Raw genomic sequence first — 66,409 nt, 5'->3', positions numbered from 1 at the left:
CCCTAAACCTCAGTTATTATATTACCCCATGAATGTGTTCATTTTATCAGTTGTTTGTGAGTACAGAGACTATCCCCAGTGAAGGACAGGAAAGAGGTTTTAAATCTTTGCTGCACACCTGTGAGAGGAATTCCTGGTATGTATGTCAGCATCTGCGAGATTGCAGTCTTTGGTCTCTCAATCAGATCCTTTTGCTCTGGATCTGTGTGTACATGTTTGTGTGTATGTGTGTGCCCAAGTATGCATATATGGGTGATTGCATAGGTGTGTATATGTAAGTGTGTGTACATATATGTATGTTTTCATATGCATATGTAACAGGTTACTACAGTACAAACTGTATGGATTATGACCAAATCACTTTTTTATTTCCTATTTTTGTTATATAAATCTCCACGTTTCTTTTGATTGGGGGGGGGGGGCTTTATGTGCATGCACATGAGTGTCTTCACAGTGGGTACAGTAGCACTTGAGTGTACAGCTCTGTTCAGGGTCTATTCCATCCGTCCAAGGGGCGAGCCCATCGTATTGATGCTACACTACACCACACCACTGTATTTTATATTTCAACCGGGTAAAGACCAAAGACCCTCAGCAGTCTTCTCATTCTTTTAAAACCACAGCACCAGATCACAGTGCTACACAAACACAACAGGCACAGCACACCGACTACACATATACATGTACACAAACATGTATACATATGTAAGTGAATGCTTGTGTGTGGCTACATATGTACGAGAGTCATACGTGTGTTTTTGTGTGCTTACACGCACGCACGTGTGCATATGTACATGTGTGTGCGTCTGAGTGTATGTGTATGAGAAACAGGCAGAGTTCTGAGGACGACGTTGATGGATGGCAGGGAGTTGGTTGATTGCAGGTTATTGCATACTCCTGTCATAAGCTCTCATCTGTCATGGCAGTGGGCTGACCTGCGGGAAGGTGGATCACCTCTGCCCATACAGTGTGTCAGCCAAATTCTTACTGCTGAGGTCTCTTTGATTTTTTTCTCAAACTATTGAGTAAAAGCTGAAAAGTGCAATTACTGGAAAATAATCACTTTGAAGATTTTCCTCACTGATAAAGTGAGAAGTGAACTGCATATAGGTGGCATGGCCTAATGTTACGAAACCTCAAATTAAATGGTGGCAGCCAAGGTTTAAAGGGATAGTTTACTCTCTTGAGATTTTAAAGATTTATTCTATTGTTTTGGTTCATGTTTTTAATTGGGCCAGGCATTTTTGTATGTGATGAAGGAGATTTACAAGGTCTCAGAGGATGAACATTTATATATTAGCTGATTAACTGTAAAATACACACCCACACACATCTACTTGTGACCTGAGACAGCTGCTGGGCTTGAAGAGGGAAGTACTGCCAAAATTGATAATTATGTTTGTAACCATGAATAAATTCCATGCACTTAATATATCCATATTTGCACCTTCTGGAAACATAACATTGCTCTACAAGTAACTCTGAAATCATTAAAAGTATATTATTATTATTATTATTATTACTTTAAACCCACAGATACCATTATTCCCAGTAAATATCTAAAAATATCCATTATCATACACTGTGTTCGGACCAATCTAAAACAGAGACTAATACTGAAATAACATGGAAAGTCTCCAGAAAGTGAACTATACCTTTAAAGTGGTTCTGACAGCAGGTAGCTGGCAATTAGTGCAAAAGATGGCTCGATGTTGCCCCCTGGTGTTCAAAACGCACATATCTTTCATAAATTCCTTTTGCACCCCCAGACTCTCAGTTTTGTCTGTGAATTCCTAGGCTCATTCCTATTTGCTGTTCTCAACCAAGTTGGACAGCATAATAGCAATTCCAAAGCAAACTCTTGTCACTTGCTGCTTCGAATTTCACATGGTGCTTTGCATTTTTATCACACTCTGCCCTTCCATTGTTCAGCATTCCTCGTTAATATTTTCAAAAAGGAATGACACATTTGAACAGCTGCACCAAACCCACTGCACCGCAAGCATAGCTGTAAGCCCATCCTGTGGCCCCGGGCTTTTCGTTTCTGCTTCCCCCACGCCCCCCAGCCCCAGCTCTTTTTTTCCAGAAGCTTGCAGGCAATTGTCTGTGGCCAGCGCCGCTATCCGATTGATCTTAGGAACAAAAGCGCCTGTAATCAATGGCAGTAAACGAGGCACTCTATGGCTGGGCTCAAAGGAGGACACAGAGACGTCTGGACGTCCCGTAAAGGAGAAGGAGGCTCCAGCACTCCCGACACTCAGACGCTGGGAGTCTGGGACACGCCCAGGCCCCGGCCGCAGCCTGGGACAGGTGGCGTTAGTGCCTCCTCCCCACCCCCACCCCCCCCCCCCTCCCCCTCCTGTTTGTTTTGCCTGGAGCAATTTGCAAGCAGTTTGTGAGGAGCTGGAATCTGCTGGCGGTGTGCAAAGAGTTTTACTTCCTCTACCGCACTGAGGGTTTGCTGAGCCTGGTGAGCCGTGGCCCCAGGAAGGCCCCCTGAGAAAGGCAGATTTACATCTCTCCCCTGAGAGGGGTTTATGGCTTGAGACTAAAAGGAGTTTGGGGGGGTGGGGGAGGGGGTGTGTGGGCTGGGCAGGGGTTTGGCAAAGCGATGAAAGAGGAAATTGAGGATGAGATTGAAAGGGAAGGAGAATGAGTAAGCCGGAGACTAGCGGAAATGTGAGGGAGAAATGGCGCTTGCCCGCACACATAAACCTGCACATATCAAAAAGCACGCGTGCACATACCTGCGTGTGCACACACATGCACGAGCAGGTGCACATAGAAATACACATGTAAACACACGCACATATGCGCACACGTGCAGACATACATAAATACACACCAGACACACGTGTATGGATTTCAAACAAGTGTGTAATCTTGTGACACGGTGTTCTGAAATGTGAAGATTAGATTATTATGGAGTTATTTATGTCTAAAGACTGAGATACTACCAATCCGCTTGTGATTTTTGAAATTGACCATGTTGAGAGAATGCACAGGAGCCTGACTTTTAGGCTGTTTGAAGGACAGACACTCCTGAAGTCCAACTCACACTGAGCCAAGCCACAGCATCCAGCCAGATGCACACAGCACCCCCTGCAGGTACTAAATGGGAGAACAAAACAGATTTTTCATCCAAATGTCTCTCTACTATAGACCTCTGCTCAATCACCTTTCTAATTGCATGCAGAGTGTTCAATAAGCCACAATATGAAGATTGAAAAACTTTTAAAAATTTCTAAAATATAAAAAATTTATTTTTGATGTGAAATTCCTAAACATGAGAGCTGGAGGTCTGACATGGCATGTTTTGTATGAATATTCAATTCAAGGTCACTTTTGATTGGCAGGCCACTCAATGGTCACACCGCTGACTGGTTAGAATTTAAGTGGCATGTTATTTACACAAGAAGAGTGGTAGAATTCTGTTGCTTTGAGGGCAAAATAATTTATTAAAAATGTTAATGTAATAAAATAGACATAATGTGATATCATTGTTTTTTTTGTAGAAAATAGCATTATTATTAAAATACCAGTAAAGTAAGCATCATTACTGTTCATAAGTTCAGGCTGTCTCAGTCGGTATTTAAGGCACCCCATCTCTAATTTGGTCTTTTAAATCTAATCTTAAAGAATTACACCATATTTTCAAATGTCCAATGCTGAACTACAGTGGCCCACAAGAACAACTGCGCTTCAAAAAACTAAAGCACACACATTAAGGGAAATGCGTTCCCTTTATGTTTGTGCTTTTGTTTTTGAAGTGTGATGATCGTTGTGGACCTTTCACACATACACAGACACACACGCGCGCACACGTGCACACATATACATACATAATCCCTGCCTTCACCCCATCATGCACGTGTGGTTGTGCACATACAGGCACACATACAAGCAGAGCTGAATACAGTTAACAAAACATGCACAAACATACATACGCACTCATACGCACAGATACAGATGTAGGAAGACATGCATGGACACCCATAAATATGTAAACACACATATACACAAGAACAAGCACATATTGTATACACGCATACACGTTCACACACATGCATGCATGCGCATGCACATCCTCTCTAAGTCCTCACACATGGTGCATGAACGAGCTGATTTATTGGGGAGTAAGTGGTTTAAACCGCACTTCTCGCTCCAACATCTAAACACCTGACAGACGACACATAAATAAGGTTATCCAGAGACTCCCGCATAATTTATACCGTTGCTATCTCCTAAACTAACATGTAACAGGTCTGAGGGCCATATTTCTTCACCGGAGCGAGAGAGCAAACAGGAGAGGGGAAGATGAGTGGCCCAGAGCATGGTGGAGTTTTGGCACAGCTCTGAACTGGATGTGATCTTTAACTTTATCCAAAAGAGCAACACCCCCCCCTCCCCCCACAAGCACTGTAATCCAAGCAGTGCACAGTACCAGGCCTGAGATCAAAGCAAGACACATCCAGACCACTCTGCTCCGGTTTCTCTCCCTTGAATTTTCATCTAAAGACTTTGAAATTAATGGATTTCTCTTTTCAAAGTTGGGGGGTCAATTACATTTCAATTTAGTAAATCTGGGATACTAGTTGATATGCAATGAATGGAAAATGCCCACAATATTCTACGAGGATTTTTCCATGAATTAATCAGATTTCATTAATTTGCTTCAATTACTGAGTTCAAGAGGAATTAAACCTAAATCTGTTTACTGCACATAGAATTTAGTTTCAAATGAATGTTCTCTAAAATAGGCCAAAATCACTACTTGATGTTGATCTGTTTCTTAAAATGGTGTTGTCACAGTATGTCAGAGTTGCTTCGGCTCAGAGGCAGAGTCGCAGTGAGCTTATTTTAACCTATGTTAACTGTGTATGTGTACAATAGTATTATGCAACCCAGTCTGGCAGAATACCTGCTGAATCAAACTACCCAATGGTGTGGGGTTAGCTAAATAACATCTCGGGCTTTCAACAACCACCCCAAACAGCCGTTCGTCTCCCAGCGTGACTCTGAGCGCAGAATAACTTTAGCTGCGTTGTTGTCACCTGTGCAAGAGTTTCCCCGATTCCTTGTCAGCCAATCCGGTGGAACACATACCACTTTCACTCATCGAGGTACATGCTTTAAATGGCTGTCTAATTTCACCGCAAAGCCTTGCATAGAATGACGTCTTGTGATACTGCATGTTTTTTTATTATTGTTTTGTCTGCTTTTTCTCTGTGGTCCTCAGCTTTGATCTGATCTTGTTGGCCTGCCCTGCCTTGCCTGGGTGTCGCCCGCGGGAGAGGTTTACTATTTTGGCGCGACAACCTGGTGAAATCAAGGCAATAACAAAATGACAATGCAGAAACAGTTTCAATGACCTGAACAGATCTCTGAAGCAATGGTTTCAGCAGTGCCATTGGTCTTTAGAGTTCCCATTCCATTGCAAAATACACAAAGCATACGTTATATTCAACCACCTGGGGTATGAGACAGCAAGCACATACACTTGCAGAATGTTTACCATTCACAGGGAAGACCTAATTATATACAGTACACCTAATACAGCATTGGACCTAGGATAACAATCCCTTTTCATTTTTTTTTTCCATAAACACTACCACGGTGTTGATGATGGCATTATAATGACCAGGCAGATCTGTGCTTCTTGAACATTTCAGACATGGCTTTTAATGGCGGCTTTGGCAAATTATGTCTTGCCTCTGACCAGTACAGTGCTATCTGCCTTTTTGAGATGCTATCTGAGATTTTAAACCGTGCTGTGCCGGTACTTAGCCAACAGCATTCCCTCTGAGCCCCTCAAAGACCTCTTACTCACAGGAATATGATCTCATTCCTAATCCTTTCCAGTCAAAATATTTCTGGCAGCAATACACAGACTGCAATGAATTTATGGGTTTTCCACTGTGAGTTCACAGGGACATACCTCTTCCCCATGGAGTCTCCTGATCACACAGTGCTCGTGCTCACAATTTTGATATGGGATTCCCCAAAACAGGTTGTTTTGGCATGGCTTTGTCCATTTTTTCCTCTCTTGAAGCAAGGGGAGATATTCTCTAAAGAAGTGGCTTGGATTTTAACAACAAGACGTGGCTGGGAGTGAGTCCCTCCAAGATGCTGGGGTTATCAGAGAGTTTTGTGCTGTCGTTGAGAATGGACTCGACCTCACAGAAACCGTATGAAAACTTTCATCATCCAGCGACTGTTTTCTGGGAATGGAATATAGGATCTTCCTGATGAGGTGAATGATCTGCTCCCAGGTTCCACCATGATCAGCAGGGGAAATAAAGCTCCACTTTACTCCCTTCTGCAGTAAAGTACTCTGTATCTTGACACGATCCAAATTTCCTAGAGCTTCTTTCAGCTCCCTTCCTGCTCCAACAACATTTGTGCCATTGTTGGTTCTCGTGTTAGATGCTTTACCTCAGCAACACATAAAATGATGAATTGCATTTATGTTTGAATGTGTGTCCAATGAGTGCGCCACCTGGAGGTGCATTGCCTTGCTAAACATGCAAGTAAAAACAACACCATACCTCTTCACCAGACTGCAACCACTCTTGACCTCAAATCGCCCAAAGTAGTCAACACCGTTAAAGGGTGAAGGGTGGCAAACCTGGCAGGATTCTTTCGACTGGCAAACTAGTCATTTTTTGTTCTTCAAACTTTTCTTGGAGACAAGAACAGGCAACACAATCAGCAATGATTTTCCGGCAAGAAAATCATTGGGCTGATCTTTAGACAGGATAACAGGATGTTTCTCCTCCTCAGGCATGGCTGCTCTCCTTAATCATCCTCCTACCCTCAACAGTCCATCCTCCAGCAATGGTTCCACTTTCCAAAGCAGAAATTTCTTCATCAAAACTTTCTTGCTGGCAACATCAAATAATGGTAGCTTCTGCTCTGGAAAGATCATCTGGGGCCAATGTTTGAGCCTTGACCTTTGATCTGCTCTTCTGTATTTCCTCTTCAACTCTGTCTGTTCCTTTTAAACTCAGGATCATCAAAAGATTGCACGTTGATCCATATTGGACTTCGGCAAGTCTTCTACCTCTTTTAGAAGGAATTTGGGGCCCTTAATCTCCTGCATTGCAATCCCCTGGAGGCCTCAATAGCAGGATTCAGCTTTGTGCCTATATGTCTCCACTCAGAAACATCTGCGCTTCACATATAAAGGTCAGTCTGTTTGCTGCAAATGTATGAAACCTCTTGGTCTCATTAGCCACATATTTCAACAGTCATGCTGTCTGTCCAGAAGACCAACTCCAGCTGCAACTCTTCCTGAGCATCTTATCGACTCAAGCAGCCAAAACAGCAGCTGTGAGTTCCAGCCTGGAAACTGTTGTTCGCTTTAGAGGGGCAACCCTAGCTTTGCCAAGCACAAAGGCAAGGTTTAACTCTTTGCAGTCTTTGTCCAACCTCAAGTAAGACACAGTCCCATACCCACACTTACTGGCATTAGAAAAGTGATGAAACTGTGCATACTTTGATTGTCTAACATCCTTTGGCTTGATGCACTGGTCCACATTCATTTCTGACAACATATACAGATTTTCCAGCCACTGCAGTGAAAACGCTTAGGGATTTTTGTCATCCCACCCAAAGTTTCTTTAAACACATTTCCTGCAACATCAATTTGGGAGGCAGAGTAAGTGGTGACAGGAATCCTAGGGGATCATAAATGGAACTAACGACTGACACTGTGCTTACTTCAGTCTCGCCACCTCTTAGCAGATTATCCACAACCCACCCCAAAAGGGTTCTTACACCATAGGGACTGTAGCCATTGCTGTTAATGACTTCCCAAGATTCCATGAGCTTTGGGGCTTTGGTGCCAATCAGCAACTCCACCTCAGCACCCAGAGTGGGAATCTTTCAAGGAAAGTCCATCTTCTATGGTCTTCTTGGGTCACTATGTTGTCTTTTGTAACATGTTGTCTTTTGCATGACAACATAAAAAAGCGTATGTTTTCAAAATCGTGTTTCCACTTTTGGCCTTTACTTGCACAGGAATGACTGACAGAATGCAATCCTGCTTCCCCAGTTTGAGCACAGGTCTGCATGAAGATGAAGGCATTACTTACTGGCTGATCTAGTGATGTGCTGGGCTTTGATGTAGTGTGAGATATAGTTGGATGCTTAAGGCAGCACACCCTGCAGGTGAGATGACTGCTACATTCCTTGCTCATGTGTCCAGAATTCGAACAGCTAAAGCAAACCACATTCTTCTGGAGCTTCTTTTCTGAGCTGTGGACATTTCTCTCTAGAGAAATGTCCAGTCGGAGATTCCAATTGATGGAGTGTCATGGGGCTGCTGAGCTGTAGACTTTAAATCTTCAGCAGTGATAATAGCGGCAGAGCTTCAGTCTTTGTCAAAGAATTTTGTGTTAACCTTGCGTTTGACAGGCTTTTTTTCACCTGCCACACAATGAAACTGACCAAGTCTTGGGAAAAGGCCCAGCTTCCCCAGCACTCCTGTAGCTCGGATGCTACGGTCCTCCATTTTGTCCGAAGCTTGTATGCCAATTTCATCATGAATTATCACACCTCATGCCTTTGGTGTGATATGTTCATCTACTCCATGTAGTGCAGATCTCCCATCATCTTACAACACCCTCTTAAAAACAATGAGAATTCCTGCTGGGCATTAACATTCTCTGTCTTTAAGGTAGGCCAACCCTGAAGTCTTTTCCATATATGTGACTCCAAACTTAATTTTGTTTCAAGAGTGCATTTTAACCAGTTTTTTGGCTTGCACATAGCCTTGATCCCCTGGCATGTGATGGCAACTCATGACCAACTCTCTCAGCTGACCTTCAGTGTATGGTTTGAAATAATTTAGTGCTTTTTTTCAATCCCCTGTTCAAAAGCACTGATGAATCATCTGTATTGGAGAAGGTCACCATTGAACACTTTTTGCATTTCTACCAAAGTGCTGCTACTGAACCAGTTGGGCTGTAATAGTGTCACTGAATAATGTTGCTGATTTGCGGTCCCATGTGAAGTACGAGTTATAGAAGCACTGTGGGTCACATGGTCCTGCTGAATGCTACTAAATGCTGCTGTTTCTTTCTGACCAATGAAAGTTCTGCCTTCTGCTGCATCAAAAGGTGAGTTGATGCCATTGTGCAAGTTGTTCTTGATACTGTTGTGGAGGAAGTTCACAATGCTGAGCATGTAGTCTTCAGGGTGTGCGACCATGGAGGCTGAAACTGACTATTGCGGAAGTGGGTCTGATTGAGATGTACAAACTTTGCGATTTCATTTGTCTACTGCAATATGAATTCATGTCATCAGAGGACACCTTTTTGGAACTTCCCACTTCGCTAGTTTCCAGTATGGCGAGCTTTGCACTGGTGGCTGCCAATTCAATTTCCACTGACAGCTGTGCCTTCCTTCTCTTAAGTTTCTCCTTTGCCAAGAACAGGTGTTCCTCCTCGGCTTTTATCGCATGGCTGTCCTCTAAAGCAGCAATGCATTTCTGGAGTGCTGCCTTTTCAGCCTTCACCCTCAGGCGCCACAGAGCTGGTAGTGCTGTCCTTTGAGGTGGTACAATAGTGGCCTTGGTGTTTAAGAGATCATGGATATTCTGTCGTCAGGTCCTACGTCAGCCCTTGTAACTGAAGCATGATCTCCATTCTCCTCCATTTGTAAACAATTTCCAGCCTCCTTGTGCATCACAAAGGAATTTTTCATTTTCAATCATTTTATGTTTAAACCAAGCTTGTTGTTTCTCATCCTATGGTAGTGGCATTTCTATTAATGAGTTATGGCTTTTCAGTTGGGTTTTTCGTTAATATTTGGATATATAAGGGGAAAAGTGGCCTCAACACGATCTCCCGTGGGCAATTCACATACAGCCATTCCACTACACTCACAGTTTGCACCATTGTATATTGCCATTATTGAACATACTGTGCAATAAATTGCATTTGCCTTGATCTGGCATTCCTCTTTGACTCTTATCACTGTACTCCTAGTGGTTTTAAGGTCCTAACATACACCTAGTGCTCAGGATATCTGCACCCCATAGTCAATCACCTATACACCAGTGCAGTTGCAAGATACACATTATTTCCTTGCCGGCTACACAAACCAGAAGCACGTCCATGTTTTCCAAGATATATAGCGATACGTATAGAGCCACAGTACTGCGGAAAGAGGCTATAGTCCCTCATTTGCAATCTCCTTCTATGTATAACTGTTAGCAAAGAGGAAAAGTTAAAACATTGTTTTGCAGTCAGATAAACAAGATAACATTAAATTAATCCCATGCCAGTAGCATCAGGTAAGACTACAGACATTCCTTCGCATTCAGCCACAGCATTAGCCGGAAAAGACACACACCCTGCGAGGCATAATTGTTATTTTCCTTCAATTTTTGGAAAATATTATTAATCTTGAAAACTTCTCTGCATAGCCGAGGCACATCCTCACTGTTTGAAATATTACAATTATGTACAGTATTTTTTCTACTCCACCTTTGTCTTTGCCATATTTTTGATATTGTTATATTCACAGTGGTCATAATCGGCAACAGCTAGCCTTTGCTAATAATGCTGAGCATATTTGCATTGGGGGCTAGCTAATGGCTGTTAGCTATCACAGTGGCATAGACAGTACAGGCATTTAGCAGACACACTCATTCAGTGCGACCTACACAACTTTTTACATAGCATAGTTATCGTAGTGGCTTGTTGTAGCCAGCCTTGTCAGAATTTATACCATTCACAATTAAATTGAGTGTCATTTAAGAGGCTGTTCTCAAATGAGGACAGTTAACATACTGTAGCATAAGAACTCATAGGTGGCTCAGTCATATGTTATGTATAATGCACCGATTCACTGTGAAGCTGGAACATTGCCAGAATTTTCCTGATGGTGGAATATTATCTTTTTATTCTACAAAAGGTAGATTATGGGGTATTAGTTTTTCCATGGGCATGGAAAGTAAGTTATTCAAATTTACTGTGTACTGATACATGCCGTGAAACACACTACAAAGAAATGTCATTCCTGGGCATGCAAAGGAAGATTACAGACTGTGGAGTACAGAAAATGTGGTGTTTTATTGAAGGACAGGAGGGTATGATTACATATTTTTATGATTATGTACCAACGCTTTTGCATTATGTCATTTGTTCCTATTCTAATATTTCTAACTGGCTCTAGTAAAAAAAAAAAGACAAATTTAAATGCTTTATAATAGACAAAAAGCATTTTATTCTTTTTTTTGAGAGGTTATGGACTCATAGATATCTATCCCCTTATACTGATGAAAAGATAGTAATTCCCACTTGAAAGGGATGTAAATGTGAGTTTCATGAGTCAAAACTGTTGAATTGTAGAGAAATATGATTATTTTATTATTTACAGCAATGTACAATTTAGCCATTTCTGTGAAATATGAAGACACTAAGGGACACCAGGGTGCACTGCTTACATTCTGCTTCATAGATCTTTAGCAGTTCTGCGTATCACCCTTGGAGTTTATGGTCCAGAATATGTATAGTTTTACCTGTTTTACATGTTTTACATTTGTGACCCTCAGTATTTCATTGCAAACTAAAGGAGAACAACATAACTTTTGCATTTTCACTTAGATTCTTTTTGTATTTGTGGCACTTTATAACTATTTTATGAAAATAAACTAAACAAATTAGTATAGCAAATAGTAGAAGTGTCTAGCTTCATTTAAGCCATTTCTAAGTCTCCGTGATGCTCACACCCAGAGTTATAAATAAAACACTACATAAATAGGTGAGGATTGGCATCTGCGTAAAGGGGTTAAGTACCTTTGCTCAAGGGTAAAGCGACTGAGCCCTTCCTAAGAATCAGAACTGAAAGCTCTGTTCCCAGTATATGTACTGTATGTGTCTTTGTGCTTGTGTATTTTTATGAATCCATCCAATCAAAAGGCTGCCATGGCAGTGCGAGAGACTGCCATTGGCAGGATACAGTCGGCCGTGGTGGGGGCTTCCCATGCTTAAGTGTCCAGGGGCCCTTCCTCAGCACCACCCCAAAATTTACACCAGTCAACCCAGGCACTCCAGCAATGCAGTAGGATCCACTGCATTCCTGGTGACCTGCGTGGTAAATGGCGCTGGTCTGCAGGTATATTTCCATTTATATTTACTTGTATAATTGCGCTTAAATTAATTTAGCGTGTGCTCTTACCCTGACCGACTTACAATGCATTGCATATATTAACATCTGATGAACACCCGAACTGATACACAGCTATAATGACTATAACACAAACATCATGAAGCAAAGCACCCTTTTCAAAAGCAATGCAGTAACCAAAATATCACCACATATAAGTGCCGTGCTGGAGGAGAAACATTAATCCAATTTCTAAGTAAACATAACCTTAATAGCATTATTTACACAGAACATTGGCAGTACTGGAAGGGAGGGGTGAGTCTGGGTTGATGACTCAAGCCGCAGCTTAAAGAGGTGGGTTTTCAAAGCTGAATCAATAGATGCCCAGAGATTCTGAAGTTCTGAGTACAACTGGAAACTCATTCTACCACTGGGTGGTAAGAGGTCAGAAGGTTGGGTTGTGCTGGGGAGTTGCTCTTGTTGATGCTCAATAGCCTGGAATCAATCTTGAAGTTAAAGTAGAACGAGTCGTTCAAGTAGCAAATATCGCTTAAGTGCTTTTGTATTGTAGTGATTTTTGTTGTTGTTATGGTAGTCTTTATGTGCTACATTAAAATGTGTATGCAACACAACCTTTCAGTCACTGTACATAACGTTCCTTATAGAGAGAAGTTTAACTATGACAAGTCACAGTGAAAACAATGACAATTGCATGGCAGTCTTAAGTGACACATCATTCCTTTTACCCTCTAAGCAGCAAGTTAAATGTTTTTCTCATTGTCAGCCCCTTTTCATCTTGTCAGATCTTTCAAGTGAAGGTGATGGGAGGCAAGGCAGGCCTCTGATGGAACTCCGGAATGACAGCGAGGACTTTGAAGGATTGTATTCTCTTCCATCACTCTGCCTCTCCGCGCCCTGAGGCACTATGCTGGTTTGATAGGGCGAGGACACTGCATGGTTTCCTATGACGATGCATAAGACACATTCATGCACGTCGTATAGGACTACCGACAGCGCACACTGAAAAGAATGCTTATGTATCCTTATGTATTTCATGCTAACTCGTTCGTTTCACAAGACTGTATAACTTTCAACAAAAAACTGGGGGAAATTGATTTAGTATTGCTGTACTTTTGATAGGTTGGTTGGTCTCATACAAATGAAAAATCTGACTACCAAGATCAAGGCTGCTCCATGCTTGCATGTTGCAACAGCTTCCGGAGTTGTGTGTGAGCCAGCCGATGAGGTGTACACCTAAGATCACTGATTATAGTGCACATGCAGACAGAGAAAGATGACTTTGGCTTGCCTCTCCTCCCTGGCTATGCCTTCAAATTGTCAATTTTCTCTGAAATAATTTGTCAAAAAAATCTATATATATTTGCGCTGTAAGGGACACAAACTGAAAAGGAGAAATGTTAAGCTGAACAGGCTACTGGTATTATAGCCTACTTGTAACTGGGACAGACTGCTCCACTGTGACCTACTTAAATATTAACAGAAATAAAACGCAAGACACAATATCGGGTTTTAAATTAAATCATAGAAGCACTGCAAATAAATGCAGCAGTGTGAGCACATATCGCAGCCAATATGCAATGTCGCCCTCCAGTGGTAATATCTATAAACTGACGGTGCTCAACGATGATACTCAAAGAATGTGAGGTCATACGACTTGGATTCCGTCAGATGTAACGAGAACGTTCTGTACCGCCATATGCATGAACAAGCTTGCAGAACGTAACACGAAACGATGCTCAGCACCTCATTATTTGAAGCTGAGGGGGGAAGGCTCCACAGTAAAACAATTATCTTCTGTGTCTCGTTACTACAGTGGAAGTAGTCAACATTATCTTTTTTACACAAAAATTACTTTTTTGAAATGCTGGCACATTGACTGATCTTAGCAAGTGAATGGTCATAGGCTAACTGTGGGCTCACTAAATGGGATGAACCATCCCTATTTAGTGCAGAAAGCTTTCGTCAACAAGTACAGTGTTACGGTATTATGCAATGTTCGCTTTTTGAGTACACACTGCAATGAAATGTTAATAAGTTTAAGGAGTTGTGTTGCAGAACTGAAGAAATTGACTTTTAGCAACTCTAAATCCCCTTTGCTAGAATCCACCTAATACAGTCATTACAAATGAAAATTCTACATACACATTATAGCCTTCATTTTACACTCATATGTATGTTTGTATGTATGTATGTATGCATGCACAAAGGCACGTCAGCAAAACACCACTAAATTGTCTGTTTAAATAGGCTAATGCATGCAAATGTAATATGGTTGGCTAATGTTGGCATACTGGACAAGTCATATATTATATAGTTATCTGACCAAATTTTCATCAAGCGTCTCAGGCTTCTCTACAACACTACTACAATTCACAGTATTGACTGCATTTTTCTCATTACTATACTTGCTTGTTTGTTTTGATTCGTATGATTTTGCAGCATTTATAGAAAAGGTTCCAAATTTCAGGTAATATAAATACATTAGTTGTTATCAGTATTGTAGTTACTGGCCGTTTTGGCATTGCGATATTGCCTATAGATGTGCATAGACAGCTCAATCAGGTAGAAGGAAGAAAAATCTGACACTTCCCATATCTATCACCAGAGGGAGCCGTGCAGTTACGCGTATCAAAGATGGAAATCTCGAATGAAAAATAGTGGGGGCTCGGGAGCCTGCAACAGTAGCGGCAGAACAATGACCTTTAAAATGCTAATTAACAAGGAAATGTTATTTATAGCAGAAAGATCACCATAAGGCCAAGACCGAAATACATTGTCTCTCATATAATTAAAAGTATCTAATGTAGCCCAATCTCTTCGTTATAATTAAGATTACTTAATGTGAAGCACAAAAATGCAATACTCCTAAATTATATGTAATTATGTAACTATTCAATCTGTCCCACATGGGTAGTCCTTATTTCAATTGACATTTTTGTTAATTACACGAGACGGGTTAAAGGTCACGGTAAATTAAATGATAATTTTACCCTTCTCTGTTTCAAAAGCCTATTTGCCCTATCATAAGCACGCTTCCCCTTAACCGGCGGGAATATTAGACAACAATGAAAGTCCATATTTCCAAAATACGGGCTTGCGTTAGAGTAGATTTTTCTCCAAGAGCAGAGAATGGGCTGTTTTTAATTATCAGCCTACAGTTTGGGGCTCCTGACTGGCTAATGCTGCTAAGACACTGCGGTTCCTTTCTGTGGATGTGCTCTACAACTGGTATCAAATCCAGATCATGCCAGTAGCCTGTAAAGGGGCATATAATTCCCCACAGTATCAGTTTGGAGGAGGGCTGAAGCGTTGTTCGGCTCTATTTAGAACCGTCGCCTACCTGGAAGGCACTTCCAGCCATTTGCAGGAAGTGGTCTTGATGGAACAATAAGTGGCCGTTTTCCCTCCGGACCAATAAGAAAACTATTGCTTTTACTGTAGCCTACTCTTCAGCCCTGGACAATGGCGTTCATTGGTTATTTTCTCTGGCTGATTTAATAAAAATGTAAAAGGTATTTGAAAATATTATGCTAACGCTGGAAAATGACGCACTTGGTTAATGGAAGATATGCCTACTCGATATTGCTGTGTATTTTCCGCGAGAAAAAGAGGTTGAGTAGGCCTAGGCTACATATTGCACCGGAAAACACAGCACTGGGTAAATAACTACAGATAGCATGGCATGTTCCTACCAGAAATGTCTGTGCTTAGGCTACTATAAAGAGTAGGCTACACTTAAGCCGATGTGAATTAATGTCGGTAACGGGGATTTTTACCAAGTGCTGCTCACCAGGAGGGACTGTCCCTCAAACTTGCCTCCCCTCTCTCGCAGTGACGCTACGATGCGGCCCGAATCATAAGAAACTGGATTTATGTGGAGGGGGGAAAGCAGGTGTCGGAAATCTAGCACTAAGAAATCCAAGACGCTGCGAACTGGCAGTCCTCCAGGTTTATCGGGTAGTATAGCCTACGTGGGCCCGCCGATAACACTTGCCATTTCCTGTTACTCTCCCCTCAGCCTCTCGGCCAGGAGCCTCACAAACACGATGGGAAACAGATGGGCTCACCATTCCCGTCGTCGTGGAAACACATCTGACACGCATTTTCACGTAGTTGTGAGGGAAAAGACAAGTCATTAGGAACTCCAGATCTCACAAGTTACGATTTTATGTTAGCAGGCACCCTATCCTACAAAATAGGTCTATGCGATGATAACTCTACGGGTCACTTTTCTGTAAGAGTCACGGCGCCTAAATATTTGTTTGTGCGATTTTTAGAATAGGCTAAATCTTTTGTTTTTTTACGTGTTATGCTACTTTATGAAAAAATTTAGTGTAACTATAGCCTAGGCTACGAAACTACTTTTTATTAGTTTTTGATGTGTGAACAAGCGGAAGAATCAAAGCACTTATTGACAGAGCCATGGTAACTGTTTATCAATAACTGCTGACGTCCATTGTCCATATAAATTAATATTTACCGACAACTTGGCAGCGTAGACCGGCAATGCGGCTGGTCATTCATGTTCGGTTACCTTCAGTCTTCACGTTCATTGTGTTTTCTTAAATGTTTCACGTTTACAACCGGTTCTTGCTGCAGACGCCATCCGCAGAGCTAGCAGGTGAGAAACAGGTGGTGACACTCTTCTGTGGATCAAAAGTGCGCACGCGTGATTGCTTACGTTGGCTTCTGCACGTATTAGGTTAAACTTAATTTTCAAGGAAACTGGCACGGATCCATTTACCTGCCATTATATAGGCTACAAGAATTGTTTTAAACAACTAAATTTACATGTTTAAACCAGTAAGTTTCCATGTGTGAACTGTTAACATATAACATGTAAAAAATCAAAAGCAAATTAAATCGTTCATTCAGTCATTCATCCACATGGAGTGCATTGTGACAATGAGCAAATAAATTCAGCAACATTCGTAGGACATATTCAGCAGGCCTATAGGTTTTGTCATATCAGGGTATGTAGTTGAAATCCTGAGATCAAATGAGGGAGTAGGGCTGGAGTAGGGTGAGATGTGGAATTGTTGTTCACACTAGATTCAGAAGTTGGATATCTGCAGTGTGGGATGTCAACAAGTCTAAATTTATATATAGAACTGAGTGGAAGTGGATTTTTTATTTTTTATTTTTTATTTTTGCAAAAGAGTGAGTGTATGCCAGCATCTGGTTTTGGAAAGAGTTTGTGAAAATTAAAAAATATATATGGGAGAAGGTAAACCAGCCATTCTAGCTTCCAAATATTGTAGTCTGTCACATCCTGAATTATAACTCCTGAGTCATCTTTTTCATATTTTAAATCCAAACTATATTTACTTTTTAGGAAATAGTGTGCAGTGAACCAGTCCAAACCTGTCCAATCTGTAGTTTTACTATTTGTTGATATGTTTGTGTTCAGTTCATTGATTAAGGGGCGGGGTGTTTTAATGAGGGTCAGTAAAAATATGTGTGTTGTCATTATGGGTTTTTGAAATGCTTTGGCTAGAGAGTCCTGTTTATTGTTATAGCAGTAAGGCTCATTTGAATTTGACTGAATATGTAGAAACTGGGGTGGAATGATGATCGGAAGACCATCTGTCTGTTGCACAAATTGCTTAGCATTTTCCCAGTTCATGGTAATGCAGAACTGATGTGCTTTTGCTCCCACCAATTTGGGACAAGGACGTCCCAATGGGAAAATAGAACATGTGCATTCCTCCTTTCTCCCAAATTCAGCAATGGTGCTGTTGTGCAGGGGTAGATATCCTTGGTGCTATAGTCCCAGACTCGTTTCTAGTTATTGTTCCATCTGGTTGCGCAGTTCGATTGACGATAAAGAATTTGAATTGATAAATGCCGAGCACTTCCAGCAAATGGTCACTCGCATCCGTTAAACCTAACGATTGGAACTCTGCTCTCCTTTTTTTCGGTTTTCTGCCAGTTTTGGGTGTTTGCATTCCTGCAGTCCACCAGCTGAGCTGCGCAGCCAGCGTGCTGGAAAACTGCACGTCTGTCCCAGGCTGAGTGCCCGGATGACTGGGGTTATTCTTATTTCTCACTGAGGCGGGCAATGTCCTGCCCCCCTACAGGAAGTCTGTGGCCCAATCATGCGTCGCCCTGCCGTATCCCCGCCAGAGCGCAGTCGGGGTTTAACTCCCCATATTCTCGTTCCAACAGGCCTTTTCCAGTTTAACCGCTCGCTGTTTCGTACGGCTCGCACCACCACTGAGCCTCTCGTTCCAGGGAAATGTCATTTTCCATTGGCTGACAGACAAATGGATGGACATATGGTGTAGAAAAAGTGAAGCAAGGTTCCCCCTCCCAGGGAAGCCAGGCGTTACCCCTGTGAACTGTTTGTGTCATTTGTTGTTACCCTCTGCTACCATCCTGTGTTTAGCTGTGTTGCCAGATGTGAACATGAAGGTCAGTATGTGAACATAAACAATAAAATGTTCAAACTCTAGAGTATGTTCGATCCTTCTTACATTAGCTTATGGTTTGAAAGGATACTCACAGCGAACAAGTCGACAGTTATTTGGCTGTTATAATTTATTAGAATAAATTTAAAGCTTATTTCTACTTTTAAAAACAATCCACAAATTTGGTAAATGTGATAATCACTCTCCTTCTTGTTGATACATCCATCTTAATGAAATCAGCATGACCAGCAAACAAAATAGAATGGTAAATTTAATTCAGTGGTAACTGTTACAAGGGAATGGAGTTAGCTGTGAAGGTTCACCTCATGTGGTGGACTCAGACACAGGCCCAGATGCTGGAGGAGTATTGTATGGTCAGTATGGTCAAATGCCTCAGACCTACCTGCTAGAAGGACATGTACTATAGTTGATTTGTTTCTGTTTGCCAGGTGTGTGTGGCTCTGACAAGAGCATTACCTGTGTTGACCTTTGGTACATCTCCTTACAGATTTTTGCATTCTTGATGGACTATTGGCTTGAGTTTGTCCATTAAAAAAACTCTCCTGGATTTTGCCAAGGCACGGTGTCAGGGAGGTTGGCCTCCAGTCACCTCTCTCACAGGGTTCCTCACATATGTGAGCACGTTTGAGTTTGAATAATGTCTCAGATGATTTGTCATGCTTTTCTTTATTTTGGCTGCCAAAAACATCACTCCGAATGCACAGTTTCACTGATGAATTCAGTATGCTGAAACAGTTGAATCTTTCAGCAAAAGATTTAAACTAATGTTGCTGTACAAGTTGCTTTGAAGTTACTTGAAGTGCATTTTCTTGAATTACAACTCAGGTGCTCAAATGCCCCTAGACCTGCCACCATACACCTGGTTGGTTATCAGAAACTTCTGTAAGCATAAAGCAAAACCATCTGAGCCAGGTGAAAACATACAACAACAAAAAAGGTTTTTAACTCAAAGGTGAACTATCCCTTTTACTGACGACATTGAGTGCAGATCTTTCAGAATGTATGCATTGCCACGGTGTTGTACCTGTTCACAACCCATCATGAATATTGATAAGATGCATCAAACTGGAATGTTCTGGCTTCACGTGTAGGGAAATGCCCTCTCTCTCTCTCTCTCTCTCTCTTTCACTCTCCCTCCCCCTCTTTTTTTTCTCTCTCTCTCTTTCACTCCCCCCCCTCACACTTTATTCAATCAGAGTAACTTGGGCTTTACTAATACCCATCTCCACTGCCCAGAGAGAGGGCTATCCGAACTGGGAGAGCGGTAATTGCTGTTGGGACGCTTAAGGAATTCGGAGCGGCAGCCAAGCGGTGCACACGTAATTTAAAGTAGGAACCACCTCCCGGGTCTAATTGCGTGCTGAACTTTAATGGGCTTGCGCTGGCGCGTTCGGAAAAAAAAAAAATTAATCGTAATTAATTCAGAAGCTTGGTTTTTAGAGCACTTTACTCGGGCACCGCGCTGTAAATAAAGATCAGCGCGCAGTAATTGCATAGTGTCTGAAAGTGGGAGGAAATTGAAGACTAATTGTGAGCTTTAATGGCGTTTGTTCCGCTCTGGTGGACCTCGTCTCCAGTGATAAGCCGAACAGGTCCTTTACCTACGGCGTGAGACGTGCCTGATCTCTCAGCATCACTGGCCTTAGCTCCTATGATCTCTCCCATGCCTACAAGGAAAAAAGCACTCGTGTACTACTTAAGGCAAGAGAACAAAAGAGGAAAGAGAAAGCACACTATTCTTACCATGCTGCACTTTCATACGTAGCATAATTTCTGCACGATACATATGAATTTGTTTTTGGCCAGTTTTCCCTTTTATGTTCCCCTTGTAGTTAATGTGCGTTTTTGGCAACGATGTGAGTGGGACCTATTTCTTTATGACCCAGTTGTTCCCTTCATCCTATATTCTTTCAATAAATGTTAAACATATGCCGTGGGGAAAGAGATGTGGTGCAGGCTGGTTCTCAGGCTATGTATGAGACCCCTCCATAGGCTCTATTTCTCTCTGCTTCTTTGCTGCCCAAGTAAAGCAACAAAATAAGGAGAGCAGATTATCTGCTTTAAAAATGTTACAGTGGGCATATTAAGGAAGATACAGTTATGCTTGGAGTCGGCAAACTTAACCATAAACCTAGCAATACTTAAGTATCATGGGATGTTAGCCTTTGTAACATTGCTGCAAGAGACAGCAGTCAGGAACACTCATGCAAACTAGGAAACTTTTAAGATTTTGAGGAAACATAAGATTCTTGTTAATACTCTTCAGAGGGTTTCAATAAATTGTAATAAAAGACACATCACGTTTACTTTTCTCATTGTCTACCAGGCCCATTTAAAGAGCAACTTAATGTAGCGCTTTCATGAAAGTGCCGCCCGAAAGCCTTCAAGGCTCTCACCCAAAGAAAGCATTTTCAGTCAAAGAGATTTCCAAACGGCAGTATTAAAGGAGACTCACTGGTAGAAATGAGCAGATAAATGTGTGGCTAGCAGGACGACTGAGGGAAGCAGGTCCCTGAATCTTCTGGAGGGGGCTGTAATGCCCCCCTTCTCGGAAATCAGACAGGTGCTGCTTGCTTCAAAATAAATCTTGTTGTATCATATGCCAGTGCAGTGACGAATTGTAAATTTGGTCCAGATACAAAGAAATACACATCCTTCTTCTGATGTACCTAGAGATTACTGAGGACAGTAAATGTGGGTGCACTTTACTGTACTACATGAATTTATATTTGCCACAAAGGGAAGCGCACCCCCTACTGGCCCACCCACACCACTTCCAACAAAATTCCCAAGTCTTTCCAAAGGTTTTCCGAGCTGAGCTTCAGTTGTTTGGAGGAGAAAAGGCTGCTGTATAGTGTGGCTGCAAACATTGTGGCACAGCTTTTAACCATAGGATTTGAGGTTTATAACAGCTCACATGACAATTAAACATTGTACAAATGAGAAATATGCACAACAATTCTTTGCCTGAATTTAGTTCGTTTAAGTGCACCCACCAACAAGTTTGGATGGTCTTGTGAGACAATAATTGTTCTGGCAAAAATCTAACAATCTGCAAGTGACTATTGATTGGTTTCAAGAATTTATACTGATTCCTGTGAGGTTTTGACCCTACATGGGTTTCATGAGCAGTTAGGGACTGCCAATGGCCAATGAATGTGCCAGTTTAATGTGCCAACAGCAGATTGCTTCTTTGCATTTTATAACCTACCATATCCTGCGGGGCTGCAGTTGTTGAAAATCCATATAAAATATCCATAAGCTTATGTTAAACAGAAAATATAAAATGGATGCAGTACAGGCTATTTTTAGATTATTATGAGGTGTGCATAAATAATGAACATGCGTGTGCATCACCAGGTTACGAGGACCAAATCGTGAACCTTAAATTGAAGCCCTGCAGCTTCCTTTATTTTTGGATTATCTGAATGACAAGGCTGCTTCTGTGCTGACACCTAGTGGTGAAAATGTGACAGGACGGCACTGTTCCAGAAGAACTCCTTGTGGGGAGCAGTGCAGTGGTTCTCAAACTTTGTCCTGGGGACCCTTGTGTATGCTGGTTTTCATTTCAACCACAATTGCAATTCTATTATTTTAACAAGCTGTTCGTTTTTCTTCATTGAACACTTTTCATGTTTTGAGGAATCACTTGCCCTCTTAAGGCACAATATGTCAGAAACGACTGTGCACGCCATGGAGAATTAAAGTCCCAAACTGACATTGTGCTTATAGTGCCGTATTGCAAACAATTACAACACCATGTGTAAGCCACATCTCCAAATACAAGTGTCATTCTGTAGTGCTGTAGTTCAGCAGAAAATAGCCCACAGTTCCAGAGTTAACCAGCAGAGGACAGCACTGGTGAAGCACAGAAGGACCAATAAGATTGAGCCTCCCCAATGACGGATATAAACATTTAATGTTGTAATACTTTCAGAGAATTTGGAGAACAAAAATCCATCATCCTTTTCTTTTACATTTATAGCCACAATGCATCACCAAGACCCTCGGCTCGTTATAAAATTACTTTTTACATTTTGTGAAAATAGACGTGGAAGTATTTTGTTTTCCATTGAGACATCGTTTCCAGGAATACATTTTTTTCCTGCTTCTGTGGGCCATTTTCTTGTAGCACCCATAATTTTATAAATAGATTGGTATGTCTTGGTGTTTCATAGGATTAAAAGTTGGGTAGGCAACATTTAAACAAGGAAGCAAGGGTTTTTTTTGTTTGTTTTGTTTTTTTTTTTTTTGTTTTGTTTTGTTTTGTTTTTTGCTACATTGAGCGCGGTTTTATGTTTAAAAAAGACTGGTTTCGTTGCGGATGATAAAAGAATAGCAAAAACTCACGTAATTGTCCCGAGAAGCTACATGACTGTGCGTATGGGGTACAGCTCATTCAGGTTTCAGTTGGACTAGCCACATGTGTCAAGCTCATTAGCGTATGCTATAACGAGCCTGACGAGGCTGACCCTGTGATATCAGATAATTCCACGGTAGGACTGTTTAAATGCATAATTTGTGCCAGTAATTGTTTACATCATTTAATAAAACAAACACCCAGCAAAACCAAGTTGCACAGACTTTTTCTTTGCAAAGCTCCCCCAGGGCATCCGTTTTATCAGTTCTTATCTCGGTCCCGTGACTTCATCTCGAGTTCATCTTGTAATTCTGTTACAGCTATAAACCTATTCTTTTGTACAACAATTACCATTAGATAACATGTAACATAATAACGACTGGAACTGCATTTGCCTGGTAATTGGTCTTACATTCAGAGGGCCCTGTCCTGAAATCATAGCATACTCACACAATTAATGTGCCATTTTAATGCGTAATGACGAGGACAGGCCATTCAGACCATCTCAGCTTGTCATTTGCCTCGCGGCTTGTCGTTTCTAATCAAAAGCCGTCGACCTCAGTCACAGCTGCAAGCATTTTTTATTCCTGAAGCTGGCCAGGTGCCGATTCCGGACTCAGGTAAGCACTCCAATCTTTCATATAATAGATACAGGCAAGGTGCTAACTTGATTTTTGGAATCCTGATTCTTTTCTCCTAACTGCACCTGGCAGTTTCCCATAAAACACTTCTGGGCAAGAGGGATGTGCCTCCGTGAATGATTAAGCTGCTCTAATTTGATCAGTCTTTTATCTCCTCTTTTTTAGCAAATTAATTTATGGTCCAATTACAGCACTCAGACGAGCCCAGAATTATGACAGGACACAAATTCTCAGTCGTTTGGAGACGTTGAAGAATGGCATTGCGTAATTGAAAGCTACTGCTGGATCAATATTTAGAAGCCCCAGCGGGGTACGTCAAATGTGACACCAATCCGAGTTGACAAAAGTAGTCTGCAGTTAATCTCTGGCCCATTTTGTCTTCAGTGAGTTCGTTATCTTCCTCTTTCTCGTTCTGTCCTTCTTCCTTTCAGGCCTCCTGAGTTAAAGTAGGAGCACTTGGCACTGACTGCGTCAATTTGAATGTAAAAGGGTACTGCATTGTTATAGGAAAGAATGTCTGGTTACTGTAATGCACGGTACTGTAATGAAAGAACAAAATATATATATTTTGTTCTTTCACCTTGCACCAAAATTTTTTTTTTTTTTTTTTTAATTCTCACTCATTGTGATTGCATATGCGCAGCATGATTATATGTGCCAAGTGTTGCCTGCTATTCTAATTGGTTTCCACAGACATTAGGAGAAACAGGAAGATTCTGGCTTTTAGCAGCTGAACCGCTTACTAATTAAGAGGTACCGGATATCTTTCTCATGTCTTAATAATAATACAACACTCAGAGCAGGTACAATGTTGGTTGAGCACAATTTGAACGGTAAGGAATCCACCTTTCAAAATCCGAATGAACTTGTTCCTCATCAAAACACAGAGCACTCATTAACAATTAATTGCACATGATTTAAAGACCCCTATTTCCCTTGCATGTAAATTTTTTTTTTTTTAAATACAAAAAACAGAAAATCTTGTAATATGGAAAAAAGATAACAAAAGTTGTGAGAGCCACTGTTAGAAGGCAGCATGTGTGAGTTTTTTTCTGGATTTAATGAATTTAGCATACTAGTTATGAACAGTCAAGAGTTTCTTTGGTTATTAAACTGTAAATGTTTGGATATATATTGACAAACCCTTCTTCCCCCCCACCCCCCCACCCCCACCACACAAACACATACACTTAAAAAATGTAAGGCTCCTTCAACTACAAAATTGTATGTAACAATACAATACACTCAAATTTGGCTATTTATATTAAAATTCTGAATGAAAAATGAATAAAGTGAATGAATAAAATTCTGGTGACAAGCCTTTTTTGCTCACACAGCAGCCAAAAATAAGTTATATTAACTCATATTTATGCAATTCAGCTAGCAAGACCAATAGGTCCAGTAAAATATTAGTAGTTTTGTGACCTACATTTTATTACTCCGTTCAAAAACAAAATCAAAATCCATCTAGTTCATGTAACTAGGAATTTTACACAAGGCCAGTGTAAAAAAATAGTGGTGTTTTTGGAGCAAAAAAATAAACAAGGCATGGAAAAATTCCATCCATCCATCCACCCCACAAACACTGGTACTGTATTATCTTAGAACTGCAGTCTTAATTTGTATAATTAACTTCAGTGAAGACCTCTTTCCAGTGGTACAAGAGAAGAGATTTGAACCTGCCCTGCAACATTGTGAACACGAGACCATTCCTAAATCCACAAGGCCGCGTGCACCTACATCTGTCTATCCTGCACTGAACCCTCCTCAATCCTTTAGCCTGCACCCGTAAAAAATTATCCAGAGCTCATGGAGGGCAAGCATTAGCATTTGCATTTTATTACAGTCATAGAGATTTAGAGCAAAGGATATATCAGCACTGAGCAGACAGAATTAGTTAACAATGCATTATCTACCTTTTATGGCAGCTATAACTCTTCCCTCTGGCTCAGAGAGGAGGGGGGGGGGGGCTGGATATGGGCGGGAGGGAGGTGGGGGGGTTGGGGCGGGGGGGTGGGGTGGGGGGGGGGGGGTCGAGGAAAGCGATCAAACTTCCCTCATTCTTTTCCTCGTTATGGCCACGCGCTCGCTGGTCTCGCCGCGTTCGGGCCGGGCGGGAAAGGACCAATGAGAAGACGGATGTCTTGTCTCCGGCGCTTAACCGCACATTAAAGTTTATGGGGGGCCCAAATTGGTGGTGGTATAAGCCTGCACCCGTATGCTGTATGGATCACGGGCCTGCTTTATGTACTGGAGAACCTGTCACTGTCTGGCGCCAGCCACGCGCCCGATGCAACAGTCACATTCGCCTGCACGGGGACAGCTTGGCATAACAGGGTCCTGTCAGCAGGTACCACAGTCCGGAGATATCGACTTCTGGTTCCATATCACAGCGTTGTTTCGCACTGCATCCGTGTTACTTCAAACCTGCTTTCAGAAAAGGAATTTCCAGTATTTAATCTGTCGTGTAGCTAAAGGTCACAACAAAGATCCCACGTTAACAGCGTTCCCTCTATATTAGTTTTAATAACTAATTTTTAAAATAAAAATGTCAGATAAAAGGCTATACTTCTCAGCTCTGTATCTCAATGGTTAAGTCCATAACCCAGTTAGCTTGGGTACAATAGTGCAGCAGGCTGACCGCTTCTAAGCAGTTTTGACCTTGGGGATACCGCCAGTTCTGGCATTTTGTTTAGTTTTGTTTTGTTTTATTTTGTTCATTTAAAACTCCCAGTGGAAAACATTGACCCTCTCCCCATCCATAATTACATTCATATTTAATGTGATCTGTTGCACTTGTAAGAAATATCTTTGTTGCAAAAACAGGGCCATTTCATAAATTATGCACTTACAATCGTGGGACACAAGGATTTAATTATTTATTAATTGTGTATATTTCAATAGTAGCCTTGCAATGAATTGCAATTCTGGATGTTCAAGAGGAAGCCATTTGGTATAACAAATGATCTCTGTCTGTCGGTCCCTATCTGCAGAGCACAAATGCGCAAATTTTTAAAGGCATACAAACCTGCCATGCTAATATATACGGCATTCCGTTCGCATGCTTGCACATGCCCATGCAAAAATGACCCATAAAACAGAGCGGGTCCTACAGTAAATTAGCCACCGAACAGTAAATCGGTCTGCCACACAGCGTACGTTGGGCCTCCAGATCATTTTTTTTTTAACTGCATTTCAAAGCTATTCCCAGCAGTCGTAGAGTGTCACGGTCTCTACGGTGGTTCAGGATTACCACGGTTACTAACGGCAGGTGTAACAGAAGAGGCCAATGCGGATACCAGACAGAACAATGATTCCAGTTTTACATTCATCTCATGCTCGGGAGGCTGGTTGAAAAAGTTACGCAACATCATTGTTGGATTAACAAACGGACGAGTGGGAAAATGAACGAATGAATGCTTTAGTGAAACAGATAGGAAATCTTTCTCAGCACAGTAGGGCCTGCAGACAAGCACAGAATTTGGTAGCCTGCTTAATACAGAACATAAAATACGGCCCCTGGCAGCAAATTAATTAAACCTGCAGTAGTCAACACTTTCTCTCAGCGTCTGTGTGCTAGTGGAGCAGTCCACTAGACCAACCGCAACTGCTGTGTCTTTGTATATGTAAAAATTATCATGACAGATTCACAATGTACTACTTCTAATAATAATAATAATAATAATAATAATAAAAGGTAGGACAACGGTAACAACTGCAATGATCATTAATTATAATTCAAATAATTTCTATGCTCAGTTGCATCATGTAGTAGGCAAATAATAATACAGAGAAGATGATTTGTCGCACGTCACCAAACATTTCAGGTAGCCTAATCTATTTAAAAACAATTTTATTGCATGAGATTCATTTAAGTCATTTAAATCCAGATTTCCCCCGAGTCGGCTACTTAAAAACCTAGGCTCGTGTCTGAATTGAACTGGACGTCTCGACAGTCGAGTCACAACTTATGAACAGAAATCGGACTCTGTTCAGGCAGGCCTGCATAATGCATGTACACAACTGACTGTGTATGATAACTAGACAGAATTTTACTCTGGGGAAAAGACGGGCTGGAGTCTATATTAATTCCTGCAAGTGCATCGGGTCGTTGATCAGTTTTAGGACCTAACTGGGAATCACAGTCTCCATGAATTCTCTAATCACATCCTTTACCAGTGAGGCAAGCAAAGTTAGGGCCATTTAACTAAATGTTTCATACACTGTTGCTTTGCTTCGTCAGCTCGAGTCTGTGCCCGTCTGTCTGCAAGAGCGTCGCGGAGCAGACATACTAATCTAGTCGCAAATGCAGTTTTGCTGCAGTGGTGTTGATGCTTTCATCTCATTTAAAATCAAGCATGTAGGCTACATTATTTTTATTGGTAGAATCCTAAATATGCTTTCTATTATCACGTTTTAAAACATCTAGCATTTTCTGGCACTGTGTCATGACATAACGCTGCCTCATAATTGTATCACAAAGCAGAAATAATGCTCGTATTTCAGCGTGTATTAGAATGCAGCGTGTATTAGAATGTAGTGTGTATTAGAATGCAGCGTGTATTAGAATGCAGCGTGCATTAGAATCTTCTGGTGTTCTGCAGCATGGTTGTGTGATTAGCGGTAGCGTGGTGTGTTGTGTCACAGCGCACACCTTTTCTGCATCGATATGCCTGTATCCGCAGTCTCCATCTCTGTTCCCAATGCAGTAGGGCTTTCTGTGCGTGTGTGCGTGTGTGTGTGTGTGTGTGTGTGGAAGGGGCGTCAGGAAATACGCAGTTTCTAGCCCCGCATGGCAACCACGAGGACCCAGGCGCCGGGCGCAGGAAGACGCTGCGGCCTGCAGCAGGTCGGTGACACTGCCCGGAGAGCCGTGCCGTCAGTCCCGACCCTGCGGGGGGTCTTCCTGCGCCTCTCCCTCGCCCCTCCCTCGCGTACCTGCAGGCGAAGCTCTGTCCCTTCGGCGCCGCGACTCCCCGCGAAGGCGCGCTCCCGCGACGCGGCGCCCGGGCGGCTCTGCTGGAGGATGGCGGAGTTAAGAGGGAGCAGCTGGCGGCGCACGCTTCGGAGAGCACGCGCGCTAGCCCGCGGACTCCCAAACCGTCTGAGGAGGTCACAGCAATGACACGGGGCTATAAAAATATAATTGCTCTTTCCGCACCGGAGAAAAAAAGGAGAAGCAGGAGATAAAAGAAAAAGAGGTGGGCGAGTCACAAGGGAGAGAGGCTCATTCTGGGACCTGCTAGCACACAATGGCTAAATGAACCTGAGTAAATTCAGTTTCAATGGTTTAAAAGTTAAAACTAATTAAAAACATTTCTCAGGACCAATACATGTGGGCTTGTGAGCATTAGGAATACAAAGACTTTTATACAGCTATGAATTTCATGTCAATCATTCCAAATACATTAGAGAGAGGAGTGTGAGACCCTATGAAAAACAAGGTTTAATGATTCAGCCCATATAGGCAGCATCAGGAAGGAAGTGCACTCCACCAAGCCTGGTTTTCAGCAATCTAAGGGTCTCTTCTTTTACCAGGTATTCTGCTGACTGAACTCAGTTTGAAATGGCTTCTTCATCCAGTCAATTCCTAATGATAAAAATTTGAGGCACACAGTACAGGTTATGTCCATATATGCGTAGCAACACTGTAGGTTTCTTTTGATCGAATTAAAGCGAAAAGGGACTCACTGTTGCACGTGTGTGTCTGCACGTGCAACAGTGAGTCAAGATCTTAATACTGCCCCTTTCTTTGGTTAGTCAATAAGTATTAGTTCAACACCCTCCTGTCCATACACACACACACACACACACACAGAGTTCTCCCCATACACAGAGCACAAGCATGCCAGGGGCCTGGCTCAAAGCTCCCTGACTAATACTGAACCACAACTCCTGAGAACCCAAACCCCCCTGCCACCCCCCGCCCAGACACAATACACCCCCTCACACCCCATAAAATACCCTCCCTCTCCCCCAGTGCAGGGACAACATGCTCTTCAGGGGCTGAAATTTACTGGTGACCTTTGCATTCCATTTGGCGAGCAGTGGCCTCTTTTTCTGGAAAATTCCATTACCACTGAGAGGAGGTGCAGCCATGCAGTAACAGCCTGAGAGCTGAAACGGCTGGGGGAAGAGGAGGAAGAGAAAGGTAGAGGGGGAGAGAGAGAGAGAGAGAAGCAGAGGGAGGGAGCGAGAGAGCACACAATAGACCGCTGCACGGTTATGGAGGGAAGCAAAGGCATTGCCCTCTCGTTTAGGCTGGCCCTCTCACACCCTGCTGACGTTAAAGTGCCGACGCTGTCACTTCAAACGCTCGCTGGCTGGAAACACACACACACGCGTGCACACACACACGCACACATGCGCGCACACACACGCACGCACACACACACACAGCTTCTGTGCCGCAGTAATGAAGCTGCACAGTGCTGGGATCAGACAAAAGCTGGAGGGTTTTGATGTGTGTCTGCTGTGACCAGTTCAGGGCACAGAGGTCAGACAATCATTGGACCTCAACCTGCTATGAAAGGGAAGGGAAAATATGCATAGCAAAGATAGTTTTCCACGCAACAGCTGCTGTCTATAATTCAATTGGCTTCATTATAACTACAACAACATAATATTCTAAAAATCATTATTATTATTATTATTATTATTATTATTATTATTATTATTATTATTATTATTAATAGTAGTAATAATAACTATTAGGTTATGACTAGTAGGTACCTGTACCTATTTAGCCCACCTCCAGTTTTTTATTTGAATTAAGAAGAAAAATATAAATATGTTTTGTGCGGTGTCTACTTTTTATTTTATGCTCTGAAACAATTGTTTCTTAATAGGATTTCATTTAAATTTTAAAAATCAGTACTTTCAAAAGCCTGGGAAATGTAGTCTAAACATCACCTCCATAGCAAAATGTAGTAGTGTAGACAAGTTAGATTGGATCGTTACAATGTTCATTTCAAATGAAAATAGATTTCTAAAAAAGTAATGTGCTGAAATACATTTTTAAAGGGTTTTCTATCAATAATTCATAAGGTGGGGTCATTCAGAAAACCGATTTTGAATTTTTCACAGTTGCACAAAACACCTTAATGAGAGATTTTAGAGGAGAACAGGCAGAGCTAACAGAAAGGCCACAGTAGCTTTTCAACAGCAGTGGTGTGCAGCAATCCATCTCTGAATGTACAGCACCTCAAACCGGACGGGCTACAGCAGCAGACCAGCATGCTGGGGATTCTGCTTCTGCCAGCTAAGAACCTGAAGATGAGGCTGCAGTGGGCATGTGATCACCAAAACTGGACAATCGAAGATCCAAAAAACGTTGCCTGGTCTGACATTGCCTGGTTTTGATTTATGCTGCAACATGTAGATGGTAGGGTCAGAATTTGGCATAAACAGCCTGAATCCATGGATCCATCCTTCCTTGTGTCAACAGTACAGGCTTCTGGTGGTGGTGTAATGATGTGAGGACTATTTTCTTGGCACAGTCTACCCTTCTTCAAATGGATGCGTCCAGCAGGATACTGCATCATGTCACAAAGCAAGCATCATCTCAAGCTGGTTCCACAAACATGACTGTCCTCAAGCGAATAGAGCACCTTTGGGATCAGGTGGAGTGGGAGGTCCGTGGCATGAATGCGTGGTCCAAAAATCTGCTGAAGCTGTGTGATGCTATTGAGTCAGCATGGACCAAAATGCCTATGGAATGCTCCCAGCACCTTGCTGAATCCATTCCCTGGGGGCAAGAGGTCCTACCCGGTATGGGTAGACGTACCTAATAAAGCGGCTGGTGAGTGTAAATACCATGAAATAAAAGCTGATAGTCCATACTTCTGTCTCATATTCATATTTTGAGCTCAAATTCAAATGCCTTAAGTATATAGCAAAAATAGCTAATTTCTCTGCCTTCATGATGCTTAAACCATTCATGTCTAATCAATACTGAAGAAAAATAGTGCTGTCTAGTCCTAGGACTGGCAAAGCTGTAATACCTCATGGCTAGTGCTCTACAACATGCCCAAAGGAGTCAGCTCTTCCGGATTTTGATCGAAAGTCCAACGTTCACAAGTTCCTTTCCCAAAAGTTCAGTGAAAGAGGTGAACGAACGCACAGCGCGTCCCCCCCCCCCGGGGACAGGCGGCCTCGCCGCAGGAAGCGTGTAAGCGGGCGCGCCGGGGCCCGGCCCGCCACGCGCGGTGCCAGCCAGGCACGTCTGACCCTCCTCCGTGGCTGCGTGGTAATTGGTGCCATTGATCACCGAGCGCTTTAATGGAAATGGATGCGGCCTCTCTCTCCGCACACAAGGGGACGCGGAGAGATGATTTATCCACCTGCCGCACGCCGCTAATTGCTCACATTATCAGCTCGCTATGAAGCACCGGAGAACTTTCGCTATTAATGCCTATTAGAATGCGAGTGGGAAGCAGCGCCGGGGTGGGCGGCGCCTCAGTCGGCCTCTCCTGCAGGAGAGCCTACAGCCGAAACGCCGCAGACGACGCAGGCGGGAGCCCTGATCAAAACGTGACGCTCCATTCTGTTTGAAGCCCGAGAATTGAGATACAATAAGGGAAGAACAGTCCCTCTGTCTAGCATTAGATTTTTCCCTATGGGTTTGTATGCCACGACATTTCTGGAATCATCTCCCTGTTAGGTCTGAATGCAGCAAACTGAAAATAGTCCCGCAACCAGTGCAGAATCAATAAAGAGAGAAGGGGAGAGATAACGAGCGCCTATCTCCTCCAGCGCCGTGCTAGGATTGCTCAAACGATGGGACGGCTCGCGCTGAGCGATGAGAGGAGGGCAGGCAGGCAGGCAGGGGATCAATGGAGAGCTTTCCGTCTGCGGCTAGCCTTCCCTGCAGGCCCACTTCGGTGGGGCTAGCTCTCGCCCCAGTCATTAGGAGAGGGCCTGTGCGGGGACACCCCCGCGGCGCCGCCCGGCTAGGCGGTGCCCGGGAGTCGCGCCCGCCGCTGGCTCGTCCCGGGCCCCCACGCGCAGCCATTCGCAAGCGCGGGCTAGCGCCGGCCCGTCTGACTCCGACTGACGCCGGGGGGGAGGTCAGCCCGCTGCCCGTCCCGAGCCACACGGCTAATGGCAGCACAGCTCCGCCTCGGCTCTCCACACAGGGCAGCCGCCTGGCACCGGCGCTCTGGAACCAGCACACACTCCACGGGCACTTTCTGCACTTACCGTCTAACTACACTTGCAATACGCTCGCCATTCATATAGCCATTACCCACAGAAAGCATACTGATATAGCATCAGAACAGACTTACCCTCACAAAGACATAACATAACATTTCTGAGTGTTTTTTAAGTGTTAGTTAAACTAGTTTATTGTTAAACATTTTTGAATTTTCTACAATTTCATTTCAAAAACTGAATGTAATTGACAGTGTTTTCACTGAGATAATGTAATTATATTGATATACGCTCAACTTTCTTCATTTAAGATGAGCGGTTCAAGATTTAAATGTTCTTCTATGCGGCCTTCATTAGTGAAATGCTTTCATAAGCTGATTGCAATCTTTCATACATTAAACCACCAAGGGTATATAGGTTAATTCGACAAATTACCACTCAGAATCATAGTCTGTGTTCATGTTGGCTATAAACAGTACTTAACTTGTGGCAGCAAGTCAAAAAGGTAATGGACATTGAACTGGTCCTTAGGAGAACTGACAGTCACCTTAATGAATTTTTTTCACTTAGTTCTAACAGGGAATAATCAGAGGGTTACAGATAGAGATGGTATCGCAGTACAGAAAGCACCATAGTAGGAAATAAAACCTTTGGCCACACAAATAGATTTGCATATGCGCCATGTGGTCACCTGAGTAATATTTTTTATTACTCTATTACTAATCTAGAAATAGATGCACTCTGGGGGGGTGGGGGGGGCGCTGGCATCCGATGGCTTTGTCACTAAAGATGGATGGAGGACAAACGATGCTCTCTCAGGAGGCGTCAGTCCCAGTGTCCTCTCACTCAAGTGGTCAGAAAGAAGCAAACCGACTCAAATTTTAATCCATGTGCTCGTTTCTGATTAAATGCATCAAAACTGCCTCCAATGAGTGAGGTCAAAACGCAATATTTTTTTTAAAAAACAACCTGTCAGTAGACACATTGGACACAACAATCCATAAAACATGGTTGTGATGTCATAAATCAAGGAATGATGGGAAACCGAGCACTGAAGCCAACAGTATCTTAAATGAGGCAGAATTCACACCAGTTCCAAGCGGCCTACAGGATTAAATAGTTCAGGTTTCACGTGCCGGTGGTTGGAAGTGCACAACAAACGGCTGATTTATCTCACACTTTGTGCTCCTGAAAGATCAGTAGCCGTTCAGCTCCACCTTCTGGCGAGCTCCTGTTCCTATTGTTTGTACTCACTATAACAATTCAGTCATGTCTATTAACTTACACACTGGAAAACTGCACTGCTCATATTCATTTCAAGTAAAAAGATGAAGATATTTCATACTCCGGCACAGATCTAATGATGGAGGTCCTAAGGTCTGTTTTACAGTTTAGTCATTCTTCAATATCCATTTTGTTTATGTTTGTTAACAAATTCAACAGTGGAAAGGGACCCAAAAACAAACAGATGCTGTAATCCTCCATGATGTGATATCTGCCATCTTTGTATGCAAACTGCAATACAATACTGTGAAGGCAACACAATCCCATCACGCTAGATCAAACACTAGGAGTTGGCCCAAGCAGCATTTAAAACAGGGGCCAGTAAACCGTGTACAAGAGTACTCACTCGAAGGTCATTTAAGGCAGAGTTGGTATCTGGACACCTGGAACCTGTAGAACTGAGCCAAGGAAGACTGGCAGGACCCAGCAGTTCTGTAGGTGGGCATTTATGCAACTTAATCATGCCCTTAGTTTCCACTAAGGGTGGCACTATCGACAATAATTTTACCTACGATGGCATGAGATGGGCACATAAGTCAAAAGGGGAAATGGGCTTCAGAGCCCTGGCCAGATGCTAAATGTGTGCAGGGTAATAGCAGCTGAGCACCAGAGGACCCACTCATCACGCGTGCATTGCAATGCATTCTGTGAATCGCTCTGCATGAACAAATCTGGGAAGCGAGTAGACCACCGTTTAGAGTTGACTGTGTTCCGCACCCCCAAACAGGCGACGGGCTGTTGAGGACTGTTGTCCAAATCATAGCAAAAAAATAAACATTTGCGGCAGGTCCCCAGGCTATATAAGATGTGTGCACGTAAAATGCGTAATTCGGGTAAAGTTTGGGATATTGGCACCCTCTGCTGGGTATATTCCAAGAAACAAAAGATTTTCTAAGACTTGCAAAAACTGCCTTTGAGCAAGGCCCCACATTTCGAAAAGCAACTGGGCTACGTGTCAGTTATTGAATTAATTTTCACGGTCTATATTCAGTCCTGCAAAATCTGAAAGTCCAAATGTCCAAGGGAACGTTGAACACAAGAATGCAAACACTTTCTACAGGACAGACGCCACCTCTGACTTAATGACAGACAATTTATTTCGCTGTTAAAAATGAGGTTTACTACAATTTGATAAGAACATACAAAATCAAAAGTGCCAGGCAGTCTACGTGTGGACACTTCCAAAGACATAACATGAATATTTTAAAATGTCTGAAAGATATGTCAAAGGGTCCAGAGGATAGTAGGAGGGCATACACATCATAAAAAAGGGAAAAAAGATGGCAACACTCAAACTACATATTGGTACAGGTATGCCTTTTACTAATCAGCACCATTAATCAACATCGTATATTTCTAAAAACCCTGTTGAATCTGTCACAGAAAAGGGATGCTAGGACAACCTGAAGTGGCACGCCGCATAGATATTCAAAATGTGTAGAGGTCGCTCAGTAAACTCACACACCATAGATTATATGTTCAGTTTATGTACACAACTTTATCGGCTCCTTTTCAGAAAAAAGCCACTAGTGGGCGTGGCAAATGCATGGTTCGACGTGGCCATTTTCACGCTGAAATTGCAGTTTAAAAGCCGTAGTTTAAGAATCCCACAAATTTGTGAAATTCCAACGGACACAGAAATTATTATTGCTTTTCTAGAGGGCCAAAGACACACGGCACTTAGTATCTTTCAGACGACAGCAAAGCTGACGATTCAGAACTGGGCCAGGATTTACCCTTTCTTCCTGAAGCTGCACACATCAAAGTAAGATTTCCTGCTCATCAACAGCTTTTCTTTCTAATTTGAAATATGATTTGATATTGTCCTGTGTCACACTTAGTTTCAGTGCTCTCAAAGTATGCAATGTAGGGAAAACCCTGAAAGAAGAAGAAAATACTCTCAGTATAGTACATAAGTACATAAACAGTATAGTACATAAGACAGAGGAAGAAGTAATAAAATCTAAAGCAATTCTATCCCCCAGGGTGTTGATGGGCAGTACTCTCCCAGAATCACTGACAAACCAGTCGACACCAAGAAAATATGCCACAAGCACCCCATATTTCCCTTTCTACACCCATGCGTCCAGTTAAAAGATGCATAAAAGTATACCTCGTCCCCAAAACAAGATCGCTTGCTTCTCAAAGGTCACACACAGTCAAACTCAGACACGGTCACAATCTATTCCTTGTGTATCAAAAGAAAGAACGAGATTACAAGACAAGATAACAGAAAACTCAGAAAACTTCAGTCATCAAATGTCCATCCCAACTCTCAGAACAAAACTGTAAAGCCACATGCTTTTTGTCCTCTAATACAGGCCGTACAACAAAATGGAAAGCTGGCCCTTCAAATTGATTGCAACACATCTCAACATGGGACGGAAATATACGGACACTGTAAAAGAGCAGCATCCTCTGTTGTTGGTTTGTTTTGAGTCTTTTAAAAAACCTGTCTTTTCCGTTCCAGCGGGCGGAGCTGAGCGTGTTACACGTCCGTCTCCGGGCAGGTTACGCGCTTGGGGCAACTCAATAGGCTCCTGCGGGCAGCTCCACCCTCACGCAGTCACGGCATCCTTCTCCTTCTTGTCTCCATCCTCGTGCCAGGTGAGCCTCTCCTCGTAGAACGCAATGACGATCTGTGGACACTTGTGATTGGCCTCTTTCGCCAGCACCAGGTCTGCCTCGTCGGAGTCTTTCCTGTGTTGGGGGAAGGAGGATGAAGTTGGTGGATGGCAAACAGGCAAAAGGTCAAATACCACATTATCCACAGACGTCTGGTTGGATGAAACCTCCACACTTTTTAGCTTTTGTTTTGCCTTGTTCCCTTGCCAATTGAAAAACTGATTCTGCAATTCTTTAAACCGAACAAATAAATATAGTCCTTCAGAAAGTATTCACCCCCATGAACTTTTCACATTCACTATTCTATTTTATTTTTCAATTTTAGGCTACCTTTTAAACATCTGGCCAGGGACAGCAGATGAAAACTAGCCATTCAGGCTAACTCTGGCTCATTTACAGTTTGACTGTTGATTGGTGTGCATTGTCCCTGAAAAATAAACCAATAAAATAAAAATAAGAAAATAAACATTTTGTCCTATTAAACCTTAAAATTTGAATGCATTAACCCCCCCAGTGTCAATACTTTATAAACAGACCTCTGGCAGCAAGTAACTGTTCATGTATGAACTTTGCACATTTAGGCATTTGAATTTTTTTTCCTATTCCTGGATGCAAATTTGCTCCAACTATGCCAAATTAGAGAGAGAGTTTTGGCGGGCAACCATTTTGAGGTTCTCACAGATTTTCAATGGGTTGTTCATCTGGGTTGTGGGTGAGCCATTCCATAATACTGATATTCTCGTTTTTCTCATATCAAAATGCTGCCACCACAATCCTTGACGGTAGGAATGGTGTTGCCTGGGTGATGGGATGTGTTTTGTCCATTCTGATACAATGGACTTCATGGTGCTCCTGGGCTGTCCAAAGCTTTGCCAATTTTTCCAATTTTTGGCAACCTTCTCTGGCTTTTTGCCTCCTAACAGCAGCTCATATTTCCAGCAGCAGTTCCTTGGTTTTGACAGCATAACTGATCTGCCGTTTCAGTTGCAAGACCTCACAAAGTCTTTGATATTTATTCTGCAGTCATGTAATTGAATACAGGTGGATTCAAAAATCAACACAGGTCAAAATGAGACCTCTTGAGAAAACTATACTAAATACTTAATTTCAGTTGTACCTTAATTACTTGTGTAGCACAGCTAAACAAGAAATAATCAATGAGGGCAAAGCTTTTGTGAAGGCGCTCTATAATGGTCATAAAGAATTATGGAATTATTATTCTGTGAATAAATCATGAAAACTATTTCACCAAAGTTACTGCTGAAAGGGAAAAGGTGCTCATTCCCCATGCCTTCCCCACACAAATGAGTCCAATATATTAAATATAATAGATATACCATAATAAGCTATCATTATAAAAAATCATTTCTGTATCGCATTCACCATTTCATGAGGAACATGAGATCCCCGCAGGAGTCTGTGGCACCGATGATCTTCTCCGGTTCCAGACCCCTCTCGAACCCGCGTGCAATCAAACAGTCCTACGCAGAGAAAGAAAACAGCCGAAAAGCCCTGTTAGCGCATACTACTATCCCTGCAGTACCTACAGTCACAGTGCGCCAAGCAAAGCGTGCCTTTTAATTCTGGGAGAGGGGGGAAAAAATATGGTATTTCACAGACAATTTTCCAAGGACCCTTTTTAAATGAATGATCTTGTATACTTTCGTTTAAAAGGTCCAGGATGCCTTAGCATCGCGCCATCTCTGGATGCAGAAAAATCAATACACTTTTTTCTTTTCCAAAAAGAAAGCCTTTCTTTATTTGGGTGCAACGTGCGGAGTTTGAGACTGCTGTTGAGTCTAATGTTAGTGTACAGCAGCACAGTGTTACAACGTTATTACACATTGAACGATCTGCAGGTTTAACTATACGATGGTAAAGCCTAGCTTATGTTGCTTTCTTTTGTGTTGTCTGGTGGTCTAATGTTACCACACGAGACAACCTGCTCTAACCTAGTGACAAGGCATGGTTTATACATGACGCCTCAAACAGATATGAATATTAATTAGGGCAGGATACGCGCCCACCCTGTCCTTATCTGCTGAACAGGTCACAATAATCTAATAGTGTTTATTAAAATGTAATGCTTATAATCAGGTTTAAAACTTTTTAAAAATATTAAGAAAATAATCAATTGTCACTTCTGGGAAATATAACCACCGCTCTAATCAAGTTCCAAGGACCTTTAAAAAAATAGTTTTTTAAAGTTAAAGCTAAGGGGCTTGGTTTTTCATTGTACAGGATATGTACGGTACGAAAAATCCGCCTCCTTCCTAAACCGACACAAAGCATCTTCTGCACTCAACATTGTCCAAGTTCTCAATGTGTTCAATGGCCGGCAGGAAGCCTGAGCAAACAAGCAACATTCGCAGGTAAACACAGTCAACGTCTATGGTCTTCCTATCCCTTTTGGACACACCTCTTTTTTCTTCTTAAGCTTGGCGCCCTCCTCTTCTTCAGTGGAGTTCTTCCTCTTGGTGGCAGAGGACCGCCCCACTGACGATGCCGCGCTATTGGCCTGGGCGCCATCTCCATCTCCATCTCCATCTCCATCCCCGCCCTTCTTGTAAGTCTTCAGGAAATTGCCAATGAGCTCAGGACAATCCAGGTTCTTTTCTGGCTCCCAGGTGTTGTGTTTTCTGCAAAGATGTGTAATGTTAGCCACTCAGGTCATGCATTTGTATAATACTTTCGCAGTTTTTCGTTTACTTACCCCAGGGGTGCACAACTCCGGTCCTGGAGGGCTGGTCTGCATGCTGGTTTTTGCACCAACAAATTACCTTAGTTTTAGTTTTCCGAAAAGCTCTATAAAGTACGCTGGTTCACTCCTTTACTGGAGCACAATAAAATCTTTAGGATATACTTGCAGTCCATGGCTGTAGCTGGTGCTTATGCAAATGTAAGATCAAGATATGATCAAGCCAATTAAATAATTAAGAGCAGAAGATGGCATTAAAACCTAGAATGGGCTAGCCCTTGTTGGGCACCCCTAAGTTACACTATAGGCTGCATTGCAGTTAATGCTACGTAGTGAGTCCGTTGGTGGCACAAACGGCTATAGCAGAAACAAACACATTGATGCTGCAGCACATTCTCACCACGTTTCTTGGTTATTTCCTCTTGCATATATGATACAGGCTAATTGCTCCCGTTCTGTGCACACAGAAATCCCACTGCATATCATTCCAGTGATAGAGAACTATTTGGCAGCAGTGCATCTGTAACACTGCCCCTCTGTGTCAATTAAACTGAATGTGCGTCCTAATTGCTGATCCTCTCAACTAGATAAAACCCCAAGGATATTATCTATTTGTTTAGCAGATGCTCTTGGCAACAGCAACTTCATGTTTTTTTTTTTTTTTTTTTAATTGACCCATTTCTATAGTCGAATAACTTACAGAAGAAATTTAGGTTTAGTACTTTGCTCAAGGGTACCACAGTGAGGCCACGCCTGGGATTCTCTCTCCAATTTTCAAGCCCAAGGTACAAGCCTAGTTCTTCAAACACTGCACCATACTGCTACGCTAACATTTTTTTCCAAGGAGCACATGTTCTCCTATGTTGCAAAATTTTGGAACACTCTAATGCATCCCAATTAGTAAACCTGCTCCTAAATTATTCATTCAGCTAGCAAAAACAAAAAAGTGTTCAGGAGCAAATGCTCCTTAAATGGAAGCATTGTAGAACCATGGAAGGCTTACTCTGAAAAACCTTTCCACTTGAGGAAGTACTCCACTCTCCCCTTCACCACCCTCCGGTCCAGGACTTTCTCCACCACGTATTCTTCCTCCTCCTCCGAAGACCCTGCCTCGTCTTCAGGCCGCCTCGGTGTCTTCTTTCCCATGGCGGGCCGCTCTGATTCGAAGCCGGGGCAACACGGGAAGCCGCTTTGATGGAGGAAAGCCTGCGCTCACGCAAGACACTAAGAACAAAAACAAAACAAACAACAACAAAAATACACTTTGGTTAAGGCCAGTTTGTGTGTCACTTCAAATCTTACGAACGGTCCATCCCCAAACATTTTGCCCTGCCTTAAACTTGTGGAATCAGACTTAAACTTTACCTAAGGAGTCAGAAAACTCCCATGGCAATAACACAAGAAGGGTCTAAAACCCAATCAATTGAGATATAATCACATTTTGCCGTCAGGAAACTGATATAGACTCTCAAAGAGTAGACTTAAAAACAATCAATGTCATTTAAATTGCTTAACCGTAAATGATAACGGTCCTTTAGTATGCACCCTGTCCTTGCCAGAGAAGAATTATTTATCTGTTTATGCATTCTTATTTTTCTCCAGGAATGCATTCTGGCTTTGCCAGTAGACTGTTATCTCTGGGTACACAGTATATTCTAGCTATGGGAGTAGATAACCATTATTAGTGTTATATTAGTGTTATTTTTGTGATTCACACATTTATATAGTTTATGTAAAACAAAATATTCTTGCATTTGTATAATGCACATCTTCTTGGGAAAAGGACCGTGGAGTTGTTGATGCTCACGCAGGTGAAACAGCAGTCCCTAATTCACCTGCGTGAGCATCAAGTACTTACAGCTGCAGATGTGGATGGTCAACATAAGAGTCTAGATAACACTTGGAAAAATTGCCTGATGTCACAAATGTGCCCTTCCGATGTAAACTTTTTAATATTGTGCCCTGAAACGAATTATGTTTTAGATTGGTATTTCTCGTACGTCAGGACCCCCGGTGTTGTTAGATCTTATACTAATTACCGCTTTAACCTTAAGCTGGTCAACCGTCCTATTATTCGCTAGAATGACTGCTCCTCCCCCTCTGCCACTAAACCGTACATTCCAACCTGGTTCCAACCCCCTCACCTCCTCCACCCCCACCACACCACCACCAGTGAAAAGACAAGAACTATTTCCCATGCCACATGGACGCATGCCTTTCGACAGGTTGTGCTTCAATTGCCATGTTTCTAAAGGTTGTTCATTTGCCCAGCCCATGAATAGCTATCAAGCGACGAACTGTTGAAAATGTAAAAGCTCATGCATTTTCCGCGAATCTCATGAGAATTGTTGCACAATAGCACATACGTGTATACTTGTGCATGCAACTATGTACACCATTGTCACAGTTGAAACACCTCAACACACTTGACTAAACAAGGCCACTTATCTCGCTGTGTATGCTATTAAGTTCGCATGGGTCCCCCATCATTCGGTAGTTACTATGATGATGCTATAACTTACGTTCGGTACATGGGCAGCTATATTTAGCCAGCCAGTCAGCATTAGGTATAGGTTTGTGTACAGCTAATGTTACTTTGCTACCAACAAAATGGAAACGGTCAGCATTAAGTTTCTGCTTAATAGTTACAACAAATATATTTTTACAGACCGCATTACTATTGACGATTTTTGCTATCTACATTAAAAGAAATCGTGAGTATATATACCAATTAGCTGTACGAAGACAACAAACACACATGGCTGCAATGAAATAAATCTGCTGCAGGAAATCCCTCCTTCTTCCTCCTCGATGATTTGTGAATTCGTTTAGGTTTTGCGTCGCCCAGCCCGATTTCGCCAGCTGATTGGTCTTCCCAACCGTCACTCAATCTACTTCCTTCACTTGTACTCACCCTACCTACTTTCCCTTGTGCAATCCTCGAGCCCCATGTCTTTTTCTGTACCCATTCGAAACATCTGTTCATAAGTAATGCTTTGAACACGTAAGGTTGCATGCCAGTTTAATCAATGGAGTGTATTAAATCTGTAATAATTAACCGTACTGTCTCTCCCATTTACAGGTGTGTCCAGTCTAGAGATTAATTCAACTCACCTAGAGATGACGGTCCGGCGTGACCTGCTCCTTGCCACTTCGTCCCCTAGTCTCGAATGACTAACTGAGGTTTCCTTTTCTCCCCACTCCTGGCCACATAGATACGCGCCCGCCAAAATACACAATGGCGGATCGCGCATGCGTACGAATAGTTCATTGGCCCCTGCATCATAGAAGATAATGTTATCAGTTATTTGATGCATATAAATAAAACAACAAAAGCGGTGCAACAAGGCGTCTGTTTCATGAATGAACATGGCTTGCTCAATGTTTCGCATTGTCAAGCCCATTTCCTGATGTTAATTAGTGTCTGCGTGCGTGCATATATATATATATATATATATATATATATATATATATATATATATATATATATATATATAAAATAAAGAAAATAGCTGTTGGAATGTCTTACACTTAAAAGAAATAGGATGGCCTGTGAATTATATTATAATATTATAATACAGTCCAGGCATGTCCTTTTGGCAGTGACACAGAATTATGTAACTGTTTAATTCATGTTAATTTATGTTGTGTAATTGCTTAAATTGTAAATGGTGAATGATTTTAATCTACTTATCCTGTTGTTTAAAAGCAGGATCTAACTTGGTATCCCAAGTAAGACTGAAATCAAATTAAGGTCAATAAATGATCTCATATTGGTTATTAAATGTGTGTTGTAATGCATTTTCTTGTGTTAGAGCAATGAGTTCTCATCAAGTGGCTGAGCCTACTAACCATTTACTACTTTTCCAACATTAACATCATGTTCCACCTTGTTTTTCCATTTGGTTTATTTGCAGTCTGTAATCATCCATTTCAGCTGTCTTTCTCCTGTTGCTGAAGGGCCCTGATTACAATAAGCTATATGCCTCATGCTAAACTGCTTCAAATGGCATTCACTCTAAAAACTGTACGGTGATGAACACAGAAGATAGATATCGTGTGCTACCATCTCTGATAACAGCAAACAATTAGTAGGAGTACCATGGGTGATTTAGTTTTACCTAAATCTTCAGTCTTTTTCAAAAAAATCATGTCCTTATGGCCAGTTGTCTGTGTTCACAGTAACATCAATTGCTATAGCCCTAGATCCATTTTGTGCTAGTAGCTGGTTGCAGTGGACTTGGTTTGATTTACTTCAAAAGAAGGACAAAGTGGAAACTATTTTTTTTCCAGATAGACTGATACTTTAAAATGAAGGTTCTGCATGAGTGTTTTCCTCAGTTACTTTATATCCTTACCAAATTCCCAATCATGGCATTTAATCACAAAATCTTCTGAATATAAGTCATAAAACAGGTGGCATTTTAAGACTGTTGATGAAATAGCATTATAAATTAAATGAAATAGTATTATTATTATTATTATTATTATTATTATTACTATTATTATTATTATTATGTTCAAATTAAACTGTAGTGATACTGTTGTTGCCATGCCTGGAATAGCGGTATTTACAGGCAAAAAAAAGAACACGTTAAGTAACTCCAAAGCGTGCTTGTTCGGTGATGTTATTTTACCAGAGGCTGTACATATAAACCTGTTCATGTAATACTGTGTATTCACGATTATAAACATAAATTTCCATTTATATTGTGCCTGTACTTCTTTCCTTGAGTGCAGGGACCTCAGGGTACATTATGCCATAGGAAATACTTCCAACTGAAAATAAGTTTTAAACAATCTTTTTGGAAATGTAATAAGGTGATATTCTCATGTACCTCTGAATGCAAAATGTGACTGTACAATAACCTCTTTTTTCTCACACAAAAATTGCCTGAGCCAATCACTAAAAATGAAGTAATTTCAAAATAATTCCAGCAAATGAACTATTCATTTTAGAATATGACTGGTGGAAATGCTTTGGTTGCTTATAAAGCCTGCTATTCATATTACAATGTTCTGTGCCGTTTCACACTGAAAACAGGCCATAAATTCATTTTTCAACTGGATGTTCAGTTTAGCACCGTTTCAACTTGAGAATGCTTCATGAAACGTATCTTGCTGAACATGCTGGTAAGAAAGACATGGCTGCTGTGAATTACCTATCTGCTGCTTGGAGTAAGTCTCCCTTGCACACAAATTCATAATAATAAAATTAGTACTTAAAACATTTCAAATGAAGTTTTCACTTCGGCTGAAATTTTAAGATAAATAATAGTAAAGATGTGTATTTACAGTAAGAATATAATTGTTAAATACTTTCAGAGTCTCATACAACGCCCACTTTGGTCCGAATTTTCACATTATTGACTTATGACCAGCGACCACGCTGTTTGCTGCGGTCATGGGTCTTGGAAAATTATTCAAGCAGACTGGTTTGGGTTTAAAACGTCACCAGTTCGTGACGGACAACCATTTGTGCAATCAATTTGTAGAATACGATGCTTAGCGGGAAGAACTAACCAATTGATGAACCAAAGGGGCGGGCCTAAAAGCGGATTATATTCAGGATTTCCAGAGCCTTCACTCCAGGCGCGACCTTGGATTCTCTGCGTCTGACGTCGTAATCGGAAACATTAAAATATGTCTAAAGAGGTTAGTATCGGTGTTGTAACCAATAATGTTTCGGCTCATAATTTCGTTTTTTAAAACGCACGCTAATTCATGGTTAAGGTGGGAAATTATATTGCATTTAAAGACGATGCAGTTTATTTGTTGTTCGCTACTAGCCTAGCTAACCGAATCAACTACGCGACCTGATCTAACGTTACAGGCCATTTCATTAGGTGGCGAGGTAACGGTGCTGAAATGCAATATGAAGCCCGTCTTGGTACGCTGACGTTTATAAACATATAAAAATAAACAGTATTTGTAGTAAACAGTATCTGTAAATTGGACTTAATTCTACATTTCTTGTTTCGATATCGGAAGCTAAATGGCTGATTTGCGCAACGCGATGGAATCTTCTGCTCCGCCATTTCACAACCTTTACAGGCCCGTGGTTGATGGAAAAAGCTGCAGAGCAAAGTTTCTGTAATTTCTCCAATATACCATGTTGTATCGTGCTCGTTGGCATTTTTCATATGTATAATTATTCGAGATTATCGACATTTCCGCTCGGCTGCAGTAGAAAGTCTTTTGTCTCAGACTAGCTGGCTGAGAGCGTTCAAACATGGCGTCGCACGCTAATGGCCTACGAGCTGCACCCCACCCCCATGCGTGCAGAGTTCCAGCCTGCAGCTTTTGTACTCCAGGTTCCTAGATTGTCATCTGCAGTGCTCCTCCAGTTGTGGGTTTAGATTGTTGAATTTAAGGTTTTGCACAAATTATGAATGAATGTTATCCTGATTTGTGGCTACTATGATTTGTGGCTACTATGTGGCTATAACATGAGTCGTCCACTGAAATCAAAATCCCTTTTCAGGCCCCCTGTGAGCCAGAACAGCTCCGGAAGCTGTTCATTGGAGGGCTAAGCTTTGAAACGACGGACGAGAGTCTGCGAGCCCATTTCGAGCAATGGGGTGTACTTACAGATTGCGTGGTGAGTGAATGTTTTGTGGGGACAATACCTTTTTTTTGTGCAGACTTGGTGCAGAGCGACCATTCACACTCGTACATCTTTCAGGTAATGAGGGACCCCAACACAAAGAGGTCGAGGGGGTTCGGCTTTGTCACGTACTCTTCGGTCAACGAGGTGGACGCGGCCATGGAGGCCCGCCCACACAAGGTGGACGGCAGGGTGGTGGAGCCGAAGAGGGCGGTGTCCAGAGAGGTGAGCAGCCTCGATGTTCAGTGCACGCAACCCAAGGTCAGAGTTCTGTTTAGCATGTTCTGGATTAATTGAAAATACATGTTTTGCTTCTGCAGGATTCATGTAGGCCGGGTGCTCACATGACGGTAAAAAAGATTTTCGTTGGGGGGATCAAAGAAGACACCGAAGAACACCACCTGCGCGACTACTTTGATCAGTTTGGAAAGATTGAAGTGATCGAGATCATGACAGACCGAGCCAGTGGCAAGAAGAGGGGCTTTGCCTTTGTCACGTTTGACGATCACGATTCAGTGGACAGGATTGTCAGTAAGTGAATTTTAATGCCATTCTGCTATAGGCTAGATCAGTTCTCACGGAAATGGATAGGATTGGACAAATCGGCTAAAAAATGTTTGATGTGCAGCATTGGCTAACTGCGCTGTCACTGTGTATTGTTTATTTAAGGTGCTGCTAGAGGAATATCCCAGTTAAGTGTTCTCAAGATATTACTCAAATGTTTTGTCAATATTATAACATTGCCACGACATGGAAGCAACATTGTGAGAATGTTTTGTTACCTGGGATGTAGATTAGGTGTTTGCCCTGCTGTTTTTTGAAACCTCGTTTTCTTTCCTAACCCTAGTCCAGAAGTACCACACCGTGAACGGCCATAACTGTGAAGTCAGGAAAGCGCTTTCGAAGCAGGAGATGACCAGCGCAGGGATGAACATGAGGGGTAAGGCAGTGTGCGTTCATCAGTGCCACAGCAAACCCCTTGCTGAAAAGGCTTGTTTGCTTTAAACACAAGGGAGTATTTGTTGGTGTGCTTCTGGGGGGAAAAAAAACTCCATGTTCAGTGAATGTGTACGCTCAAAAGTCTTTGTTTTTAGGACGAGGTGGTGGAGGAGCTGGGAACTTCGGCAGAGGAGGTGGATATGGAGGTAATTGGTTTTTGCCGTCATGGTCCAGGACTGTTGTATTATAACTAAGACATGGTCCTGCCTGAATTGAAATGAGCGCTTGTCATTAATACGGTTTTAGGAGTTGATCGTTTTTTCCGAAATATTATTTCGTAGAATATTTTACGTATTAACTGAACTAGCATGGAAGCTATGAACGCCATTGTTGTAGAACAGTTTCTTTAGCTCCAAAAAGGTTTGAGGTGCTGAGCTGTGTTGTCTCTTTAGGTGGCTTTGGAGGAAGAGGAGGTGGAGGCTATGGTGGTGGAGATGGATATAATGGATTTGGTGGCGATGGTGAGCATTTTACACAGCCTCTTCACTTGTTAGCATCACATATTAGAGCTGCGTGGTATTGGAACGTGTATGTGTTACTGTGATTAATAGGTCGGTTTCCTTTCTCCCTCAGGTGGTTACGGTGGAGGCCCTGGCTACGGTGGTAACCGTGGATACGGTGGTGGACAAGGATATGGCAACCAGGGTGGTGGTTATGGAGGAAATGGAGGGTACGACAATTACAATGGCGGCGGCGGCGGTGGTGGCGGCGGAAACTTTGGAGGTGGTGAGTAATGTTTTTGCTCCTTTTTTTTCAGGTGTTCGTCCCCCCCACAGCATGATTTGAGCTCAGATACTTTTTACAAAACACTTTTTGGTGACTTTTAAAAAAAATTGTTATTGTACAGGAAACTTTGGGGGTGGTGGAAACTACAACGACTTTGGCAACTACAACTCCCAGTCATCTTCCAGCTATGGCCCGATGAAGGGAGGCAACTTCGGTGGTGGTGGTGGTGGCGGCGGCGGCGGCAGGAACAGCGGGGGCCCATATGGCGGTAAGTCAAAATAAATTTCTTGCCAAAACCTTTCAGAAAGCCTCTCTGGCTGGCTGGCGGGCGGTGTGTGGAATTGAATCGGTATGAACAAGGTCGCTGGCCGTTCCGCAGGTGGGTACGGTGGCGGCTCCAGCGGTGGGGGCTACGGCGGTGGTTCTGGAGGTCGGCGGTTTTAGCTGAACAAAAGGTAAGTGCTGGAAATGCAACCACCCGGTTAGCCTGTTAGTCTTGTCATTTCCACCACATAGCTTATCCTAGCGCCAACTTCAGACTACTCCCAAGTACAAGTTGTATAGACTATTGGCTTTCCCAATGGAGACAGTGGCAAGGGCTATCATTACAAACAGTGATATTGTGCGCTACTCATTAGAACAACTGTTGTGTTTTTAGTGAAGTCAATGAATTTGGGGGATCCAGCAGCAAGCCTTCACCATCTCATCATCCTGGTCAAAATTGGCCACTCGGCAAAAAAAAGGCTTTGATCACAAGTTTCCAACACTACAGCGGTTGAAAACCGCTCTTGTGGTTGGCTCTTGTCCAGTCATGAGTTTGTTAAAAAAAAAAAAACGAAGGCTTGCTCCTGCCTAAGATCTCATGATGTAGCTTTCTTAATGAGGACACTGCACGGTTTAACAATGTTGTTCCGTATTGTTCAACAGGACTCAGTACTTAGGAGAGGAGAGCAAGAGAGGTGACAGGGAAACGACAGGCTTACAGCCATAGATCTGCTCAGCCAAGCACAGTCGTGGCAGTTTACAGCTGTCACATGAAGAGACATGTACAATAAACTAGAGAAGAAAAAGAAAAGGAAAAAAAAATCATGTGGGAGGGGTGGGGCTTCAAACAAACAAGTGTTTGTCAAATGCTGTCAAGCACGATTAGTTTATAGTTGCTTTTTTGTGAAGTGTAAAGCATTCCCAGGTTTTGTGTTTTTTTTGGTTTTGTTTTCTCCCCTTTACACCAATATGGTGGGGTTTTTTTTAAATGTAACTGCAAGAGATCAAATTGAAATAAACCATCTTTCAGTCCTTTTTTACATTGTGCATTTTACTTTTATGTGTTTTTTTTTGGTTTTGTTTTCTCCCCTTTACACCAATATGGTGGGTTTTTTTTAAATGTAACTGCAAGAGATCAAGTTGAAATAAACCATCTTTCAGTTCTTTTTTACATTGTGCATTTAACTTTTTCAAGTCAGGGGTGAGATCGTAGTTCCTTACAGCCAGATGTAAATTAGTTCATTTGGACCTCTCAATTCTAATTCAACAGATGAAGATTCACATGTAGCCAAAAGTTGGTTCTGTAGTGGTTGGGGCTGTTTGTGTCAAAGTTCAATTTCAGATAGCCAGCTGTTCTGTTAATCGTCAGCTAAATATTAACAGTACAGCCCCCAATCGGCAACCATGAGTATTCCTGCTCATTCTAGTAAAAACATTTGGATGAAAATGCACTGTACAGCATTAGCAGTCCCAACTGTAGTGCCTCAGTGCTGATTGGCCAGCCCCTTGCAATTCCAGTCAGGCATGCATCTGTCTTGAGGAAATCTGGTTTAGTACTCTACAGAGGAGGGGGGAGGGTGTTTTGAATGCAGGGCAGACTTGCTCCCAGGTTCATAGCTGGTTCGCAGTCACCATGGCTGTTTGGAGGCTAGCTTACTTGCAGAGCGTGAGGCTAGCCTTGGAGGCCAGCTGAGGGAGAGACATAGCAAGATCTTCGCAAGGAGCCAGAGAAGCAGGGGACAGTCTTTGAGTACAGAAGGTTGCTCTTGTAAGACTAGCAAGCAGCAGCTACAAAAGGGTATTTTTATACCATGCTAGTAGGTAAGAACAGATTTTTCAACTTTGTACCTGTAATGTTTGAACGGCAGAGTAACTGGAGGCGGGGTTTGTGTCAGACAGCAGGTTTGCTTGGAGTGAAACTGCTACAATGTACATCAAGTTGCATTTAAAAGTATCGATTCCCACTGTGGCTTGTGTCCCATTCTAAAGGACACGGGAAAGGGTGGAAGTGGGGAAAGTATTGGATCTGACCAGTGATTTGCTGTTAAGAGCCTGCCTGGTTGATACAAACTTACTGCTAGTGTCATTGCACATAAATGCTGCCAATGCACCCAGTGACCTCTGGGAACTTGGTTGGAAATATTTTACCAGTAAATGTAGTTTACTGCTAGTGTGGTAATGCATGCAAATTAGTTGGAGTAGTTTGGTATGAGGCCTGGCACTGAACCGTGTTTAAGATCGTTTTGTTTGCAGTTTAGTTAGAACTGTGTCACGGCTTTGACAAATCTAATCCTTGCTAATGTTTCTTCTGAATGTTTGTTAGCCCTCGCTTGTTGCTGACGGTCGGTGTTTTGTTTTATTAGGTTTCTGATCAGGAGGCTGCTCGTGGGGTGATGTCACGGTTGGCAGAGCTGTTGGCAAAGAAGGTACGTAACCCACCCCTTTCCATTTTCAGGAGAACTGTTAGATCCCCCCCACCCCCCAGTATGAGTGCTATGGTGCACTGTGCAGGGTTCAAGGATTAAATCTCATTGTGCTAGTGCTAAATCCCATGGTGCACTACAGCTTTTGCCATAGCTCAGCATCATCCATGTTGCATAGTCCTAGTAAATGGTGCTATTTGCACTGCTGGGGCCTGTGTGTCCCATTCAGTGTCCTTGGTTTCCTTTCATTGGCTTTGTATAGAACCCAGTGGGGCTTTTGTCCTCCCTTCTCCTTCCGTGTCTGGTACAGTAAATTATGTAGTTAGCCAGCCTTTGGAAGTGATCTGTGTAATGTTGCACTGAATTCATGGTACAGTTAACAGTCTAACATTAACCTGTCCTTCATTTTCAGGCTCATTATGGACACTGGAGGAGCTTGGGTGCTTTAATTTTATTAACAATGAAGGCTGCTGGATAGCCTTTTGCTCATGTAATTTTGTATTTTTGTAATAAAGTATATATATATTTTTTAATAAACTGTTTTTTATTGTGGTTCATCAGGTGACTCAAACCCCTGCAACCTTAGTTGCATGCTCAAACATGAATAAAATTATTAATAATGCAGCGTGAGATTTGACTACCTTCAGTACCGTTTCTAAGACTGGATACAATGTACTGCGGTACTAAATACGCAGCCCCCCCCCCCCCCCCCATGTTTCTAGTATTGTTCATGGTTGTCGTTACATTCCCAAAGGAGACAAATTATTCCTGTGTTGCGTGGTCCTGCTGATCCTTCTCAGACTTTAAATGTTTTTTTGCCCCATTTTAGAGTTATTCAACCCCATGATAATGTCTTGCAATGAGCCTCCAATAGAATAGCTGGGAGCCATAGCTGTAGTCTATGGTTGATGGTCTGGTTTAATGGGGCTTTATACTGCAATGAGTCCCTTGCCGGGATACTAACTGCTAAGCTGATGTTGGGTGAAAGGGTTAGTGTATTGTATAAGGTTTTTTAAATTGAGTAAAATTGACTCAATTAAAAATGGTGGGAGGATGGAGCCATAAAATGTATGACAGATTAGTAAATGCTGAGGCAAAAATTTCACATTGTACCTTTACCAACTAAATTTAACACAAAGCAAAGCTTTTAATGTAAATGGATTAAATGTAAAATTGTGGTGTTTAGTTGACCTGGGTTCGGATGTTACTCATGAAACTACATTAGTTGGCTCATACCTTGCTCAGAATTTGTTGGCACAAAGGTACTATTTTCAAACCGCGCCCTTCAGTGAATTCTGAATAGTCTGCACAACTGGCTGTTCCTAGTTCCATTTGAGTGTGTGGTTCCTTCATTCTGGGGGTCTGACATGTCATACCTCCTTGGTGTGGTACCAGAAAGATGCCCCTGTTGCGATGTGCTGAAAGTAGAGATCGTTAATGGAGCAGGGGTGCCCGAGGTCCTGTAGGCAGGCGAACACTTTGGTGTGGAGGTCTGAGAGGCGGCTTTTGGCTGCTCTGGACCTCTGCCCCCTCTTGTGCCAGACCCTCCTACCGCACCCAGAGTGGCTAAGTTTCGCCCTCCAGGAGTGCTCCAGTTTGCGCCAGTGGCTGGTTGATCTGGTCGATCGGGAAAGGAATTTCTGCCTAGTTGTGAAACTGGAATCACCCTCAATTTTCGAAAGCAGCTTGATGTGGGGTGTGTTGGGGCAGCCCTGGTCCATTAAAGTGTGATCTGGGAGAGAGTAGGGTGGAATATAAGACTGGAAAGGCACTGGATAGTAATGATTTACGGTGGACTTGCAGTTACAGGTTGGCTTCCATCTGGCTCTCTTCTGCTGCAATGTCTTTTAAGCAGCTTGCTGTCGCTATAGCACCAAGTGCCCTCTACGCTGTGGCGAGGCCTGGGTAGAACCAATGAAAATGCCTGTGCTGGTCTCCATACTGTCAATATCAGGCTGACGTTCATTTGGCCTGCCACCCAAGGCTCAGTAAAGGGCATCTCAGACCGTGTGAGCCACCCCAGGTGTTTGTTGGCAGCTCTATGAAGCTTGGGCGTTGGAGCAGGTCTAGCAACAGAGGCTGCACCTGTGGTTTAGACGGCAAGCTTAGGCTAGATAAGATGTCAGTCAATTTAACAATCCCTCCACATTCCTCCCACTCCCATATGTGCAATTATTGGATAGACTTCCAATAATTTCTTAATTGTAATTAAAGCCAAAGGAGGCTATTTTGAGGAAAGTTGTGTCTAAGGTTATTTTTAAGGAAATGTTTTTTAAAAAGTAAATTAACTGAATTCTCTGCCTAAGGTTTTTTTTTTTTTTTTTTTTAAACCACAGGTGGCCTAGTTCTTTTGGCCTGTACTGTTAAAATCAGAAGAGGTGCTTGACTGGCTTAGATAAGGACAAACATAATGGATTTAAAGGGATACATACAATTTTTCATGGATTTAAATTGGTGCATATTTTTTTCCAACAGCCTTCAGAACGTTTCTAAATTGGAAAACAAAATGCACTACAATATTTCAACAAGGTCTGGAAGAACCATTATGTTTGCCTACTAAATGTAGTTTATATGTTAAATCAGTCTTTATATTTTATAAAGTTCTCTTTTGTACTGTTTTATTGATGTTGCATACAGCATGCTGGGACAAATATAATTTCCCTGCAGGGAAAAATAACCTCAGTTTAGTGCAAATAAATGGGAGCATATAAATGCCAAAAGCTCAAACTCTGTGTTTGCCTTTACTTGTTCAAGTGTGCATAATTTGTCAAAACAAAAATGGAAATGTTTTTTCTTTGTTCGGCCCATAATTTAACACAAATGTTAATAAGTTTGATTTCAAAAGTTTTCCCATATTGAGAATGAAAAAATAATATACAGTTTGCTATTGCTTCTTTTTTTCCAACCAGTAATAACCCTGTCAGAATTCAACAGCAAATGGTAATTGCATTTGCGACTGAAGTTTCTGTTGTCCGTTCTTACTCAAAGTTACTCAGAGTTGTGGAACTTTAAGAAACTAATTAAATAAGTGTAATTTAATAATCATAATTTCACTTGGAACATGGGTAATAGAAAAGAAAACTGTTTGACAGCCTATATTAGTTAATTTATGTCATTATAAATATTAATGTAGCTCTGTGAGTGTCTATTGTGGGAGGTTTTAAAAGGTTTTATGTCATTGTTAATACTGACCTTTCATTAAAATTGATTCCTTTTTTTTTTAAGTTGGTCATAAAGTGACACAAGATTATGCAGCATTGTGAGAGACCTGTAGATTTGGAATAGGACTCCAAATTAACAGAACAACGAAAATTGTGGGATCATGAAAGAAAGAAAATGAGAAATTAGACAGCACCAAGAAGGTTTGGTTGGCCAAGGTAATGTGACTTTGCAAAATGTCCTATAGGAGGCTCCACAGGCAGCTGCAAATTATGGAAATTTCATCATCAATGTCTGCTGGGAATAAACTGAGCTCAGAATATATTATTATTATTATTATTTTATTATTATTATTATTAATAATAATAATAATAATAATAATAATAATAATTCAAATCTATGAAATAATGGGTCGGTGCACAATTTACTCATCAAGAAATAGAAATAACGAGAAAAGAAGGGATAGTTCTAGTGAAAAAAATGTTTCAATTGAACTATTTAGAGTGAAGTACTAGTCCAGTGTGTCCTTCTACACTGGACTAGTACTGAAATAATTAAAACATCTCTTGAACTCTCTATATCATTAAAAAATAATTACATTTGGTTTATGTTGGAAATCGAATAATTTATCCTTGTGGTACTAAACATAATTGAACTACCCACAAATGCATTAGTTGACCTTTTAATGAATACATAATAGATTTAATTTGAGTTGGATCAGGACTTTTGAGGGTCAAGAGTCATGAACAGCATGGCGTCCAATATTTTCAGGCTTCAAAGTGTTATTTTGACGATTAATGAGAAAAAAAGTTTTATAGAGTTGATGGCACAGAAGGTTGGGATGCTCCAGTTTCCTGTGAACCTAATGAAACCACAGCGGTCTGCATTGTTGCTGGCAGTTAGCCATATTCTGTGTCAAATGTATTCCAATAAAAATTTTAATAACCTGCTAATCAAAGAATATTCAACTTGTTATTTGAGGAACATATGTCAAAAATATCAGTTTGAGGTTATATTGGCTGTTATCGTTGCTCATGTGAATTCATACATGAGTATCCCGGTCTCAAATTTACTGGTTTGAGACTGACTGCTTTTTGTGTGTAGTAAACATATTTGACATGACTCAGGGTGTTATTGCAGCTCCCTGATGTAAGCTAATTGACTCCTCATAGAAAGGATGAGGATGAGAAGTATTAATGTACTGAAAAAACAATGATGTAATCATGTTCTGTTAAATGCAAAAAATGTGCTTAGCATTAAAGTTCAGAGTTTGCACTCATGTCTGAGGAAATCTATCCATTAAAAATATGTTTAATAATTAAAAGGAGGTTGATACAATCTGCAACTACAAATTAAAAGTGATGGTTGGAAACAATACAAATTCTGCTCGTTTGAAACACAAATACTGTCGGTGTGAATACAAAAATTGAATGGGGTGAGACGAGAACAGACAGCCTGCGTGAGGCTGAGCACATCTGAGCCTCCGCAGCTGTGGGAGGGTTGCCAAGCAAGCTGGAGGCACAACAGGCATGACGGTGCAGCTGGCGAATCAGGTCACGCAAGACCAGCTGATCTGCCCTCGGGGGCCCCCCTAAAACCTCACGCCACTCCCGACAGCCGCCACGCTGGCCTCCCGCTCGCGCACATTCAGCGCACCCGAGATTTACTGCCCCTGGCTGACCAGAATGTGACCGGCAAGCCACTCGCCGCAATTGTATGGAAAATGCAAATCGCATGATCTGAAGTGAAAAAAACGCATTCGCCCACTTTTGTGTTCACCCATTGAAAAATGGCATTTCGAAATTTTTTCTTTTACTTTATATGTAATTGAAGGACATTTCAGTGTCTATGTGTTGTTTCCAAAAGAACACAACTCATGTACAATCAATTGTATATGGATTTCAATTGATTTGCCTCTTCTAGCTTGAGGTATATTTACAGGAGGGAATTGAAGTCTATCAGTATGAAAAATTATACCTGTAGAAAATTAGGTTTAATATCACATTAATATGATTCATTTAAAGAAATAATGGTTATAAAAATTGCATTATTTACATTGTTTACGGCGAAAGAGTGGACTGGACACGTACAGTTTATCAGCATACTTTAATGTTTGTCTTTTAATTGGGGGGGGGGGCTAGTGTTTAATGATTACTGAAGTTGCCAAAGGTTTAACAGGTCAACACAGACCTGAATATACAAAGACCCATCTAATCCGTTCACATTATTAAACATCAGTGTTTAATATCAGACAAAATTGTCTGTTCACCCTGTGTCTACATACACAATGGACAAACTTACACCAAACACAGAATAGTACATTTTAAGAACAAAATTTCACACTGCCAAAACATTCTTTACATATTCAGATGATTCAGAGCCTTCCCTTTGCTGATTCAGTTAAAGTTCATTGAGAACATGTGTTATGATTAATCTTTAGTTAAGGAGCTACACTGAACAGCTGGGCAGAGGCTGCCATCAGTTTGGTTATCGTATTTCCTTGATGTTTTGGTTATAGAGAGGTCAAAATCAAGGTTTCACAAGGCAAATAGTACATTGAGATGTTCTGGATCTGTGCACTAAATCATCAAACATATATGTCTAGGCTACTTGATCTAAAGCCCCTGCCTTTTCTCTTCTTCTTTTCTTTTTTTTTTTTTTACAATTAGTTTGTGGACAAATGGTATTATAGACCTATGTAACAGTGCAGTTTACTGATATTTCACATTTTATTTAATCATTCATTTGAATGTGTTAGCTACCATCTAAATAGTTTTTTAAAACTATTTAAACGTTGTGTGTTTAGCTTGTAAGTAGGTGTAGCGTGGTACAATACAGCATTAAGCACTGTATGCTAATATCATGACACAGTAGTTAAATTTGGTGGGGATCACACCTGTCAGGCAGCTTAATGTCATTTGGGAGAGCATTTTAACAAGATATTGAACCTTGGCAAGAGCCCCGGCCTTTTGGAGACATGGTAATGCTGTTGCAAAGTGGAGTGGAGTCCAGGGTTTGCATCTCCCATGTCATGTAGTAAGGCTTTTTGCCTCCTCAAAACCCTTGCACACCACATTGGTGTCAGCATGTGATGTGGGTCAGGAGAGTGGGTCTGACTGCAGTCAGGTAAAGGAGAGGGTAGCATATTTTAGCAATCACACCTCTCAGGTTGCATAAGGTTGCTCTAAGGAGAATTTTTGCAGACATTCTGCTTCGACAAGAGGCCAGACCATTTGAAGCAATATGTTGTGTGTGGCAGGGTTAAGTCAGCTCGTCAGAAGTAACTGTTGCACTGCATCCTGATCACCTGCTTTAGTAATACGAAGTACTTAGTATTAGCTAGATAGACCATCGCAGGAGAGTGTAGTAACAAACACCGCTGCTGTAAACGAGACAGAGATGCTTTGTTTTTGTCGACATCAGGCATATCCCTGGTCGCTACGAGGAAGCGGAAGTTTGGTGCCACGACGTAAATATTACGTCGTGGCACCGAAACGGCGATTCGTCTTCTTTTAGCAAATCAGTACGCACAGGGTTGAATGACGTACGCCACTATCCAATCGGAAAACTTACAATGTGTTTCTAATTCCACGTCGGCCGAAAGGAAAAATGGACGCGCTGATTCTGGTATTGTACTTTAAAGTAATATTTGGCATATTTTGGATATGTATAACATAGTGTAAAAGCAAGTATGGAGTTGTTGTAGCGTTTGTTACTATCCGGGGAGAAGGTGCCCGCCTGGCCGAGACATAATACGATATTAGTTAAACGCACGGCCTGCTAAGGGAGAAAGCTAATCCCCGGTTTATCTACGTAATGTTATGAGGCGAGCAATAGGGCATGTGGACACGGAAGTGAAAATGGCTATCAGTGTCTTCCTTACATTTTCACGTGAAATATAACATGCAGTATTTTAGGATCACACATAGTCAAATGCTGTTAAGTTTCCTAACTATGGCTTGCTGATCAGTGTCAATTAATTTCGAAAAAGCGAATCCGATGGCTCGCCAAAAGGTGGCTCGCGCTATCTAGCTTGTAATTCCTTCAGCTAACGTTAACTTACTGTCCGAATATAAGTACTGCTTGGATAATTATCTGGTCGTCAAAAGACCGTATGCCTTCGGTTGTCTGAGTCGTAATGAGCTAGCTAGCTACCTAACGATTAAATATAGTAACACTATTAACTAGCAAGGAATCTGGGTTGTTGTAACCACACTCAAGTTCCAGAATATATTACCAGTTAGCACGAGCTTGTCATTGTCAGTGCCACTACATGTGACATGTAATAATTTTTCATATGCGACATTCTTCTTAATTCTTCATTTACAGGAACCGTCTCTGTACACGGTAAAGGCAGTCCTCATACTGGACAACGATGGCGAGAGACTGTATGCAAAGGTAATGCAGTTTTTTAAAAATTAATAACGTTGAGCTTCCAACCTCAAAACTGAAGGTGCATTGATTATGTGCTATGTGATACAGTGGTGGTGTATGTACTGGACGGCACTAAGGAAAGGAGGTTCAGACAACAAACAGTTAAACGTGCATAGAAACTGATCCTATATTGCTCAGATACATTTTTATAAGGCCTAATGAATACTTTCAAGAATTTGTGATGAGAAGGAAGTCACCACTCCACAATTGCTAGCATTAAAATAGTAAATCTGCATTCAGTTGTTACACTGACAGAGAGAACAGCCGACAGTCAATGTTTGACTCTTTAACCATACAGGTTCCTGTGTTGTATTGAATGCATGATTTGTATTGATTTCAACAGTCTGTATTGAGTTGACAACTAAGCTGTTCTATACTTTGTCCTGCAGTACTATGATGAAACCTACCCAACAGTGAAAGAGCAGAAAGCCTTTGAGAAGAACATATTCAACAAGACGCACCGCACCGACAGTAAGAGTCAAATGATTGTCTAATCGGCAGTCTCCCATCACTGTTTTATCCCTCTTTCTGATGTGTGTAGTTAATCCTTCCTCGTAGCATGTTTATGACTGGAAGTTCGGTTGAAAATACCTGTTGATGTGAGAATCGAACTGGAACTTAAGCAAAGTTAAACATCTGCTGTAGGTGTGGCTCCCCTTACATGGAAACGTGTATTAGTATTAGGAGGATTAGTAGGTTATTTCAGTTGGCGAATGCGTGGAGGGAACACTGACTAAAGTCCGATTTGTTTGTGTATTAATATGCATGCACATTAGCTAACGAAGAGTGGCTTTTGTACAGATGGGTGACAAATGAAAGGAGAAACCTGAATAAATGAGTGGAGAAACATAACGAATGCAGATGTATCATGCAGTACACATGTATGGAAGCAAGTAAGCAAGCAACATCCTGTCATGCTCTGTGGCATGTATAAAAACCATGAGCTGGCCCAGTTGACCTCGATTTTGTGTCAAGATGGCAAGAGGAAAGCAGCTTAGTGACTTTGAAAAAGGGTTCATTATTGGGGCATGGATGGAAGGAGCTTCAGGCACAAAGATTGCTCAACTGGCTAGTGTTTCAATAGGCACAGTGGCTAAAGTGACATCTGCATTTAGGTCTATGGGAAAGTAAATAGGGTTGGAAATTGTGGTCAAAAGCACACATTCAGTGACCGTGATATGTAAGGAAAAACAGAAGAGCAACTGTTCCTCAGGTGTCTGAGAATATCAATGATCAGATTGTGTCAGCAAGAACAGACCTTCGACAACTGCTTAGAGAGGGATATAATTTTAGAGTTGCAGTGCATAAACCCCTCATTACAAAGATGAATGCACATTTGAAAGTTCAGTGGTGCCAAAAACTGTAGGCACTGGTCAAATATATGTGGAAAAAGTGATATGGTCAGATGAGTCTTCACCATATTCTCGACAAGTGTGCGAGTGCATGTGTGGTGTACACCAAGAGAATGGTACAGGCTTGAACGCTTATCCCCTACAGTGAGGGGGTTTGGTGACTGTTATGCTGTGGAGGCATTTTCCTGGCATGGCTTGGATCAACTTGTCCCCACTTGTCCACTTGTTCACGGTTCACTGCAAACCAATACAAAGTTATTCTGAGTGGCCACCTTTATCCTATGATGAAACATTTTTAAATGGGAGTGGTCTCTTCCAAGATGACAATGCCCCCATCCACAGGACAGAAAGGCTGACTGAATGGTTTGATGAGTCTGAAAATTATGTGAATCATATGCTATGGCCTTCGCAGTCACCAGATCTCAACCCAGTCAAACAGCTATGGTACATTTTGGAATGACGTGTTAGACAGCACTCCACCACCATCATCAACACACCAAATGAGGGAATATCTTTTGGAAGAATGGTGTTCCATCCCTCCAGCAGAGTTCCAGAGACTTGTAGAGTCTATACCAAGGCGTATCAAAGCTGTTCTGGTGGCTTGTGGTGGACCAACACCTTATTAAGACATTTTATGTTGGTTTTTCCTTTAATTTGTCACCCATTTGTAACTGTTATAGCATTTATAGCTCTTTTATGGGGTTTTTGCCCTTGTATGATGACAAGAACAGCTCACTTTTATCTTCTCTGTGCAGTTTCCCCACACCATCTTAACTGATATTGGCCACAAAAAGGGTTCATCTGAAAACAATTAATGCTATAAATATTGGTTATTTATGTCGGCCACTGAAATTCCATAATTAATCATCATTAATTTTGTGGTGTTTGCCCTCAAAGTTTCCTCACTGCTTTTTCCCCCTACGTTTCCACAGGCGAAATTGCCTTGCTAGAGGGCCTAACCGTTGTCTATAAGAGCAACATTGACCTCTACTTCTATGTGATCGGCAGCTCGCACGAGAATGAGGTAAGCCCGTCGCATCGATCGTTTGATTTTTGTAAACGTAGTCGTCCCGTAGCTTGACCGTTGTCTGACCTTTGCTTTTTTTGTTTTTGTTTTTGCAGTTAATGTTAATGTCTGTGCTAAACTGCCTGTTTGACTCGCTGAGCCAGATGTTGAGGTAGGTCCCTGCGAGATGCATTCATTTCAGCACGTTTCGAGTTTGACGCGTGTGAGTGTGGCTGAACGTGGCTGGCTTTTCCCTGTCGCTCTGCAGGAAGAACGTAGAGAAGAGAGCCCTGCTGGAGAATATGGAGGGGCTGTTCCTGGCCGTGGATGAGATCGTGGACGGAGGGTGAGTCCCATCATGCCCCGGGGAAAACTCTATGTCGCAGCACGTGGGCATGGTCCTCTGCGCTTTCTCGTGACTTTTGATAGTCCTTTTTTTAAATTTTCTTTTTTAAACGTCATTATAATATACAACAATGTCATTATAACTGAGGCCTCCTTAAATGTATTTCTGCCAAATGTTGTGGAAACGAAGTGTCCCTGGGATTTGGGTTGATGTGAATGCAAAAATGAAGGTTATGCTTTTTCGCGCCTGGGTAAACTCAAGTTACAGTATTTTATATTTGGCATTTTATTTAAACAAATCGTTTGCTCTTGTATTTTAGCAAGTTTGTAAGTGTGTAAAAAGTAAAATGACATCCATTTCAAATGCTGTCTGAATGTGGCATTCCAATTCTCTGCCATTTTGCCCTGGTATTGACTGTTTGTTGTAATTTTGTTTTGTTCATTTCTGTGATCCCATGACACTATTCGCAAAGAGTAGGGGGTTCCCCGGTGTCCTGGCTAAAATCCCAGATCTGGCTCTCACAAAAACTTGCCACCTAATCATCCCCTGATTTAATTGGCTAAAAAATGTTCTCTCCCTCCAGTGGAGCTGCTCAGTGGCCAACAATAGAGGATTGTGGTTGTACTGGGTAGCTCCCAGGTGTGAATGTGTATGAGTGTGAAGTAGGGTGTTCCTGCAAAAGAGCATCCGTGCTCAGTGAACCTATCCTGGGTAAATAAAGGTTAAATAAAATAAAAATAAATTCCTGAACTCACAATGTTGGTCCTTTGGGCCTCCATTCAAATTATTTAACAATTGCTATACAGCAAGGCAGCCCAACATTGTTCCTGGAGATCTTCCGTCTTGTAGGTTTTCCTAATTTGGCACACCTGATTGTACTAATTAGCTGCTCAATGACTTGAATGAGATGCGCTTCATTAGGGTTGGGGTGAAAATTTACTGGACGGTAGATCTCCAGGAACACAGCTGGGCAGCCCTGCTCTACAGTTTACAAAAAAAAAAAAACTGAACTGAACAGTTCAAATTCAGATTCGTACAGAGGGCGCCAGTGTGCTTGCCGCTGACCCACCTCTTAAGGGGATTCGCGTGCTGCGACGCAGGAACGCCGCGCCTGCGCTCCTGCAGCCTGAGCACAGCGCAGGCCATACCTGTGACCCTCTCCCTGTGTCCTCCCTTGCAGAGTGATCCTGGAGAGCGATCCCCAGCAGGTGGTCCACCGCGTGGCCCTCAGGGTAAGCAGTACGCTCCGCTCCGCTCCACACCGCCGCGCGTTGGGTGTACGCGCTGGGTCAGGGCTCAGGACTCAGGCTTTGCTCTCTGTTGCAGGGGGATGACGTGCCTTTGACAGAGCAGACGGTCACCCAGGTGAGGCCGCCGGGCTTCCTTTTCGCTGTCTGAGAAGTGGAGAGATAGGATTGCAACTAAGTAGCGTCTTTATACACCAACAGCAGTTTGCAGAGATTAAACCACAGTAAAACCATTCATATAGGGACACAAGGACAGTCTTCGCCTGTCAAAGAGGATCTTATAAATAAATGTAACCTGTCGGATCGCATAAATGATTGTGGTAATGAACTAATTAAGAGAAGTTGGCTGGAATCCAGGAACGGATCTGGAACGGATCCTATTTTACCCGCCTCTGACTGATAATTGTTAAAATGTCATGACTTCAGTGATTGGACTGATGGAGTAATTAAGAACAGGAGCTGCCATGAAGTCCACAAACGTGGCTGTCCTTCCCCACCCCTGACTGTAGGGGGCGACCAGTTCTTCCCGAGCCCCGCCAGGTTTTCCGGCTCGTCCCTGAGGGTGGGCTCGTGTGGAACGGCGCGCGCCTGCACCCCCCCTCACGCTCTCCAGAGGGGTGACGGACGGTCTTCATTAGATTCTTAATGATTTATTTCCCGGGCCCCGCCACGCGCTAGGCGCGGTCGCTAACGACCGGGCGCGGCTCCCCAGCAGCGGTTCTCCGCGGTCGTCGAGGTGCGCGCGCCGACCGCTGATTGATGGGCTCATTTGAAAGGTGTTTGACAGGCTGTAGGTGTCCCCTCTCCGTAGACCATTAATCTTCCAGGGGCTTTATGGTTATGGTTTTGCCTTTCGTTCAAAGAATTTCATATAATTGATTAATTAATCACAGTTTTCCTCTGTGGGCATCGCAACTCCGGTTTCTTTAAAGGTTTAATTAGGACTTTTTGTTCTTTTTGCTGATTGGATCCTCTTGCCCACAGCCACCAAGAATGCACTTCAGCTTCTCCTCCTCACGGTCACAAAGTTGGCCACCTTTCCTGTACTTTGACCCGAGATATCTTCTAATCTACACCAACGTTTATTTTATCGTTGTAGATGGCGAATAGATTGTATTTATTCACTGGATTCTTTTATGTGAACTCGAAAGAAATGACATTGGATTCTTGAATAGTTTTATTGTTGTTATACTGGTTGCAGATTTGAGTCTGTTCAGTATTGAAAAACTTGTATCCCCAACATTGCTAACAAGAGGTGAAGTCTATGGGTGGGTCGTTTGGTGACCGGGCCCAAGATTGGTGGGCAACCCTTTTAATTTACGTCCCCCTCCACCTTCCCTCGCACGCGTTAATTCAAGCAACAAAGGATTAGCTGTAGCCTGGGTGTTATGGCCCGACCGTTGCACTCTCATTAATTGCTACTTGGGATGCCGGTGATTTACGAATGTGGGCCTTTCCTTTGTGCGCTAATTGTAGGTCAGTCCTCATCAGCTAAATGCTTAAAATGTAAATGTAACATGCAGCCGTCTTTAGATTAATATAAGCCGTGCCCAATAGATGCAGCCATTGGCAGACACCTCCTTGCCTCCCTCTGTCAGAACTGCTTCAGTCTGTTGCTGTCCTGCCTTTGAGTCACAAGCTCCTCTCTCTCTCTCTCTCTCTGTCGCAGGTGCTTCAGTCCGCAAAGGAGCAGATCAAGTGGTCCCTGCTGCGGTAGAACTGGACCTCGATGGCTTCCAAGGGGCATCATCAAAAAAAAAAAGTGTTTGCCTTTTCCACTCCCATCCAGTGATTGGCCCATCCCTCCCCCACCCCCCATCCAGTGATTGGCCCATTCCCTCTCGGTTCTAATTCCTCCCATCACTGCACTGAATGCTCTGGTTGTTCACCCAATCAGAATCACCACGAGACCTCGTTGTGGTTTGTTTTACTTCTTTGTGTGTTCTCTTGTCTTCTTAAACTCTTCATTCCTGTTGGCGGAGAGGATCAGGGAGCACAAGTTTGTGCGTGCTGCTGGGTAATCTGTGGAAGGCTGTTGGAACAGTTATGTGAAATAAACCTCCTCTCACATGGTTAGGACCAGACCACTGTCTCCACTAGTGGCGTTATTATGGCTTCACACATTTGCAGGAACCGCGACCAAACAAAAGATTGTCTCTCCTCAGCAAAAGGCAACGATAGGTTAATGCCTGTGAATTGCTGATAGCATTTTGTTTCTCCAGCTATTTTTGCTGTAATGAATCCTCATTTTCCCATTACCAGGTGTCAGTAATTGACTGGTGTGAGCCAATCAGAAGACGTTTTCCTCCACAAAGCAAGTTAGGAATAATGCATTGACCAGCACACTCATTTTTGAGTTCATGGCACCTCTCTCCCTTTGCTGCGCGATGGTCTAGAACAATTCAACAAGAGACCGGGGGTCTCACAGCTTGAGCTGAAAAAGTGTTTGTTTTTTTTTGGCAGACTAACCTGTACACGTTGATCAATTCCAATCAGTGTATGCAGAGCAGGTGTTCACAAATCATGTTATCGTGAGGATCAAGCTGTTGTGATTGGGAAGAGGCATTCTGTTATTCAGCAGTGCTGACTGCAGTAACCGAGGACTCTGTTTACCTGGGTCAATAAGCTTTTCTGCATTCAACACGCTTGCTAATACCTGGTAGACTTGGGCAGGCTGTTGTTGTGCAGGGGGATGGATGCTGTGTCATCTGTGAAGTGTGAAATCACCCCCTGAACACAGCCTTGTTTCTGCAACAGTTTATCAAAATGGTGCTTCACCTCACCCTCAGGCATCACCATTGAGTTTTGGTGCCTTCATTCAAAATGCCTTCAGCCAAAATCCATATAAAATGAGTTAGCTAGCCCATAACATTTGTGCTGCCAGCTAGCCCATCCTGTTAAGGCAGTGGCCAGTGCATGGATGGGCATTGGGCACCACTGTCTGGTTTTTGAATTGGGGGCCTTTCCATTGGCCAGCAGCCTCGCTGGGTGATGCAGTTGGCACCATTGTTGTCACTCAGAACAGGGAGAGTTTCAGTCAGCCTGGACAATGGCATCTCATGTGTTACTGACCCCTTTGAACGATGAGGCACTCTGCAGTCCTCAGCACATGAAGTGCATTCCTCCGCCTCGTGCGTCTCTTCAAGCCTGATTTGTAGACTACGATGTGATCAGAAGCGGTTACAAGTCTTTAAGTAGAGCCCATGCTCGTCTACGCCGTCTCAAAATTGATAACAGGGCATGCTGATGAGGAACACCGAAAAGGAGAATTTGAAGAGAAGCAAAATTCTGTTCGTTGTTAATGTTCAATTGTAGCAAAGATCAATGTGTGTCCATGAGCAGTCATGTGACTTCACGGTCAGGCCATGTTGTTGTTGCCTTGCATGGTATCTGCATTCTGCACATAGTATTATACATTGTGCCGGTCCCATCTGGAATAGCCTTTAGCCCCCAGAGGTAAAATTATAACCCCAGATATCACACAAAGTTCTTTCCACTTCACGTCACACCCATTGGCTTCCTGGTTTAGCATGTACATGTGTTGCATCTGCCTCCATGACATTCCCGGTTGCTCTGCCCAAAACACTAGTCTGCTCTTTGCTGTGTTACCCAAGATGTGACAAAACAATGCTGTTCAGATATGAATAAAACTATGTTCTTTGACGAGTTTGCTGTGTGTAATTTCAATGGCAAAATTTTTTTTTGTTTAAATTTGATTGACTCATTGTATCAGATTGTGGCAATACAGATTAGAAGTAGACCACGGTCTTATTTAAATGCGAACGGTCGTCTACAGTATGTTGTAGACCACGCAGTTTTTCAGTGAAGTTAAAGTACTTGCCGGCCCAGATCATAATATGGACAATGCTGCCATCTGGTGGTAGAAAGCACACGATTCATTCCAAAATGTATTTTTGTCCGAGTGTATATGAACTAGACTTGCATGAAATAATTATTTGAAATACCTAAATTGCTTAAAATGATAGTTTGCTTTCTGGGGGTTTAATATTGTTTTAGTTATTCTGTATATCTTTAATTGACCCACGAATTTGTGCGATGGAAGATATTTTAGAAATGTACAGATTTCTGACAACCTTTCAGCTGTACAATGGCTGGTGTACAAGGCATCCAGGGATTCATGGTCTAAAGAAATAAAATACAATTAAAATAACACCAAAAACATCTTGTACATTGATGGTACCCAATTATTCTGTAAAAAAAGAAGACATTTAACCTTATTTTTGGTTGGAACCATTTCCTGTGGCGCAGGCAATCTGGTACGATATAAAAAGTCATCAAAAATATCCTTCACAGCACAGAAAACTAGGCCAATTGAAAACATACCCTAAAGCTGAAAAAATATATTTTTAAACCCAGAAAGTGAACTGCCTATAAACCACTGTAAAACTCCTGCAGAATACTGACAGTTTTAAAGAACATGAATATTTTCACCAATATTCTGAGCAGTGCGTTTTTACGTATTAACGTTTGCTTCATTGAAAAGTGTCAGGGATCT

At 42.2% G+C, this 66,409-nt stretch overlaps 3 protein-coding genes across 8 annotated transcripts; 2 read left to right on the top strand and 1 right to left on the bottom strand.

Moving 5' to 3' along the window:
* Positions 1 to 35,082: 35,082 nt before the first annotated feature.
* Positions 35,083 to 42,604, bottom strand: LOC135237639 (chromobox protein homolog 5-like). Of its 3 annotated transcripts, none has more exons than XM_064304953.1 (5): positions 42,445 to 42,604; positions 40,334 to 40,554; positions 39,052 to 39,271; positions 38,016 to 38,113; positions 35,083 to 36,707 (listed from the first exon to the last, which is right to left on the bottom strand). In XM_064304953.1, exons 2-5 carry the CDS (start codon positions 40,474 to 40,476, stop codon positions 36,566 to 36,568), a joined length of 603 nt encoding a protein of 200 aa, XP_064161023.1. In that variant the 5' UTR covers positions 40,477 to 40,554; positions 42,445 to 42,604; the 3' UTR covers positions 35,083 to 36,565. The 3 variants fall into 3 exon arrangements, with proteins under 3 accessions (XP_064161023.1, XP_064161025.1, XP_064161024.1); XM_064304955.1 differs by lacking the exon at positions 42,445 to 42,604 and adding an exon at positions 42,059 to 42,181; XM_064304954.1 differs by lacking the exon at positions 42,445 to 42,604 and adding an exon at positions 41,853 to 41,993.
* A 2,222-nt stretch (positions 42,605 to 44,826) lies between these two features.
* Positions 44,827 to 50,886, top strand: LOC135238446 (heterogeneous nuclear ribonucleoprotein A1-like). 3 transcript variants are annotated; one of them, XR_010325120.1, is made up of 12 exons: positions 44,827 to 44,985; positions 45,815 to 45,931; positions 46,016 to 46,162; positions 46,258 to 46,468; positions 46,785 to 46,877; positions 47,032 to 47,082; positions 47,329 to 47,397; positions 47,510 to 47,662; positions 47,784 to 47,930; positions 48,042 to 48,117; positions 50,290 to 50,352; positions 50,762 to 50,886. XR_010325120.1 is itself a non-coding variant. In XM_064306344.1 (11 exons), the coding sequence occupies exons 1-10, from the start codon at positions 44,974 to 44,976 to the stop codon at positions 48,104 to 48,106; spliced, it is 1,065 nt and encodes a 354-aa protein (XP_064162414.1). In that variant the 5' UTR covers positions 44,827 to 44,973; the 3' UTR covers positions 48,107 to 48,117; positions 48,590 to 49,097. The 3 variants fall into 3 exon arrangements, 1 of the variants encoding a protein (XP_064162414.1); XR_010325121.1 differs by lacking the exon at positions 48,042 to 48,117; XM_064306344.1 differs by lacking the exons at positions 50,290 to 50,352; positions 50,762 to 50,886 and adding an exon at positions 48,590 to 49,097.
* Positions 50,887 to 56,978: 6,092 nt separating this feature from the next.
* Positions 56,979 to 65,556, top strand: copz1 (COPI coat complex subunit zeta 1). Of its 2 annotated transcripts, none has more exons than XM_064306346.1 (9): positions 56,979 to 57,135; positions 57,838 to 57,906; positions 58,332 to 58,413; positions 60,227 to 60,318; positions 60,417 to 60,472; positions 60,569 to 60,646; positions 61,827 to 61,878; positions 61,973 to 62,011; positions 63,563 to 65,556. In XM_064306346.1, exons 1-9 carry the CDS (start codon positions 57,118 to 57,120, stop codon positions 63,608 to 63,610), a joined length of 534 nt encoding a protein of 177 aa, XP_064162416.1. In that variant the 5' UTR covers positions 56,979 to 57,117; the 3' UTR covers positions 63,611 to 65,556. The 2 variants fall into 2 exon arrangements, with proteins under 2 accessions (XP_064162416.1, XP_064162417.1); XM_064306347.1 differs by lacking the exon at positions 56,979 to 57,135 and adding an exon at positions 57,393 to 57,522.
* The last annotated feature ends 853 nt before the right edge of the window (positions 65,557 to 66,409 follow it).

The sequence above is a fragment of the Anguilla rostrata genome, chromosome 13 (assembly GCF_018555375.3).
Source record: "Anguilla rostrata isolate EN2019 chromosome 13, ASM1855537v3, whole genome shotgun sequence".
In the NCBI taxonomy this organism is placed as follows: Eukaryota; Metazoa; Chordata; class Actinopteri; order Anguilliformes; family Anguillidae; genus Anguilla; species Anguilla rostrata.
This window is presented reverse-complemented; position numbering and strand designations above follow the sequence as displayed.

What these genes read in the sequence shown, in the direction of transcription:
- LOC135237639 (XM_064304953.1), bottom strand. Translation starts at nt 40,476, where the DNA reads ATGGGAAAGAAGACACCGAGGCGGCCTGAAGACGAGGCAGGGTCTTCG. An exon ending in AAGTGGAAAGGTTTTTCAGA is followed by an intron (nt 39,272 to 40,333) that starts GTAAGCCTTCCA and finishes ACATCTTTGCAG; the next exon opens with AAAACACAACACCTGGGAGC. An exon ending in CTCATGTTCCTCATGAAATG is followed by an intron (nt 36,708 to 38,015) that starts GTGAATGCGATA and finishes CCCCCAACACAG; the next exon opens with GAAAGACTCCGACGAGGCAG.
- LOC135238446 (XM_064306344.1), top strand. An exon ending in CAGAGGAGGTGGATATGGAG is followed by an intron (nt 47,083 to 47,328) that starts GTAATTGGTTTT and finishes TTGTCTCTTTAG; the next exon opens with GTGGCTTTGGAGGAAGAGGA. An exon ending in CGGCGGAAACTTTGGAGGTG is followed by an intron (nt 47,663 to 47,783) that starts GTGAGTAATGTT and finishes GTTATTGTACAG; the next exon opens with GAAACTTTGGGGGTGGTGGA.
- copz1 (XM_064306346.1), top strand. An exon ending in CAAGACGCACCGCACCGACA is followed by an intron (nt 58,414 to 60,226) that starts GTAAGAGTCAAA and finishes ACGTTTCCACAG; the next exon opens with GCGAAATTGCCTTGCTAGAG. An exon ending in TCCACCGCGTGGCCCTCAGG is followed by an intron (nt 61,879 to 61,972) that starts GTAAGCAGTACG and finishes TCTCTGTTGCAG; the next exon opens with GGGGATGACGTGCCTTTGAC.